This window comes from Glycine max, chromosome 17 (assembly GCF_000004515.6).
Source record: "Glycine max cultivar Williams 82 chromosome 17, Glycine_max_v4.0, whole genome shotgun sequence".
Lineage (NCBI taxonomy): Eukaryota > Viridiplantae > Streptophyta > Magnoliopsida > Fabales > Fabaceae > Glycine > Glycine max.
The window spans coordinates 2028310-2100045 of NC_038253.2; the positions used below are offsets into that span (position 1 = coordinate 2028310).

Consider the following 71736-nt stretch of genomic DNA (forward strand, 5'->3'; position numbering starts at 1 on the left):
TTTTACTAAAGAGTTACCAATACATTTTTATCTTAATTTTTAAAATTTAACTTGAGATAAAATACAAAATTAACTTTTATAATAATTTCTTTAAAAAATATATTCAAGATAATTTTTAATTGATTCACAGGATTATTTTTTTTTACTAATAAAACATCAAAATCAAACTCAATTTTTTAATATAACTGAAATTGAATTTTCAATAAAAACTTTTTTTTTATTTCATAAAACTGCACCCCCTATATTTTTAGTATCTACCAAGACTACAACGGTCGTCTCGTGTTAAACTTAATTATCCTTACTCCCGTGTTCCGGTAAAGGTATACTGACATCTCCATTATTTGAGTTTTATTTATGTACACTAACGACTAACATAAGAAAATAATTATTTACTACTATTTTATATCCATGCAGTAAAATTATACATTTTACTTTTTCTTTTTTTCCGTCATGGTACTTATTTTACATTTTTCTCTATTTTTTCCTATCTCTCTTATTCACATAAATTGTATTAGTATATTTATTGTACAAAAACTGATGTATGTTTAAATGACTTACGGAAATGCTATATGGTGCGGATAGGGGATTCCTAGACATTTTACGTGAATACGGGGCGTTGTTTATTCAGGTTGCGTACCTGTTAATAAAGTACTAAAACTCTTTTCCCATAAATTTTTCGGGTCCATGTCGATAAATATACTTAATTAAGTAGCACATCAGTAGTTTATCGTCAGACTTAAATATTAAAATGCATTACTTAAATCACCCTGTAACCCTTTATTCTGTTCAGAGTTAGAGCTATGCTGCTTCATGCACTTTCTCAGGCACATGAGAAACCGCTGGCTTTCCATACAGCTATGCAAATGGAATACTAGAGAGATAAATGCGTTAACAATTACTTTAACACTTTTGAATAAATGACTAACAAGATCTACTTCAATTTCAATACTACCAATTCCCGAACAGGGACCACATCTGCCATGTTGCATTTGACCAGTTATGGAACTCTTATCTTATAAATTAAATGAGGAGAAATTTTCGGAAACTAAATGCAACAGATTAATAATCATAAGTTATTCATTAAGGAAAAAAAAATTATAGTACATCATTATTGATTAACAACTTATTAAATTGCATCTTAACACATAACATATAGCTCAGAGTGGTTCTAAAGATATTCCCTATTGTGGCTACACCATCCCCAAACATGTGTATGCATGTGAATAGTGATTTTCGCAAATAAATAAAAATTACACATCTTTGGCGTAGCATCACAGTGTGGAAATTACAAGAAGGACACTACAAAAATTACAAACCAGTGTAATAGTTCAAACAAGCCACGTGATGACAGAGAATGCAATGCATCGAGATTTTCTTCTCCAATTTCCCTCTTTTCGAACACACTCTATTCACTGCCACCAGCAAGGATTCTGATTTCCAGAGATTTGCCCATAGCTGGTCACATAATTCACAAAGCAGTATAATAGAGAATGAAAGGAATGAACTTGAAAGTATTAGATTACTAATGAAGGAAATTAAATTAACACCCATCCACAAGATAAACAAAGTAGTAATAAACAGTAATTAACATCATAGTACTAATGTGTATAATAGACCAAGTTAAAGCCCTCGAATGGTTTTTCTTTTTTGCTTTTTTTTTCTTTGCTCCTTGTGCTCTTCTCAGTTCTCAGCCTCTGACAGCAAGCAAGGAAGGTATAGCAGATAAGTTAGGCGTGGCATTCTTATCATTGGCATCTCTTATAATATCCCTTCGGTTACTCTCTTTAGAAGAAGGTTTACCGCTAAAAGCTCTCATGGGACTCGCAAAAGCCCAACCCCAACTCCTACCTCTGTTATGAGAGAGTGCCACAGTCGCTGATTTCCCATTCACAGCAGCAGCATCATCAGCAGAAGAAGAAACCCAATACGAGGAAGAAGACGAGGACGAAGAAGACGAAGTCATCATGAACCCACTAAACAAGCCTCCGCACCGGACCCTCTCTTTAATGCAATGGTGGTGGTGTTGTTCGCCGGCACGGCTCACGGCGGCGGAGGCGCCACCACCAGTCCCCTTCGGCTTACCTTCACGCTGAGACTCCACTCTCCTGAGAGTGCAATCTCCAAAGCCAGTAGAGATTCTCTCGAAGAAGTCCCCAGAGAAGCTTCTGCTACCACACCCAACAGATTTAGATCTCGAAACCTTGCGCTCGAAAGAAGAAGCAGAAGCAGTGTTGGGACTGTTACTGTTATTGTTATCTTGTTCAACAACAATGTCAGTCTTGAGAGAAGAACCAGAGCAACACTTTTCTTTAAGCTTTGCAGAACTAGTACTTGCCGGTGCTAAGTTAATGGAGGAGATCCTCGGAGTGTTGTTGATGTTGTTGTCTCTGAAGCTTTTGGAGTTGAGTTTCTTGGATGATTTGGAAGAGAGATAGAGAAAGGACCAGAAGCCGTTTCTCTTCCTGGGACTAAAAGGCCCAATGACTAAGTCGTCGTCGTTGTCGTCGTCGTCGACCAAGGAGCGGTTTCTTCGGGGAGTGGCAGTGGATTTGCTGCGCTTGAGAAGGATATTATCAGAGGTGGGTGCTGACGTGGGTTTCTTGCTCTTCTTCTTGGGCAAGAGAAAAGGGAGGCGCGTTCTACGAGGGTAGTATGGATGATTGAAGTGAGAAACGGCGGTGGAGGAGGAAGGAGCGGGGGCTGAGGAGGGAGGAAGGGAGGAGATGGAAGGGAGAGTGGAGGAGGAAGAAGGGGAAGAAGGAGGAAGGAGAGGGAGAGGGAAAGAAGAGGAAACAAGCTTGCCGAGTTTGTCTTGAAGGCAGAAGGCGCAGATACCGCCAGGGTTGTTTCTGTAAGGGTGGTCACTGCATTGCATTCCGTCACCCATGTCGTGGTCCTCGCCCACGCCAACTCTTGCTCCTTTCATGGCTTCCATGCGCAGAGAACAAGTCAAATAACTAGTACTAGTACCATTCAAAAGGGGAGACTCCCCAGGAGCACGTGGAACACTGACTTGGCTCATGTATTAAAAAGACTGAAAGAGACAACCCAAGGGAAACCCCCTACTACTCCTATTATTATTATTATTATTATTGTTTCACTTTCTGCCCAAACACAAAGTATCTCTATACACGACACCGCTGCCTCCAGAATTTGCAGACCTATTTTCTTCCTTTTCCCTAACAAATTCTTAGAACAAAACCTTCTCTCTTCCCAGATTCCTTCTCCCCCCCTCTTTGCATTGCACCTCCTACCCTTTTCTACTTTATTTATATACACATTACCCACTACGTTTTCTTTCTTCTTCTTCTTTTCAACATGTATATTTGCCAAATATTATTTGTCTTTATCCACTGTGCTTGACACATAACTAATTTACCTTGCTTTTACATTCAATTTTATTTGTCTTCAACTATATTATTTGTCTATTTTTACTTCTATTTATTACATTTGCATTGAAATGCATATCATTGGTAATATTTCTATCTACAAACAAAACATAAACCTTCTCATTAACTAATTTTTGTTGATAACTTTTCTCATCTTTTTAATGGATTTTCTTTTTTTCATTTATAAATCTTAAACAAAAATATTTTGATTGTGGTTTACAATTATAACTTTCATGATTAAAATAAAAATTTATCTAGTTCTTTATGGAAAATTAAAAAACATAAAAAGAATCGGAAAAGAACGTTTAAAAAATTTAATTCTACGTAATATTAATCGAAAAAATCTAACATTATGTTTAGTTAAAGAAAAAAAGATAAAATAAAAAACGTTCCAGTCTTCACTGTTTTGTTTAGAATCAATTAAATTTAAGTATTTTTATACACAGTGTCTAGGGTGGACCATCATCATAAGTGATGCATCATGCATCATGCATCATGTTTAAGACTCCTTAAATTAATCTAAGGCATATATATATTCTTATCATACATCCTCCATACCACTGTTTAGTCTAGTCTCCATCCCTCTCTGACGTCCTCCATTGTTACCGGCGACAAACGCTACTACCTTCACCCACCAAAACCTCCTCCATTCCCTTCTCCTTCTTCCACGGCCAAATCTCTTCTCCATTTCAACAAATAAGAAATCTTAACATAACAGCAAGAATCCCAAACTGGATTAACACACAACACATTAAAGATTCCAGCAAGAATCACAAATTTGAAATACAAAGCTCACCACAGCAAAAATCGAAACCATGAAATTGAATATGAAAAAAATGACGCACAGAGAAAATCATGAAATTAGCAAATACCCAGATCAGAATTAACCCACAACAAACAAACACCTTATCGAACCAGAAAAGCTCCAAACATTCAGCTCTTAGTCATACACTTTTTAAAAAATAAAACGCTTCAGGCGAGGGGTTGGCAAATTGGATTCGCGGTCGCAGGCGAGGCAGAGCGTGGCGGCAACGACCTTGACGGTGACATGCGCGGTGGTGTCGGGTTTGCTCGCAGATTTCACAGAGCACCATGCGCAGAGGCGATGTTGCTGACCCTCAGGTGCCATAGTTGCCGTATTCTCCCTTTAGGGAAATGGACACCCACGTCGGATTCAAGTGAGGAGGAAAGGAGATTTGGGGAAGAAGGGGGAGAGGGGAGTGGAGGAGAGTTGGTGGTGACCGGGGGGGGGGGGGCGTTTGTGGCGGTGGTGGGTGGTGACTGACCGCCGGTGACAGCGGAGGAGCCACCGGAGAGAGAAGGAGACTAAAGAAGGTAAAACTATGGGGTGAAAGGTGTATGATAAAGAATATATGTATTAAATTAGTCTAATATTTTTTTAATTCGAAAACTTTTCTAATCTTTGATTAAGACATCACCATGTTTCGTAAATTTAATCGTAAAAAAATACAAAATAAAAATGTGTTCATATTAATAAAATTCGGGAAATAAAATTTTAATTTTTTTTTTCTATATTTCCTTTCCATTCAAAGGACAAATAATCATCCAAACTTTATAAAGTACCAAGCACAGTCACTGTCCAACCTCCTTGAAATTTCAACAAAAAACCAAAAGCCAGAGACAAAGGCAAGGGCATCATCGTCATTATATAATGATCAAAATAAAGAGTTTTTACTTTTATTGGTGGTGTATAAATCAAGATGTTGATAATTATGAGAAGATAAATCACGACCCTACTTTGAAGTTATGTTCCATAATAAATTTCGCATTATTTAAGCCTGATGAAAAAGTAAGGGACAATAGGAAATCTTAATTGCAAGAAGATTAACTCCTCCACCAATCGACTCGGGACTTCCATAATTCTGTTTACACTGATACGACATCTATATTAAATTATGAGTCTCATGATCATGAACACTGTTGCTAACATAACAGATCGAAAATGTCCACTACTCAAATTAGTCGAGATTATTTTTAAATAATCACTTATGCTCTATTTGGGTAAAGATGAGAAAAATAGAATAAATAAAAATATAAGAGAGATATGTAAATAAAAATAATGTATAAGAAGTGTGAGACCCACGATAATAACTTTTCTCTCCTCCTCCTCCTCTTTATTTTTGGTTAACCAAATCGAGTGTTTTTTTTATTGAATTGTTTTCGATCTTGTAGGTCTCACTAGATTTATAGATATGAAGGAAGAAATCAAATACGATCAAATCAACCTAGTGATGAAATGCTCCAAGGCAATTGAGATGCTATATACATTTTGTGTCTATTTGAACGAGTAATTATAATTATAATTTTATATAATTTAGTGGATTTGAAGAAAAATTATAAGAAAATCCATACATGTACATAGTGGCAGGTAAAACATGTTACAAATTATATTTGAATATTTAATGAGCACTCGAATAAAGAGAAATTTTTTTTTCTATCTTATTAACTAACAAAACGAGGGTATATAATAAGATACTTGCATCTACAAGTAACTGTAATTTAAAAATTACTTAAATTTATTTTAATAATTATAATCAAAGAATTTATTTAAGATATAATATTATATATTTAAAATTATTATTATTTTATTTTGATTTTATTTATATTTATATTTTAACAAATATTCATGAATACTTATAAATATCCACAAATATTCATAAAATACATATACTATCTATTTAACAAGTGAGAGAAGATTGATTACCTGTGTTCGCCCCCACCCTATATGATCAACCATGCTTGTGCCTCTTAACCGAATTCTAAGATTCTCCAAGGCTATTTCAGACACATGCTTCATCCACCACAAACTCGAAATGTGGGTGTTATTGGGAAGAAAATGATCAATTGGCTTCTAAAAGTTTAGACAGAAAAACAATATCTAATGTCTCAATAATTCTTTAAGGAAGAACAGCTATTCTACGTGATCGAGCAATGTTCGGAAAGTTAGCTTCATAAAGTAGACAAATCCATCTACGGAAGTAAAAAAGGATGACCACAAAATTTTGTTTAAAAGATATATAGGTTGCACATAGATGCGGCATTTCAATTCATCATAGGCATAAGGGGACAAAAAAAAAAGATTGTGCTAGCTAAGCATATTAAACTTAGCATAGTTCAAAAAACATTGCATGCTATATGATATATGAAATATTGGTTGAGGCACACCTTTCAAGTTACTATTTCTTTATCCTCCAAAAGTTACTACTATTTCTTTGTTCTTAATCGAGGGGGAGCCAGGGGAGATTCATTGCTTCAGTTTTGAACTATTGATTTCCACCATTTAATTGCATGTATTGATAAGTATGGATGAGTGGTAAGCTTTCATTTTATTATAATTATAACTCGTGGCAAAACCATTATGGGCAGAATAACTCTTCTACCGTCAAAATTTCATATTATTAATCATATTTTTTTTCTAGGAAAACCACGCATCAAATCAAACACAGAATTTAGAAGCTAGTTCAACAGGCTTATCATAATTCATCATTACGATACATTTATAAATAAGCCCCATGTTGTGCATTCATTATTCGATCAGTGAGTTCATTCATTAATTAAACTGAACATGTATTTTAAAAGAACTCACCATGCGAGCTCCTCAATTTTTTATTATTTTAATTGGTTGCTCCTCAATTTTTTATTATTTTAATTGGTTTCTTCAACTTGTATTTATTTTGTAAGAACCTAATTCAAAAACAAATACAAATTCAAAAACATAACTGAAAAAAAGAGAGTTTTAAAACTTATTTAAAAATACAAATAATTCATATATATCTAATTAAAAAATTTGTTAATCTATGTCACATTTGTAGGCTCTAAACTAGTTGAAGAATCTAAGAAAATATTGAGTTTAGAACATGCAGAAGTGAGAATAAGAATATTACCTGCAAATGTTGATAATTTTTTTAATTAAATCTTAGAACTATTTGTCACTTTTAAATGTAGGATCTAATTAAAAGACAAATATAATAACTACATTTTGAGGCAGTTGCATGAACAATATAACTTGGTATAGTTTTTAAAGAATTTTCACTGTTGTTTTTCAATGGAGATCAGAATTTTATTTCGGAAATTATATAATTAATAATTGTTTTACTCATAAAAAAAACTATAATGATTGTTTTTATTAAATGTTAGTATAAACTATCAAGGTAAAATTATAATTTTGATTAGAAAATAAAATAAAAAACATGTGAGAAACAAACATCTAAGCTTTGTCGCTTGAAGACTATTAAATAATATGATTATATGTAAAAATATTTTTATTTGACTAAATTTCCTTTTATTGAAATATTCAAAAATTAAAATATTATTATTACTTTTTGAAATTTTCTCGTTTATTAAAACAGGGTAAAATGGAAATAATACTGAATTTTTTTAAAAATTAAAAATAAAAAGTAATAGTTTTTTTCTTAAAAGGAAGAAAAAAAATGGACCAGTAAACTTATATAGATTTTTCTTTCATTTCCTCTGGACATTCTGTCTTGTTTATATATCTTGATAATAACATTAAGTGTTTATATTAATCTCTCATTCATGTAATAATCATTTTGTAATTTAATTCATTTTACAAAACTTTGTTTCAACATTTTTTTTAAAAAAACGGTACCAGTATATATTATCATGTTTATGATTTTTGGTCAAAATGGCTACCTGTCGTTTAAGAGGTATCCTAAGAGAGGAATATTCTGGTTGGCGAGTAACAACCGTAAGATTATTGTATTGAATCTTCTGATTAGCAAGTGGCAACCGCTAGATTACTAATTTACAACCTACGTACGTCTTTGTTTTCTAAAGGTCAATTTTTCAGAATTATTTTCTTTATAATTATAATTTTAAAAACTACAAGATTATATTATTTGGTCAAATATATTTTTATATTCATCTAAAAATTAATTATTTTACATATGTACCATGGAATTATAGAGAGAGAAATGAAAAATAATACCAGGGAATTAATCAATAAAGCATTCTAAAATATAGTTAAAATTATATAATAATTTCAATAAAATTAAGAGTACTAATTATAGTATCTTTTATTACATTAACTCTCGCGTTACAGACATATAGAAAAAGGTTAGAAAACACTAATCAATAATTTGATCTTAAAATAAAAATGGTAAAATAATGAATGAATTGGTTAATAAGATAGTAAAAGGTTATCGTGGAGATCCACGCAGTTTGTTGTCTGTTGTGAGGATCCCCCGTGAAGCCAAGTGGAAATGTGGCCAGATGAGCCATTTTTTATCTGTTCAACCAAATGCAAGGTTGGGCAGTTTGGACTCTCTTCTTTTCCCTTTATTTGATTCTGATGTTGCATGTCTTCCCAAATCCACATGATATTTGATTGAAAGGTTACTCTCACGTATGTCACCGCGATGTGTCCCCATCTATGGATTTTTCTCTCTTCTCTTCAATTCAATCTTTCATCGATCTCCTTCACTTCCAAGTCCCTACCATTCTCTTCTCATTCCAGTTCCAAATGCTTAGAAGTTAGCAAATAAAGTCACTGGGCCACTTGATCCTACCATGCTTATAAAAATGAATGGTTCTAGCAACTTTAATTACAAAGGCATCTAATGTACAGTCAAAGAGACATTTAATTTTATCCAAGATTTTGCACGTTTGTTTTTAAAAGTAATTGTATCGGGTACATGTACATGTAATTTTTCTACTGAACATTACTTTTCCTCAAACATTGGATAATATACCTGAAAGTTTAAGATAACGATCATCCTTAAGGACAAAAAATGATTAATAATTTTGCACGTTCATTTTGGGTCTTTACAGGTCCTGGATATTACTAATATGGATCAAGATGTTGGTTGAGCGGACAGATCACACAAAGCTTGTCTACCCTAAGAGAAAGAAAGGAGGAAAATTTTCTTTCCTTTATAATGCAAAGAATTATTAAGGTACTATGAAAGCCAGCATTATATGTTATTCCAAAGGAAGAAGTATACTGTTGTTCTATAGTGATTTTGACATTTCTTGAGTACAATAAACAAGTGCAAAAGAACAGATTAGGGGAACATATATGTCTCAGATCACATGATTAGAACCACCTAAATGTTTATCAGGAATGCTTAGTACACGTCCAAAACAATTATTGGTCCGTATTAGTTAATTACACAAATTGTATATCGTATAAAATATTACTAACTGGTATATTCACTAAAGACTTGTAGATATAACTTTTCTCGTATGAGGAAAAATCATGTAACGATGGAAGAACATGAAAAATTATATATATATATATATATATATATATATATATATATATATATATATATATATATATATATATGTGTGTGTGTGTGTGTGTGTGTGTGTAGACACATATATTAATCATTTATTTTAAAATTAATTCTATGTTTATTTCGTTTATTATCTTTTAATAAATATGAATTTGTATCAATTCAATCGTCACTAGTGTGTACCAAAAAAAGCTTCAAAAAATTAAGAAAAACTGCGAATAAGATATTGTCCTAGATCAATTGTGTATATATAATAATCTACTAAGACAAGTTATTGGACTCTTGGTTGAGATGTGTCTTCCTATTTTGATGTCTTTGCCTTTTTTAAAGACTATTGTATCATTAAGTTTATTGCCATATCTAAAATATTCTTCATTTTAACTCATATAGATTTCAAATTTATCCTTAAAAAACACTTTTATAGTTTAAGGAAAAACATTTCTTATAAACTATCATTAGTGTCCACATATAAGTGATGTGAAACTTATTTTTTGTGTACCAAAATAATTATCTCAATCAAGGTTAAAGAATTAGAGAGCCTTATAGTTTGTGTGTATGGTCTAACCCTCATTCTAATATCATTGTGTTGACCTTAAGTTCATCATATCATTAGATTTGTTGCATTTAAGATATTATTTGTTTTACCTGATACAACTCTCGTGACTTTGTCTTTAAAAGAAATTTTAATAAGTTAAGATAGAAAAATGTGAGATATTTTTATTATATTGAAACAAAATCAAAAACATCAAACCAAATCAATTTAATTTGTTTTGATCGTTTTGTTATCAAATTTGACTAATAAACACCCATATCAAATGCATAAGAATATTGCTGCTTATAAATACACTATTATTTCTCAATTTATTCTATACTTATAATACAACCTTTTCAGTCACAATGATAAATGGTCAAATTTGAGTTATTTGGTGATACAGTAGTATATAATTGTATTATGGTTGATCATAAAAGGAAAAACGTTACCAGTGAATTAAAAAAAAAAATAACATCAATGGAAAGTAAGAATAAGAAAAAGAAAAACAATTGGCGAAAAGAGAAAAAAAGCATGCTGAAAGCGCAATGACAGAGTTTGGCGATGAGTTATTAAATTGAGTGTCTGAAAATTAAGTATGGGGTGGCTAAAGCCGCAAGAATAGGGACCAGTTGCACCTTTGGGGAACAATGGTTTTAAAACTTTACCGATAAATGCAACGAAAGAAACGTGCATTTCACTTGGATATGCTTCTTGGTCGCCAAGTAGATTTCACCTGCGGATCTAAATAAGTTAAACGATCACCTATTTGAGTTTACTTTCTTTGATGTTCTAATGTTCTATCACGTATCCAAACACACTTTAAGTTTAAAGTTAAACTCAATTATTTTGACGAGTCAAATCTAAATTTCTGTACTTTCTATTTTTTTCTGCATGTATCCTTTTTTCAAAGACAAATATATCTAAATTACTGGTAAATCTAAATTTTGTGTACTATTTTTTTTCAAAGACAATTATATATAAAAAAAAAACATAAGACATTAAATGTGTACTTCCATTTCAATGAAAAACATTATATTTATCCATAAATTATTTGTCAACTACTGTAAAGTGTATAATGTTTTTCATTGAAATAAATGTCCTTACTTATGGATAAATATAATTTATGGACAATTTGGAAGATGAAAAAAAAAATCTTTTTTTAACCACTTTTATCCCACTTGATTGAATATGTTTTTACGTTTTTGTGTGTGATGTCTACCAACTTTATTCTTCTTTCTCTTGTACTTTCTCATATATACAAACAGTTATGAACTCTTGTTTTTCTTTGTTGCCTCTCTGACTCTCTCCTCACCTCTATTGTCTCTACTCATGCAAATAAACAGAGTAACAAATAGTAAGTCTCTAACATCTTGTTAATTATAAGATACTATATTGTTATATTTTTAAGAATCATTTTTTCAATAATATTATAATTCAAATATTGATTTTGATAATTTTAAAAGATATATGGTTAAATTTAATTTTTTTGGAAATATTTTATATTTTTGAATAATAAAAAAAGAGTGAGAGTGAAATTAAAAATTGCCACTAGTTCTAGAAAAATAGTTTTCTCTTTTTTTGTGTTTTAATCTAGTCATTTAATTTAATCATCAAATTGATTTTTTCATCACAAGCATCTCAATGCAAACATAAAAACAAATCTTTTGCCTGATTAAAAAATTGGTAGATAATTGAGTTTTAAATTATGTTCTTAGGAATTCGATTATTAACCATATAAATATTGGAAACTTTATTATGAGAGTTAAAATTCATTTTAATGATCTCTACACCTTAAAAAAAAATCTTTGATTGTAATATACCCTTACTATTAACCAAAATAATAGAGAAAAAAAAGATTTTTTGGCTGAATGTGGATAGTTTTTGGCTACTGCTCTGCTTGCCGTCTTTCTCACCTCTTGGCTTCAGCAGATCTAGTAAAAGAAATGGTCTTAGATACAATATTATTCTTCTTGCAGTTCAACTAATTGAAATGGCAGAAATTGAGACGCTGTAAATTGTTTATTGCACTCGGGAGGAAGCCCATGGTTACAAGTTATTGGTTGATGTTTTATTACTAGTAGTACTTCATTCACAATTTTTTCATTATCATATGTTATCTAACAACCACCTCATTTATTACTTTGTCTAGCTCAAACCTGTCATGAGTGTACTTCACTTCAAGCCAGCCCCCCTTCCCCCCTCTGCCTTTGATTGATTTTAATTTATTAAAATTTTCTTTTCTCTTTCCTTATATTTTATTTTACCATTTATTATTATTATTATTACTTTTTTTTTTACAATGACAGAAACAACTAACAAGATTTCAACCTTATATTTTGTAAAATATCCAAACCTGCAATTACTAAATGTGTGTTTGGATTACAATTTGTAAAGTTAAGTTCAACGTAACATAACTATTTAATTTAAGTTTACGTAAGTTGAATGTAACTTGTTTTATATTTGGATATTTTATTGTCAAAGTATTTTTGTCAAAATGAAACTTGTTTTGATGATTTGGATGAAAAGTATGTTGATCATATAATTATAAAACACTCACAAATATATATTCTTTACTTCACTTCCCAAGAATTATAATAATAATAATAATAAAACTAACAATAAACAAACTAACTAAGAATATATATTCTTCACTTCACTTTCCCTTTGCACTTGTAGCATAGTAAAACACGCGTGATTAACTAAAGATAACTCTTAAATTTTTTCTTTCAATTAGTATAAGACTAAAATAAGGGGAGGGAGACTAAAGATGACATCCAAAGTAATTACATGTCTTTGCTGTGAAAGAGAAAAAGTAAAAAAAAAAAAAAAAAAAAGCTTACCAATATTAACAGATAACATAACAACGATGAGCTTGACAATATAGTTACGTGTAATTATGTATCAACTGTACTTTTAAATTCTTTATCAACTGGTATGACTCATTTATTATTTTGAACATATGAAAATTTAAATGCCTTTTACAAAAAAAAAATGTTATTGGCCCTGTCAATAAATTCTCAGAACTATTGTTATATCATATCATCTTCATTTAACGTTATTACTTATAGCATAGACTAAAACAAAGAATGTTTTTTAAGGACTAAAATCAAAACAAAAATCTTTAAAAGATTAAAATAAAAATAAAAACCTATTTTATAGGACCAAAGAGTTATTTAAGCCATTTAAAACTCAATAAAGTAACTCTAACCAAATTATACACGTTATATATTAAATCAATACCCAACTTCTAGTAAGATAACTCAAACTCAATTGAAGTGATTATTCTTCTAAATGAAATTTCAAGTTCTTTGAAAAATCCTAACTAGATTTGTTTGTCATAAACCCTTAATTAACCCCAACTTTGAAAGAATTGTCGCATTGAATGCTAATTTGTCTGCATGTAAAACGGTTAGGCATGAAAGAAAAAAAGAAAAAGAAAAAAGGAATAGAGTAATACCCTCTCTTTATATCAGATGCTATTCATTTGCGTCGGAGGTTGCAACTTTGTCATCGTCTGAAAAAAATATCACTAACAAAATAACCTCAACAACAAAACCCAAAATCCATCCCCTTACCCCTTGGGCCTTGGGCTCACCAAATTCTCCTTTCGTAAAAGATCCATCTATTGGAGAAAAAACACCGTCAAAAAAATCATGTTCTAGCTGATATATCATTGATGATCAAAATAAGATAGTTAGGAGAGTTTAGAGGCGAATCTAGAAAACAATCAAGGAAGGGGTCCTAAAAAAAATTCATCGTTATATTAATTACTGTATATATTATCGTTATTGAGTAATGATAACATTACATATCTTAAAAATGAAATAAAATATAATAAACGATCTTTTCATTATGTTTTATTCAATTATACAAAATAAATTTAAAAAATTAGACATTTGAAATTAAGGAGTAAATTTAGAAAATAAACCACATAAATAAACTATTAATTTGATATATGTTAAAATTTAAATTTATTGATACAAAATATTTTAGGTATTAATAACGGGATAAATTGAGATTAACTAAATTTAAAGAATAGAATTAAAAACTAAAAAGACAAGTAAAATACAGTTTTTTTCTCTGAAAAAATTTACTGACATTTAATAATTTCGACTGCCTCACACACAACTGTTCAAATATTTTCTCATCGTACACTTTTTTGGTATCTCCCAATTCACCACTATATTCCTACCATTAGAAAGGAAAGGACCATTGAATCAAGCAAACATGTAACGAGCTATTTATTTATTACAACCGTGAATTTGCCTGCTCCACAGAGGCACTCTGCAATAGAATAGTACAAAATTCATTACAGGGCAATATAAATGGCAAGAGGATCAGAATCAGAATAATCTACAAAGACGGCTTGTTGAGTTCAAGAAGCATGCAATAACATTCTTAGGTTATCTTTTGTTTTGTTGTTTGTCAAAAGGTCTCATTTGATACAATTTTTTTTTATACACAAAGCAATTATTATTTTAAACTAAAATGTGGATTCATCATATACAGAAGGAAATGTCAGAAAAATGTATTCATCATATATTGTTTATTATTTTAAAATACACTTATTTTTAAAAAAAAACCATCTAGTCTCAAGTGTACACCGTCAAAATGAAGAGGTATGGCCAGAATGAATATGGAATATTGTACTCCAAAGAAAAAGTACGAATGAATAGCTGTGTTGGTTATTTCCTGAAGTGCATAAACTGATTAAAGGGTTCAATCATTTATTTAATACTAGGAAGAAGACAAATTAAGGCTTCTTTGCTTTGCTGAGTTTAAAGCAGATATTGAAATAAACGAGTTAACTATTTTAGCATGTTTATTCTAATAAATGGTATACTATAGTACTACCAAGCATAGTTGTAACTTGTAAGTTGTAATCGACAAAGTCCATTAGACGATGTTGATTTTCTGGCTACAGATGCAGTGTGTCAATGAAGTGCCCTTTAGATCTCAAAATTACCTTAAGTTACTAAACAATCCAAGAATAAGTGTGAATAACATGACAAATAGTTTGCATAAATGACATGGAAATAAATGAGCGTAGGCTACTGACCAGTGGAATTCCTTTGGCAGCTCTTGCAGCCAAGTAGGCACAAGGCTTGAAGAATTCTCCATACAACTCTGACCATTTCTCCAATTTTGAATATATGTACTTGGATCCAAGAGAGTCAGCCCAGAATAGGATACCTCCCCTAATGAAATCAATCCCAAAATTTAGAAAAAGTACAAAGTTTTGATAAGTGGGCCAAATAAATAATAAGACAAACCTGTAAGGTGGAAAACCCATGCCCATGACAGCAGAAATATCAAGATCAGATCCTTTGACTGCAATACCTTCATCAAGGACTCGACAAGCCTCATTCACCACAGGAAAGAATGTCATTTCAATGATGTCCTTTTCTTGTAACTTGACAAGCTGTCCAGGTTGAACCACATCAGATCCAGTGGAATTTACAATAAAATTGATTTTAATTTGTTTTTCTCACTAGCCAACAAATATGGTATGAATTAGGAAGGGTAAAAAGACCTTAGGATCAACGGAGACACCAGTAAAGCTCCTAGCTTTCTCGATATAGTTTTTCAATTCAGGATCAGGACTAGGCTTGCATTTATCATCATACAAATAAAACCCTTTGCGAGTTGTTTCGCCTGTTAGAAGCACATGTTAAACAAAGATTTCAGTGAATTAGTTTGGCAGAATACAACAGAGCATTCCACTGTTACATAAATATATTCCACACAGAAATCTCGTCAGAATTCCAATTCAAATTGATGCAGAGTTTAGCTTTACCAGCTCTCTTATCTTCTTGCAGAAGGGGAATAAGCATTGATTTATATGTTCGCTCAGGAAAATTCTGAATAAATTGCATGCCAGTAGCAATCGCCACACCAAACCCAACAAGGTCCACCAATCTGCATTAGTAAATACGTGACAAATCAGGCACTTCAAGAACTGATTGAAAATATTAAGAACTTATCGAATAATTAGTACCTGAAAGGCCCCATGGGCATTCCAAATTTGGTTATTACTCTATCAATTTGATAAACATCTGCACCATGTTCAACAAGAAAGAGACCGGCTTGTGTATATGGGAAGAACATCCTATTAACAGCAAATCCTGTGCAGTTTCCAACCACCACTGGAGTTTTCTTTATCTTCTTTGAAATATCTAACACGTCAACTACCACTTGAGCAGAGGTCTGCTTGGTACGTACAATTTCCAGAAGCGGCATAACATGTGCAGGACTAAGGAAGCACAAGTCAGATATTTAGATCAGAAACAGAAAGCCATAGCAGGGAAAAAAATAGTTTTCAATTAGAAGATACTACCTGAAGAAATGGGCTCCAACAATTCGATCTTGAGATTTGGTCCTCTCTCCAATCAGGTTCAAGTCAATTGTGGAAGTGTTACTTGCAAGTATACAATGAGGTGGACAATACTTTTCCAGATCAGCAAAGATCTGTTGCTTTAAGGAAACATTCTCAACAACAGCCTGTTCAGACATCAAACACCAAAAAGTTTATAATTTCCAAAACACTGGATAACTTGCAACCATGATTCTGAGGACAGTAAATAAGCAAATTATATTTTGGAGTTCATTATACAACCTCTATCACCATGTCCACATCTTTGAAGCTTTCATAGTCAAGGGTACCTTTGAGAAGAGAGACTGTGTTTTCAAAATTTTCCTGGGTCAATTTACCTTTCTTAACACGGCTCTGTAAGTTTGCTGCTCAAGGGGGAAAACTATTACATGAGAACAGCATCACTTATTTCTTAATTAAAGGAGAATTGGGAGTACCGAGTAGGGACTACTGAGAGGCAACTCATAAGAATCTATTCTCACCTTTAATCCTATTGATACCAGCTTCTAAGAACTTCTCATTTACTTCTTTCAATATGATAGGATAGCTGCTAAGAATTAAAGCTGTTGCTATTCCAGAGCCCATTAGTCCTCCGCCAATGATGGCAACCTTCTTGACGTGTCTTGGAACCAAACCACAATCTGTAACCCCAGGTACCTGTGCATGTCAAGAGGTATTGGGAAATTCATATCTATAGAATTTATACAAAAATTTAGAACTGTTAGAGAAGTTGTTATTTTCTGTCTGATGTTCAGCTTTTTAAAAGCTGACTTTTGTTGTATCTACTTGTACTTAGTAGACAGTATATTAGGTGTACCTTTTTTGTACTTTTCTCTTTTTATTTTCTCTGCAACTCTCTTTTATATATATGTATTCAAACCTGCTGAGAAGTGTCTCAAGTATTTTTATACACAACCTTATTTGTCCTTATTCCTTATAAAAGATGGATCAAACCTAACTCAACCCCCAAACCTTGGCCAAGGAGGGAGGATAGCTCAATCTTTTAAAAAGTATTCTGACTATAATTCCTAGCTAATGTGAGGCATATTAACACCCCCATTCACTTCCAGGTCTAGGATGGGGCATCTAAAGTCTTCAGTTTGCAAGATTAAATATTTGCAGGTGACCCAACATCAAGACTAGATGCACTCCTATACCATATTACAAACAGGTCATGCCTAACTTAATCAAGTTAGCTCAAAGTCAAGGTTGATGGATTGCCCAAACCTTATAAAGAGTATTCTGGTTATTTTTCTAGCCAATACAGGATACTTTAACAAATAACAATCCTATAAAACCTCTACCCAGAAATTCGATTCATTATGGTGTGGAAAGAAGGTGTGTAGGCTCAAGAAGGCTTTGTATGGTTTCAAACAATCTCTCCAAGCATGGTTTGGAAGATTCGCCCAGGCTATGATATCCCTAGGATACAAACAAAGTCAAGGTGATCATATTCCTTTTATAAAGCATTCCACTGATGGCAAACTCACTATAGACAATATGATCATTGCAAGTGATGATGAGACAAAAAAAAGTCTTTGAAGGAGAAACCGGCAACCCAGTTTAAAATTCTATAAAATTACTAACAGGATAAACATGGCCATTCAAAATGAAATACCAATATTTTGACATCAAGCCTAAAAATCACAATTATAAAGTTAAGAACTAATAAAGTTGCCCAAATAACCAAGTATGATGTATGAATTTATCTTATCAAACAACAATTACTTTGTCATAAATCCCATGACTCAAATAATCACACTCTTAACACAAAACAACATTTCAATGCTCTAGACCAATTACTAAACAACTTTTGAAGGGTCGTTTATAGGAAATAAAGGCCAAAATCAGTCCTTGGCCATAATTCTCTTATATAGTCATTAGTCACTCAAGCTTAGCTCATGTGATAAGGATGGGGTGCTCACTAGACTTAGACCAATGAGTATATATAATCTGGCTTTGGGGTAACCACAGCAAAAGAAGCCAAACTGAAACTTAAAAAGATAGAAGAGCAACCAAGAACTTTAGTTTAGTTGGAAAACTAAGCTCCAAATGGGCAGACTTTGCCTGCAGTGTAGGGTACAGGAAGCACCATGTAGCTAGCCTGCTAGGGCTAAGCTGAAACTTGAGTAGGGATTAGTTCCTCACCAAAGGGTATCGGAATACCTCATGGTCCTATTTCTTTTCAAAACTTTCAATAAATTTAATACAACATTTACAAACTAAATCTATGTAACATTTAACCTTTCAATGTAAAATTTAAAGTATGTTTTTGAGCTAGAATACCCTTCATAACTAATTGTCACTTGAAGGGGGAGAAATAAGGATAAAATTAAGACACAAAACCCCAACAAACCTTGGATGTTCCTCTCTGAGAAAAAAATACGTGAATTAAGCTTTTGCTAGTATCTGACTTTATAAGTCCTTCAGATGCTTCAACTTCCTACAAAGATCAAGCACAACGTCACACACATTTCTGCAGCAGTAATATAAAAGAGGGAAAAAGGTAAGGGAATACTGGAGACAGATAACTACCTTCCAGAGTCCTGCACGGGGACCAGCAACTACTCCTGCTTCAATAACATCAATGCAAACCAAAGGATGTTGGAGATTAGGAGCCCGTTTTTGAACCTGAGCTCGTGCAAATTTCAAAATCTCTCTTGCTTCCCCAAGGGGTTCTAGTTTGTCAGTCTTATAAAGACTAGCAATCCATGGTCGCCGGCGACCCATGATATCCAGGGCCCACTGGCATGCAGTGTTTACCAAATCATCTGGTGACATCAAACCATCTACAAGCCCCAAACTAAAAGCTTCCTTCCCTTTAACTGGTTTTGAAGTCTTAATTTAAAAAGGGGGGGAAAAAGTGGTGAAGAAATTAATTTAAAATCAATGCACAAGCACATTGAAGTCACAACTTCTGATACTTTCTGTAAAAGGAAAAATATAATGCCACTCAAAGTGGAGAACTGAACCAAAAATTTGATGATGTTCTGCCAAGAAAATTCAAACATGGAACAGTGAATATGCTATTTGATTGATCACCAACCTTGAGTTTGAATACAGCAGCTTTTCAGATCAGTTCTTCACATCAAACAGAATAGCAAAGTTATAAAAAGGAAGAATAAAATGTACAATACCAGCATCATCTCAAGTGCCTTTGTTAAACCAACAAGACGAGGAAGTCGCTGTGTTCCTAAGACAATTTAAATTCTAGGTTAATAATACTAATAAAAAAGGTCATAATAAGGACAATTAGCCATAAGACATGCACTAGAGTGTCACTCACGGTCTACTTTCCATTTTTACAAAAAAAATTCAAATTATGCTAGGCCTAACTTGTTGGCGTGAGCTAGGGAAATTAATCAAGAGTCTTGGAGAGAATCTTGGATCCAGTTACTACCTCCTAATCCAGGAATTATCCCAAGCTGAAGTTCAGGCAAGCCTAGCTTAGCAGTTGGGGTTGATAACCGAGCATTGCATGCCTATATGAGAAAGAATTGGTAATATTTTGTAGAAATTTACAAGGAAACGTTTATTTTCCTAATCAGTTGGTAATATGTACCATTGCAAATTCTAAGCCTCCACCCAAGGCAAGGCCATCAATGGCAGCAACCAATGGTTTCCTAGCCGCTGAAAAATGAAGTGAATAGATTTAACATAGCACAAAATGAAAAAATGAATAGCAAATAAAGAATGTCATAAAAAAGAAGTACCTTCTATAGTATCAGTGATGATTTCTACCGATAGCCAACCAGGCTTTGGACGCTCTTTAAGAGGGGAGAGGAAAGAGTTAGAAAACGAGAATGAAAGTAACTATATTAGGAATACACCCCCAAAAGAAGTACCTTCCGGCTTTTGAGCACCAAATGCAGAAATATCAAAACCTCCAGAAAATCTTCCCTTTGCACCTAAAAAAGTAACATAAGATTCACTTACAAGCTAGTTGGCCAAGAAATCTATATATTTTCCACACGGACTATAATGTCATAGAGGCAAACACTATAAATATGAACCATGTAAGCATATTTACACAACTTCCAGACACAACACACAACTCAACACTACTACGAGTATTCACAAATTCTCTCCCTCTCCCTCTAGTTTCTCTCCCTCTCACTCTAGTTTCTCTCCCTTGTTTTCTCCTATTCTCTCAATCTATAATGTGTTGTGCAAGCTAAATCACACTCCGCGTCCCACACCATAACAACTTTCAATATCAAAAAGGCTTAAATATCGTTTTAGTATGCAATTTAGAGTTTTTTTGCTTTTAGTGATTGCAAAATTATGTTTTTTTTTTATAATTTTAGTCCTTATAAATTATGTTTGTTTTGTTTTTGGTTCTTACACACTTTGAATAACTTTTGTTCACTGTTCAAAATGCTGTCTAAAGTTCTTTATGGACTAAACACAAAACTAGCATAATTTGCAAGGATTAAAACCAAGAAAATAATTTTGCAAGGACGAAAAACAAAAAAGCACAAAATTGTAAGGACCAAAAATGTATTTAAATCTATCATAAATGTTGCCTAATTACTAAGTCTATGTTTTTAAATTGCTCCGGCTTCTCCCCAATTATTGGAGAGTCCGGTAGTAGACAGATCCCATGTGACTGCATATTTGATACTGGACTCTCCTCTCCGGTAACTGGAGAGGATATTTTTCTGATAAATTGAGCAAACTTAAGTGCCGTCCCTTCCCAGTTATTTGAATAATCTCCAAGCTCAGACTCTGTCGAATTAAGAAGCAAGCAAATTGCAATACCTGTAACAACAATTGCCTTGACATCGTCTCTCTGTAGAGCCTGATCAAAATTCTCCTTAAAACTGCGCAATACTAGAGAGAAAAAAGAGACACAAGAAGGAGAGATTAGCAGCAGCATAGAGTAATATCTAAAGCAATATGAATGAAATAGAGTGATACTGAAAAATGTGGACAAGGAAACATCAAGGTCACACAACATGCAATTAATCTGAATCAGCTAAAATATTTGGGAACAGAAAAAGTGGAAGGAGGCCACAATATATATATATATACCATCATAGGAGAGAGAATTGACGGGAGGGTTAACGATGGTGATGATGGCAACCCCGTCAGGTCCAACCTCCATGATCGTGTGTCCTCTGCTTCTACTCATTGTATTGGTTTGACTTTCTAAGAAGAAGAAGAAGAAGAAGAAGAGGTATCTGTATGTATGTTGTATTCGAGTTGAACATGCAACCAAAAGAAAAACGTATCACGGCCCGTTGGAAATCAAGAAAAAAAAACGTATCTCATCATAGCATTTATGCTTCTAGTTCTACATGCAGGTGCCCGATTCATGTTACCATCACTCTCCATTACTACTCACTCACCTCAGCAGCTCTACTCACTCAAATTATGAATTTTTATGGTAGTTGGTAGATTTAGGTAGAATTTTTTAAACGTTTTTTTTATGTTCTTTTACTTTAATAACCCACGTAATAAAAATGGAAAAATATATGTATACTCAAACTAAAAAAATATTATAAAAATAAAAAATTTATCATATAGTAGTAGTTTATTTATTTTTCTCTAATTGAAAGGGGTGACTGTGACTGACAAGTGACAAGCCCGAAAACAGGTGTACAGCAGCAGCAGCAGAAATCAGTTGTTAGACTATTTTAGTAATAGATCTCAAATCTCTTAGATCATTTTTTTGAAATCAGTTGTTAGACTATTTTAGTAATAGATCTCAAATCTCTTAGATCATTTTTTTTAATATTATAACACATGGAAGATTTTTTTTTTATTTTTTCCTTTAATAATATATCTGTCATTTTTTAATATTATAACACATTGAAGACTATTGATCTGAGAGATGGGTATACGTTCAATTCTTGTTATTTTAAGATATGTTTTATCATTTTAATATACGTGTTATTTTTATTTTTAAATTTCTCACATCATTTATAATTATTTTTAGAATTAAGATTTAATATTAAATATTTTTTAGATTTAGATTATTTAATTTTTAAGGGATTAGAATTGATACCAGTTAATGTTTTATTAATTTTAGTATGTCTCACATTTTAATATTAATTGTATATGTTACTTTTAAATCCTCATATGATTTACAATTAATTTTTTAGAATTAAGTTTTGTGTTGTAGTATTTTGTGGATTTAGAATATTTAATTTTTAAGTTATGAAAATTATTCCTAGATAAAGTTTTATTATTTTTTGATATGTCTCTCATTTTAATATTAGTGGTATCTTTCATTTTAAAATGATGAGATCATTTATAATTTTTTTTTAGAATGAACTTTTAATCTATAGTATTTATTAGATTTAGATTAATTAATTAAAGATTTGTTATTTTTTGGTATGTGTCTCGTTTTAATATAGGTGGTAATTTTTTTTAAAATCCTCACATCATTTATATATATATTTTTAGAATTAACTTATAATCTGTAGTGTATTATTTTTTAGATTTAGAGTATTTAATTTTGAAGTTATTAAAATTGCTCCGGAGTTGAATTTTTGTTAGTATGATTAATTATTTATAATTTTTTTTTAGGTATATTTTGGTATAAGATGAATTCTATTATAGCAGTCTTATATGTCAATGGAAGGCTATACCAAGAGAATGACGATATAATATTGGAAGGCACAGTAAAAAAGTTATTAATCCTGCACCACACAAATTATGTGTTTAGTTTAAAAAATTAATATTGTCCTCTAAAGAAAAAAGTCTTCCTACTTATTCATATTCAAATATATTTAAATAAAGATAATATTAATACCAAATTCTGATCCTAAAACTTGTCAAAATACACTGAGGATTGCAATTTCAACATCTCAATTAAAAAATCTAAACAATTATAACATGACAAAAAATTTCATTCAAATTTTACACTAAAAATAATTACGATAAATTAAGCATAGATACTATTTTTTAAACGTACCTACCTAATACTATCGATAATTTTTTTTTATAACAAATGACATTAATTTATTTTTACACTAAAAACAAGTACAAAAAATTAAAAACACATACTATTTTTTAAACGCACATAACTTAATACTATCTATAATTTTTTTTATGACAAATAAGATTGAATTATTTTTATATTAGAAATAATTACGAAAAATTATACACATATTTTTTAAACACACCTACCTAATACTATCTATAATTTTTTTTATAACAAATGACATTAATTTATTTTTACACTAGAAATAAGTACAAAAAATTAAAAACAAATACTCTTTTTTAAACGGATGTAACCTATTATTATTTATAATTTTTTTAAAACAAATGACATTAATTTATTTTTACACTAGAAATAAGAGTGAATAGGCAATTTAGTTCCTGAGATTGTAACCAGTTTGCATATTAGTCCTTGACTTAAATTTTAATTCAAAATAGTCCCTAACTTTACATAATTTTTGCAAAATAGTCTCTGTCGTTAAATTCCCAGGTGACGGCGTTAGTGAGGTTCATAAGTGGCAATTCAGTGTCATGTAAACTGTCCAACGTGGCACTGAGGTTTGCATTTATAAATCCTCTTTCACGCAAGGTTGCTTCTTCTTCTTCCCCAAATAAATTAGGGTTTACGAAGCTGCTGGTTTCTCACGCTGAGTCGCTTCTTCTTCTTCTCCTCTGACGCTTAGTCGCTGCTGCTTGTTCACTTGATTTCTCCGTGTCTGCAAGTGGCAGTTGTTGTGCATTTTCTGGTAGTTTCATTCGGCAATGCCACCATGGAAGACGTGTAGTTATTCGAACTGCAAGAACAATGAGAAACCCAGGAAGGTTATTCTATACTTGTGCATTGCCCCAAACAGACCCAGATAACTGTCAATTTTTTCAATGGGTTGAAGAAGAAAACCAACTTTCTAATTCGTCTTCTGTCTCAAGAGAAGCAATGGTAGTGGCTGATTTGAAGCTACAAATTGAAGCTTTGCAGAAGAAAATGAGAAATTTAACAAACATTGTGTTGTTAGATTTTTCATTTTTAATTGTAATGTTAGTTTTAGGGGGAATGTATTTTAGGTAAAATGTGTAATAGCATCTTTGTAGTAGGAAGTAATTTGTTGCTACTGTCAACTACCCATTTCAATTAAATATAATTTGTTGCTGAAATTTGCAATTTATTAAATATAATTTGTTGCTGTATAGCTTTTTAAAGTTATTGAAGTAGCACTCTCTGTTTGCTCGTTTGTTATTCACTTCCCTGCAGCAATTATGGTTATGCTTAAATGAATTTATCTGAAAAGAGTTTCTAACTTCATTCTTTGCACAGTAGATCTCCCAATCACAATATGCCTTCTTGCATTTTGCTCTAGCTCTCTGTTTATCATTCTTCTTCCACTTGAACTCCTTGTCCATCAATATGCTATACTCCCTCGAGGCAGATTTAAATTCATCCAGAGTATCAAACTCCATCCCTAATTCCAACTTCTGTTCACCAACTCCACTACTTTGACTATATTGAGGATAAACTTCAACATCCTCATCTTCATCATCACTACTAATGGGGATTTTAAGCTCCTCTGAATGATAACCATTTGTCTTAACTTCAACTTCAACTTCATTCATCATACAAGAGAAATTTGTAAATCACTCATCACTGTCAACTTCCTTTTCCTCCTCACTACCACCAACATCTCTCTCTTCACCACCACCATCTCTCTGCTCACCAGCATCAGCATCCCTCTGCTCACCACCATCTCTCTGCTCACTAGCATTAGCATCCCTCTGCTCACCAGCATCTCTCTGCTCTCCAGCACCAACATCTGTATCAGTGGTGATCAAGTAAAAATTAATCATATTAATTAATTATGGTAACCATGTTGGACCAAGTACAGATGAATTAAAACTTACCTTCCTCGTGGCCAGCAATAGGTACATCATCTAAATCATCCTCATTCTCAATAGCGTGGGACTTCTTCTAAAATTGGATCTACTTCATGATGAAAATAAACATTTATCTCATTCTCATTTTCAAAAGCATCCCAAACTAAATGTAATATATCTCCATCACTTGTACAACTCCTTAACCCATGATTAAAATCTAAGTTCTTATCAATCAACCAAAAACAATCTCCTATATTGATATACTTCTTACAAGCTTTCACTAGATCATATAAGATAAATGCATTCAGGCAATCTGCAGATATATCCTCCCAAATGTCAAATTCTCCGCCTATATATTCAACATTTCCATCGCTGGCACGTGGAGTGAATCTTCCTCCATGGTGCAATATTAAAATTATATTGTCATTCATTCTACACAATCATAAACCACAAACATTGTCATATATTAGGAAATAAAAAATCTAACTCAAACTCAAACATAGGCACATCACACAACAACATGCAATGTCATCTATAAAAATAGAGCATCATAAACGAAAATAATAAAGGACCATAAACCTCCCTGCAAAGCGCGAAGACAATGCAAATGAAAACCCTTGAACATATAAAACCCCAAATGAATCCACCAAAACAATGCAAACGAAATGAACGCAAAAAAAACCATCAACCTGACTGCCAAGCGCGAAGACTCACAATCACCGACGAAGGGAATGTAGTGGAGGGAAGAGCAAAATGCAAACAGTTAAAAAAACCTACAAGCAGTATGAGAGTGAAAGGGAAAATGTGTTTACTTCATTTTTTATTTCTTTTTAACCTAATTTTTCAATTCAGTCCTTGCCACATGGGATTGCTGGCTTGGACTCAAACTTGCCACATTGGGATGCTTAAGTGGACTGAGGTTTGCCAAATAGACATTTGACTACGAAGGAAATTAGATTTTAACAGCAGGGACTTATTTGCATAACGGAGGTAAAGTTAGGGACTATTTTGAATTAAAATTTAAGTCATGGACTAATATGCAAACTAGTTACAATCTCAGAGACTAAATTGCCTATTCACTCCTAGAAATAATGATGAAAATTTAAACACAAATATTTTTTTAACGCACCTACCTCATATCTAATACTTATCTATTTACTCTATATTAAAATATCTACTATTATCTATCTATATCTACTCCTCCATGTAATTATTCCCACCATCCAGCTATTAAAGACAGATAGTAACTCCTGTACTATTTAAAGCGTAATGGATAATCTTTTTCATTTAATAACTATTGTTATGTGGGATCATGGGATGAAAGCTAGATTTTCTTTTTAAAATATTAATAGTAGACTACAACATTTCTAAAAACTATAAGCATCTTGTTATCCTCACGGGAGGAACCAATGACAAGCATCGGATGGTGCATGAATGGATGCATGGATGGATGGGCTAGATGGCATGGGTATCTCGCTAGTCCAAGTGGCGGAAACCTTTGGGGTGGAACCCGCTAGTCCAAGTGGTGGAAACAATGCATACATGTTTCGCCAGTCCAAGTGGCGGAACCCTAACCAAAACAGACCCCCTGTAGAATTTGTTCGAAAACAGACCCTCTGCAAAAAAATTGTTTCTAAAAGGACCCTACTTACGTCATTTTGCCGCATCGTGCTCTCGAGAGGTGGAGTCTTGGGCCTGTCCCACCTAGATCTTACTTTTAAATATTTTAGGCAAAATTGGTTCCACTAATGGTTTTTAATTTCGATTTTAATATCTTTTTAAATTTATTTACCAATTTAATTCTTCAATTATGTTTAATGATTCTCAAATTTAGATTTAAACGTTGATTGTTACATAAAATGTCATGTTGAACGTTGACTAGTACGTGTTATATCTTAATTAGACGTTGACAACAATAATATTTTTATCAGGTGACACATAATAGTCTATTGTTCTTTTAGTCAATGTCAAAATCAATGTGATCTTGGGACGTAATTAGATTTGTGAATAAATTTAAAAGAGATTAAAATTGAAAATAGAAACAACTGATGGATAAAAATACAATTTTACTAATATTTTATTTAAATTTTTATTAAATTTTAATTTTTTTCTTTTTCTTTTTCTCTCTCTTTTTTTCTTTTTTCTCTCTCATGTTTCACTTCTCCTTCCTTTTTCTTCTCTTCTTTTTCTCTCTCCCACGTTGCACTTCCCCTTTTCCTTCTTTTTTTTTTCTTTCTCCCCTTCCTCTTCTCTTCTTTTTTTCCTTTCTCTCTCCCATGCAGTTCCCCTTCTCCTTCTTTTTTATCTTTCTCCCCTTTCTTCCTCTCCATGTCCCACCACCTTGTCTTTAGTCAGAAATCTTGTAAGTTCTTGTGGAAGATCGAATCCTCCACCATGGAAATCTTCTGATTTACTCTAAGGGAAGATCAAGTAAAGATCTATTCTGATTTACTCAACATCACTGCAACAGTAATACTCGGCATCACTGCAACAGTTAACTTATGGTGAAACATACAAAGAAGAAATCATGCTCCACTGATGAGGACATCCACGCTCCATCACCACCTACTCGATTACCATCAATTTAAGCTAACTCTACATTTTCGTAGTCTATTCTAGTAACAAATAAACACTGACAATGGCTATGCGGAAGAAACACATAAATCTTAACTAAAAATACTTTTACTTTTTACCAAAGAATTATGCTGTTCAAATGTTTTCTCATCGTACATTATTAAGCTATTCTCAAGTCAGTCACCAATATTTCCTACCATCTGAAAGGAGATATAACGGGGAAAGGAAAATTCAATCCAGTAAACACGTAATGAGCTATTTTTTTCTTACATGCGAGACTTCCCCTGCTCCACAGAGGCACTCTGCAATAGAATAAGTACAATATCCATTAGAGAGCAATACTAATGGCAAAAGACTGTCAAAATTATCATTTTGGGAAAGTGATATAATTGGGGTACAACGACAAAGACAGTATGTTGAGTTCAAGAAACAGGCAATAGTAACATTCATATTTATATGCCGTGAAGCACTTATTTTCTTAGGTTATCTTTGTTTTGTTGTTTGTCAAAAGGACTTACTTAAAACTTCGTACCCCATTGCCCAGAGGCTCTTCGTTATGCTAAGGTATGGGGGAGGGATGTTGTGCGCAGCCTTACCCTTGCATATGCAAAGAGACTGTTTCCGGATTCGAACCCATGACCAACAAGTCACCAAGTCAAAAGGACTTACTTGATGCAAAAAAATTTAATACACGAAGCAATTATTATTTTGAACTATAATGTGGATTCACCATATATAGAAATAGAAGGAAAATGTCAAAAAAATAAAATAAACTTCGCATGTGATTGTACACTTTTTTAATGAACTATCTTTTCTTAAGTGTACACCGTCACGATGAAGAGGTGTGGCCAGAATGAATTCTGGAATGTTGTACTCCAAAGAAAAAGTAATAAATGAATACGGTGTTGGTTATTTCCTGAAGTGCATAAACTGATTTTAAGGTTTGATCATCATTTAGTACTGGGAAAAAGACAATCTAAGGCTTTTTTGCTTTGCTAAGAGTTTAAAGCAGTTATTAAAGTAAAGGGGTTAACTATTTTAGCTTTTATTCTAATAAATGCTATACTTTGGTACTACCAAGCTTAGTTGTAATAGATAAATTCCATTAGACGATCTTGATTTTCTGGCTACAGCTACAATGAGTTAGAGAAGTGCCCTTTAGATCTCAAAATTACCTTAAGCATCTATATTTTCTTCAGTTAAAAATGAGTCTAATATTCCTGCAAGATCTACTATGCGAAAGAACAATTTGCACACAATCCTAACATAATGCCAATGACCAAATAAACATTGGCTAAACAATCCTAGAATAACAGGACAAAAAGTTCTGTACGAATGAAATGGAAATAAATGAGCATAGGTTACTCACCAGAGGAATTCCTTTGGCAGCTCTTGCAGCCAAGTTGGCACAAGGCTTGAAGAATTCCCCATACAACTCTGACCATTTCTCTAATCTTGAATATATGTACTTGGATCCAAGAGAATCAGCCCAGAATATGATGCCTCCCCTAATGAAATCAATCCCAAAATTTAGAAAAAGTACAAAGTTTTGATAATTGTGCCAAATAGATAATATGACAAACCTGTAAGGGGGAAAACCCATGCCCATGATAGCAGAAATATCAAGATCTGCTGCTTTGACTGCGATACCTTCATCAAGGACCCGACAAGCCTCATTCACCACAGGAAAGAATATCATCTCTATGATATCCTTTTCTTGTAACTTGGCAAGCTGTCCAGGTTCAGATTCACAACATCTGATTAAAAATTGACTTCGAATTTTGTTTCCCCACTAGTAAACAAATATGCTATGAATTGGGAAGAGTAGAAAAAACCTTAGGATCAACAGAGACACCGGAAATGCTCCTAGCCTTCTCAATATAGTTCTTCAATTCAGGATCAGGACTAGCCTTCCGTTTATCATTATACAAATAAAACCCTTTGTGAGTTGTTTCACCTGTTAGAAGCACATGTTAAACAAAGATTTAAGTGAATTAGTTTGGCAGAATACAACAGAGCATTCCACTGTTATATAAATATATTCCACACAGATATCTCGTCAGAATTCCAATTCAATTGATGCAGAGTTTAGCTTTACCAGCTCTCTTATCTTCTTGCAGAAGGGAAATAAGCATTGATTTATATGTTCGCTCAGGAAAATTCTGAATAAATTGCATGCCAGTAGCAATTGCCACACCAAACCCAACGAGGTCCATCAATCTGCATTAGTAAATATGTGACAAATCAGGCACTTCAAGAACTGATTGAAAATATCAAGAACTTATCCAATAATTAGTACCTGAAAGGCCCCATGGGCATTCCAAATTTGGTTATTACTCTATCAATTTGATAAACATCTGCACCACGTTCAACAAGCAAGAGACCTGCTTGGGTATATGGGAAGAACATCCTATTAACAGCAAATCCTGTGCAGTTTCCAACCACCACTGGAGTTTTCTTTATCTTCTTTGAAATATCTAACACGTCAACTATCACTTGGGCAGAGGTCTGCTTGGTACGTACAATTTCCAGAAGCGGCATAACATGTGCAGGACTAAGGAAGCACAAGTCAGATATTTAGATCAGAAAGACATAGCAAGGACAAATACAAGATACCACCTGAAGAAATGGGCACCAACAATTCGATCTTGAGTCTTGGTCTTCTCTCCAATCAGGTTCAAGTCAATTGTGGAAGTGTTACTTGCAAGTATACAATGAGGTGGACAATACTTTTCAAGATCAGAAAATATCTGTTGCTTTAAGGAAATATTCTCAATAACAGCCTGTCCAGACATCAAACACCAAAAGTTTATAATCACCGAAACATTGGATAACATGCAACCATGATTCTGAGGACAGTAAATAAGCAAACATATTTTGGAGTTCATTATACAACCTCTATCACCATGTCCACATCCCTGAAGCTTCCATAGTCAAGGGAACCTTTGAGAAGAGAGATGGTCTTTTCAAAATTTTCCTTGGTCAATTTACCTTTCTTAACACGGCTCTGTAAGTTTGCTGCTCAACAGAGAAAAATCATTACATGAGAACAGGCAAGATTTATTTCTTAATTAAAAGTGCAGTGTGAGTAAGCACTAGTGAGAACCAACTCATAAGAATCTATTCTCACCTTTAATCCTGTTGATACCAGCATCTAAGAACTTCTCATTTACTTCTTTCAAGATGACAGGATAGTTGCTAAGAATTAAAGCTGTTGCTATTCCAGAGCCCATTAGTCCTCCACCAATGATGGCAACCTTCTTGACTTGTCTTGGAACCAGACCACGATCCGTAACCCCAGGTACCTGTTCATGTCAAGAGGTATTAGGAAACTGATATCTAAAGAATTTAGACAAAAACTTAGCACTCAGAATCAGGCTAGCTAATGCAGCTTCATAACCTTATTTCCCAAACATTATAAGGAGTATTCTGACTATATTTCTAGTTAATGTGTTGTGCATCTTAACACCACCCTCATATCCAGGTCTAGGATGGTACATCTGGAGTCTGAAGTTTGCAAGATTAAATATTTGCAGGTGGTCCAACATCGAGACTAGATACACTTTGATACCTTATTAGAAATGGACCAAGCCTAACTTTAATCCCAAAAAAGTGAAAAATACATTGTGTAAAAGTTTAAATCTATGTCACATTCAATCTTTCTATGTAAAAGTTTAAAGTATGTTTTTAAGCTAACATAAGAACACTTTTTTTTCTTGAACGGGAAAAGTAAGGGTAAAATTACAACACAAAACACCAACAAACCTTGGATGTTCCTCTTTGAGCAAAAAATACGTGAACTAAGCTTTTGCAAGTATCTGACCTTACAAGTCCTTCAAATGCTTCAGCTTCCTACAAAGATTAAACACAATGTCACACATTTCTGCAACAGTAATATGATGGGGGAAAAGGATATACTGGAGACAGATAACAACCTTCCAGAGTCCTGCACGAGGACCAGCTACTATTCCTGCTTCAATAACATCAATGCAAACCAAAGGATGCTCGAGGTTAGGAGCCTGCTTTCGAGCCTGAGCTCGTGCAAATTTCAAAATCTCTCTTGCTTCCCCAAGGGGTTCTAATTTGTCGGTCTTATAAAGACTAGCAATCCATGGTCGTCGGTGGCCCAACATATCCAGTGCCCATTGGCGTGCAGTGTTCACCAAATCATTAGGTGACACCAAACCATCAACAAGCCCCAAACTAAAAGCTTCCTTCCCTTTAACTGGTTTTGAAGCCTTAATTAAAGAAGAAGAAAAAAGTGTCAAAGAAATTATTCGAAAATCACTGGACAAGCACATTGAAGCCGCAGCCCACATCTCTTGAATACTTTCTGTATAGAGAAAAATATAATTTGCTTATGTTCTGTCCAACAAAATTCAAACATAGAACTGCAAATATGCTGTTTGCCTGATCACCAACCTTGAGTTTGAATACACCAGCTTTTCAGATCAGTTCTAAACATCGAACAGAATAGCAAAGTTATAAAAGGAAGCATAAAATGTAGCATACCAGTATCATCTCAAGTCCCTTTGTCAAACCAACAAGACGAGGAAGTCGCTGTGTTCCTAAGACAATTTAAAACCAGGTTAGCAATACCAAAGAAAAAAATAATAATGGCAATTGGTCGCAAGACATGCACCATTACTCATGGTCTAACTTCATTTAACAAACTATTCTAGGCCTATCTAACATGTGAACTAAGGTATTAAATCAAACTTGTAGTTAATTAATAAATTCATTAAAAGCATGCTAAACTTGAACTTCAAACAGCTTTCAATGTAACTCATGTCACTCAACAATCAGCAGTAACAGTGGTAACAAGTATGTTTTCAAACTGGAGAATTAAAAAAAAAAAAAAAGTTATGCATATAGATGCATTTAATTTGAATTCATACACCAAGTACAAGTAAATTTGACGAAAATAGAGAGGAATCAGTTACTACCTCCAAATCCAGGAATTATTCCAAGCTGAAGTTCAGGCAATCCCAGCTGAGCAGTTGGAGTTGATAACCGAGCATTGCATGCCTATATGAGAAAGAGTTGGTAATATATTGTATAAAATTATGAAGAAATGTTTCTATTCCTAATCAGTTGGGAATATGTACCATTGCAACTTCTAAGCCTCCACCCAAGGCAAGGCCATCAATGGCAGCAACTGATGGTTTCCTAGCCGCTGAAAAATGAAGTGAACAGATTTAACATAGCACAAAATGATAAAGGAATAAAAAATAAAGAATTTCATAAAATACAAAGTACCTTCAATAGTATCAGTGATGATTTCTACTGATACCCAACCAGGTTTTGGACGCTCTATAAGAAGGGAGAGGAAAGAATTAGAAAATGAGTATGAATGTAATTATTAGAATTTAGAAACACACCCAAAACTGTTAAAGTACCTTTTGCCTCTTGAATACCACCAAATGCAGAAATATCAAAACCTCCAGAAAATTTTCCCTTTGCACCTAATAAAAGTAACATAAGATTCAGTCATGATACTGTAGCTTTAAGCTAGTTGGTCCAAGAAATATCTTTGGTGAAGCCCAAAACTATGCCGGTGCTTCATTTTCTTTTCCTCTAGTTCTTTTTAATTATGTCGTATTTCTTTACAGTTTGAAACTTCAGTGTTTATCAAAATGTGACAATCATATCATAGGAGTTAGTCTAGTTGAGGAGTTAGGATGACTACTCTAGATGGTTTGGAAGATATCAGTGACCTTACCATTTGTATAATAGGATTGGTAATAACAATTATGAATTTTGACTCTGGGTGACTTTTGAAGTTGATCAAGCATAACTATTTCATTAGATAAGATCCTAAGTTGGCACTTGGTCATTGCTACCGTGATCGTGGAGGGTGAGGATTTCGGTAAAAGATTCAAGCGGTGGCTATCTATCGCATTCTCTTTTTCTTATTTCAAAAGTTTCAGATTACATTGGAACAAATGACTTCTCATAAATTTATTAATTCTCCACTGTCCACTGCCAAACCATGGTACTGCTTTCGAAGTCAAATCCTACCGAATTACTTAGTCTGTCTTGTTAAATTGAAAAAACTTAAGTGTCGTCCCTTCCCAATCATTTGGATAATCTCCAAGCTTAGAAACTGTTAAACTCTAAAGCAAATGACAATACCTGTAACAACAATTGCCTTGACATCATCTCTCTGTATCGCCTGATCAAAACTCTCCTTTAAACTGCGCAATACTGGAGACAAAAAAAGAGATACAGGGAGACGGATGAGCAACATAGAGTCATCTTCAGTAATAGAAGAACAACATATAAAGAAAGATACTGAAAAATATGAACATCAAATTGTATCAATCTGAAACGTTCATTAATTACTTAATTTCACCGAGCAATCCAAAATCCGTTATATAAATATACAAACATTGGTAGTACTATTAGATCATCAAACACGGTCAACACAATTTAGTTTGTACTTGGATGAGCCGTTGACAAAATTGATTCGAAATGAAATTGATGATTTATATTCTGATGTTTTTACTATAAAAGAAACATAGCAGTAAAAATCCAAATCAATTCCTGGAAGATGTAAAAAAATGACTTCAAATCAGATTAAGATGGAGATGCAGAGAGAAGAAAGGGATAGTAATAGTACCGTCAAATGAGAGTGAATTAACGGGAGGGTTGACGATGGTGATGACGGCAACCCCGTCGTCGGGTCCAACCTCCAAGAGAGTGTGCCCTCTGCTACCCATCGGATGTGATTCGAAGATTCAAAAGTGAAATGAATAAAACGGAAAGTCCTGTTGAATAGCCGGGTGACTCTGCTACATCTCCGTTACTCAATCCTCAACTCTACTCGCTCAAGCTTCTCGACAGAATCAAATTAATATAAGTAATTCTAGACTCAAGTGTCCTTCACTTTTTTCTAAACTAAGAATTACTCAAAATTCATTACAAATTTTATTTGCTGATTATCTTGTGAAATTTTTTCTCTCCTTAGATTTAGGATTAGAGTTTTGTATCATGCATCTTGTCAGTAAAAAAAAACCAAAAATATATCATTCATATAGTACCACTTTTCTCAGAAGTTATGAACGAAAAAACATAGTTGAAATAAAAAAAACTCAATCAAAAGTGATCAATATGATTTTTAACAAACAATGACATGCACGTTTAATAATATGGAGGCAATTCCTCTTACAAGCTTTTTTTTAATTTAATATATTTAAAAGAAAATGTTTTTGCCCCATAAAAAATTGGAATTGGACTAACAAGATATTTAAAAAAATGTAAAAAATATAATAGAGAATAAATGGATATTGATTTTTATTTTTTTTATATTTTTATGGTGACAATGAAAAAAATTATACAACATATTCAAAATATAAAAATACATAAAGAGCAATTATAATTTGTAAAAATATGGATAATTATAGTTTTTTTTTTTTACGAGATTATACATTTTGAAAAAAATGTAATATTTTTCTTTTATGTAAATATTATAATAATTTGTGCAAGGTGCGGATGATGGAAATGACGAACCCAGTAACCTCCGACAAATAGATATATTCTGCCGCGAAAGTCACGATATTATAATAACAATGGCTTATTGCATGTCTTCAGACTACGATCGGTTATGACTCGGGGACTGGATAATTCGATCAGGACTGATCCTATGAGTCATCATTTCATCCGTATAATCTAATTTATATTAAAAAAAATTAAATGTAAATTTATACACAAGATTTAAAATTTAATATATTTAAAAACATAATTTTGAACTTATTTAAATTTTTTAACATGTAATATATTTTTTTAAAATTCATTATATATAAACAACCTTAACTAAGAATTTAAAATATATATTATTATTATGCAATCATAAACATAATCTAATACACACAAATTAATTATAAAAAATTAAAAATGATAACAACTTTATCATCTAAAATTTTAAGATGTAATTGTGTTTAATAAAAAATATAAATAAATTTATAAACAATACATGTGTGAGGTATAAATTTATTTTTCTAATGAGTGATTTTGTTCAATTATAAATTAAAAAAAAAAAACTAAAAAATACATAACCCATCGAGTAATTTATTTCAGACCAAATCATGTTGAGTCAAATTATATAACACCTAATCATATATGAAATTGATTCATCAGGTGATTTGAATCTGTTGGATGTCCTATTCGTAGGCTAATGGGTCCATCTGACAGAACCAAATCAAGTTTAATATCTATCATTTTTTGTGTTTCTTTAATAAGTTACTGAGATGTTTTTGAATGACAATAACAACTAATTAAATAAGAGACACTCAACATTTTATAATTATAACAAAATAAATTAAAATAATTTAGTTTCCACAAACTTTATATATATAATTAATATAAAAAAAATAACACAAAACTTGGATAATACTATAATTGATACCTCATTTATATTAAAACTATTTGAGTCTCATTTAAATATTTTAAGAATTAATAATAAAAAATATAAATTTTTATTTAAGCTAATGACATTTTGTAATCATAAAAACCATGAAATTAATATATTGGTGTTAGTAAATTATACGCATTTTGATAAAATGAATCGTTATTATTTTTGTGACTAATTTTTTTTTTTTTTGCTGTTGTAACTAATAATTTTAAGACACTAAAAAATGTAACTTCATAGTATTTTTTAATTTTATTTTCCTCATTCATTATAGATATGTGAAATATTTGATAATTGGATAATGATAAACATATAATTGTAAGCAAAATAATTAATGTTCTTTTAAATTTTAAAAATAATAGATAAATAAAATATCTTCTAAAAGTGAATAGATAATATAAGTGGAATATAGTATATTAATGAAGATAAATTATAATTTTGAAATGTTAAATGGAAAGCAAAATATTAATAATTTTTAGTTTTCCTTTCTCCCTTATCACCTAGTTGTTTTTAGATTAACCTAGTTAAAATATTTACAAACAATCTATTTCTCTTACTCCTTGTTTACAGCAAACTTTTTCTTTTGTCCCGACACACGTCTTTGGTGTATTAGGCGGAAGACTAATTTTACTTATAATATTATAATTATTGTTTTTACATATGATCAAAATTAAATAAATAATTTTCTGTTAAATTAAATTACAGCTCCCACAACATAAATATATATTGCTTAACCACTTTGTCAATCTATTGAATCCTACATTAACCTTTTTAAAATGTGTACAAACTATTATAACATTTTTTTATCATTTTTTAATTGGTGTCACAACACTATATTTTTGTATGCAATTATTTTGCATTCTTACATTTTTATTGTGCCGATACATATATCTTAACTTTTTTTTATGTTATTCTCATTTTTTTTATGTTATTCTTTTAAGGTTTAACATTCACAGCGATATATGGAGTATACGTAGACATATTGTAGAATGATAAAAAAAAAATCTTTGAATTTGATGGGTGCTTTGCAATCATAAGTAACACTTTATCTTTCTTCATTTTAACCATTCAACCTGTATCATGCTTGTGACGTTTCAATAATTTCTTCATCATTTTGAAATATAAAATGGTAGCATGACCATTTTCCCCCATTTTTACATTCAAAGACATTGTTGATTTTTGTTAACTAAATATATCGTTTTTCCATTCAAACGAAAACTCTTTGATTCTAAAAGATTATAGCCAAAAGTTTTGGGAGTTATTTTTTTAATAAATTAAGGCAATGAAAGGGATTAGGGGAGGGAAACTCCAACTAGATTGGGGTCCTCCTTCAATTTTTTAACTCGCGAATATGCTCTCTATTTTTTTCACTTTTTTTTTTTGTCTAATTACATTTTAGAAAAATTACAAATTTAGTCCAATTCTTAATTCTGTATATTTTTTTTCTTTTATCTCTTACATTATTATACTAATATAACACTTTAATTTTTTTATCTGGTTTCTATTTCGAATAATTATAAACTTTGATTTTTCCATTTTCCTAACTCAACTAAGTTGTGAGTTTTATAAATAGTCCAACAAATTTTGTCGTTCATACTTTGACTAGGATATCAATTTTGTATGCCATGATATTAACCTAAAAACTTTATTTAAAAAAACTTTAATTAACCTTTAATAAGCTCTTTATTTCATATTCAATGGTATTAAAAAAAAACTCTTTTTTTAAATCTAAAAACTTTTAATTAACCTAAAAGTGACCATGATATTAATACCAAATAATTCTGTCAAAATTGGTGATTAATTTTTATCAAGAACATCAAACATACATAAGATAAATATTTTATTTCAAACATAATTTATTTGATATTTAATCACCAACTAAATTTGAATCTTGAATCATTTCTTAATAAACATAAATCAATAACCCTTGTATTAAATGTAACTTGCAAGATTGATACTACCAAGATACACGTTTCCCAACTTGCTCCATTTGTAGTTTTGTGTTGTTTTTTGTGGAAGGTTTTTATCAGCTTCCTTTTTGGTAAGGGACTAAGGGGGACCAGGGGTGCCATGGGTAATTTTGGATTGCGAACATCTTTATCTCTGATTAAGCTTGCAATTGAACTATATTACTATTTCATTACTCCTAGAAAAATAACTAGTAATTCAGCAAAAAAAGAGTTATGGAAAAACTATGTTAATGAATATGTTTCTTTTTTTTTATAATTAAAGATTGTGTTTATAGTACTGTTATAAGTTATAACTGAAAATTATTTCATTATATGATTGTATATAGTTTTTGTTAAAGGGAATATAATTTCATTAAAAGATAAATATAATTATCTTTCACTTGACATTCATATTTCCAAAACAAAAAAATCTGTATAATTCAAACAATAAAATTTTTCTCTAAATTTCAATTTCCAATGTTTTGTTCCATTTCTGGTAAAAAAAAGTAAAATAAATTATCCAAAATTATATTCAATAATAAAAAGTGAAATCACAGTCATCGATCACAGTCCGTACGTACTACGTAACTCTCTAATTTTTTTTTAAAAAAATACTAGTATTGAAAGTAAAAAAAATAATAATAATAGAACATAATCTAAATTTTTTATTACAATGTGAATTTTTTAAACAATTTTAAATCGTCAAAAACCAAATAACGAAATAACATAAAAAAGAAACAATCCTTCAAAAAAAAATATAAAAAGCAACAACAGAACATTATCATGGAAATAAAATCAGAAAATTTAAATATCAAATAAAAAATAAAAAGCACATGTTTTGAAAATTTTAAACAATAACAAAAAATATTTTAAAGGCAAAAATATCATAAAATAAATATTTAAAAACATCAAAAATAAATATAAAAATAGTAAAAATATTACAATACCCCAAATAAAATTATAAAAATAAGTTTTAAAAAATTTACACGTTAAAAAATATTTTAAAGATGAAAATTACAATTCAAAAATAAATATTTTAAAATACTAAACTATAATATTATACAAAAAACTAAAGTAATATCTTAAATTACAAATAATACTAAAATATTTTTTGCAAATGAGAATTAACAATAATATTAAGAAGTTAAATAGTCTGAAATAAAAAATATAATATTAAATAAAATTAATTTTTTAATTAATTAAATATGAAAATAAAATTCAAATAAAATTTAAATTCCTTATATAACAAGTGTTTTATTTACTAAAAATAACTAAGAAATTATATTAATAAAGACATTTGTTTTATATATATATATATATATATATAAGGAATTTTATTTTCTTAATTATTTTTAGTAAATAATTTTTATGATATTACTTTAGTTTGTTATTCTTTGGAAAAAAAATCCAGATTCAACAATTTACACTTATTTCATCCAAATAACAACTTGAAACAATATTTTAAAAGAAGAGATCATGTTAGTCTAAGAATAAATGGAGTAACTTCTCTATTTCTATATTTTATTATTCTTTTTTAATTTAATGGTTCTAACAATGAATAATAGTCTCCTGCGTTTCTTCTTCTTCTCCATATCAGCCTTATGGGTGGTCATTCTCATTTTTTCTTTTTTCTTTTTTTATTTCTGCTGGACCGACATAGTCTCCCGAACTTCAGGTATACGGACCATGAATTTAGATGGGCTACCACTAACTTAAGCCCTTTAAAAAGCTTTTGCTATATCAACATCCTTTTTGCTAATTCACTCTCAATTTATTTGAATGCTTCTACCGACGCTCTAACAGAAAAAAAAAAAAAAAAACTTGTATAGAGGCAGACATTTTTCGTCTCTGAAAAACATATAATGGTTATTTTTCAATCTTATATTAAAATGGGGATTAAACAATCTTATATTAGTTATTTTTTTTTATTGCATATAGTTAATAAAATACTATTTATAATGATTTCAATCTCTTACTATTTCTTTCGTTTTTAAGCAGATATAGATCCAGAAAAATCATCAAAGGAAGGTTGAATATTTTTTTTGAAATTTAATTATTTAAATATCTAAATTCTAATAAATAAATATTTAATAAATAATGAATTTTATAAAATTCTTTATTATTTTTACACGTAAAATTAAAATTATTATTTTTATTTCAAATGATACAATAAGAACATATATTTGTTTATATTTTTTTCAAATTTAAAATAATTTTTGTCTCACAATAACATTAACAATCAAACATTACTCGCACAGTAAAAAAGGAATAAACACATCAAATAGAATAATAACTAAAAATAATCAAATTTCCTAATTAGTATAATATATATATGGTTAGATTATAATTAGTAGCAATATACATTATTAAAATATTAGTATTTTTTCAATATTAAAAAAATTAGCATATAATCAATTATAACAAGTATTAATTATCAGATTTATTAATTAATATTTTTTTATTGAAAGTAGTAACGTATACATATATTATTAATTGGTGTATATTATTATACACTAACTAGTATATATTATTTAATTTTAGTTTTATTAGAAATAGTATATTTATTATTATATATTGTTAATAATATATTTTTTCGCATAAAATATATTATTATGTAATTAAAAGGAGTTTGAGGGAGGGGGATTAAAGTCCCTGGATGCCCCCTCTCTGATTTAAAGACATAAATATTGATGCACTCTATATAGGTAATTGACTTTGATTTTTAATGAATGGTTAAGATGATATGATAGTAAAACTATGTTACTATATATAAAAAATATAGAGATGGATAAATATCCGTCTCTCATATATTAGAATTTTTAATTTCATTTAAGTGGTAACTAGATACAAATTTGTTGACAATCATCTGACACCAAAGAGTTGATACGGATATTGGAATGAAAATACATAAAGTGGACATATCCGTGTCTTTTTTTTTTTTTTCATCCGTCTGATAGATCTAAATTCCGTCTTTAAATAAAACTTTTCCAGTAGTGACATGTTTAGGGATTAATAGTGTTTGATATAAAACATAAAAAGAATAGGGATTTTTATGGTTGAATTTTTTGGTTGGAAAAATTAAATATGAATAAATTGTATTTAATTGGTTAGGTTTAGTTTGGTTTGAATTAATGAACAGGTTAAAATAAAAAATAAATCAATTATTATATTTTTCATATTTTAATCTCTTATGTTTGTCTATTTTGTATAAAATTTTAATATATATATATATATATATATATATATATATATATATATATATATATAAATTAAAGGTAAAATATCAATTGTTATTTAATGACTAAATATTTATTCTAGTTATAATATTTTTTTATAATTATCACTTTGTATATTTCATAACTTTTTACTATAACATGTGATAAAAAAAAATTACATAATTAGTATGAGCAAATTAAGACACTTGCTAACACTAGATAAGATCACAATAAAATCAAAATGAAGAAGAAATTAAAGTTTAAAAACAATTGTTTGGGTCATCAAGTTGGTTCGTAATAGAAAGTATAGATCCAATAACTGAATCAATTATAATTTGCTTGGTTCGAATTTAAAATGAAATAAATCAATTAACCAAACCAATTTAACTGGTTTTATTTGGATTATTGAATTTAACGAGTCAATTCGATGAACACTCTTAAATCTTAATAAAGAGATTTATGTATAGTTTAATTTTTATATATTATAAGTGTAAATATCGTAAAAAAAATTGTATTATCAACCAATTACATATATATATATAATTAAATTGTATCGGTGAAACTTAAATAATTATTATATCATTTTATAATGTGATATGGAATATAATTTTTATCGATCTAATCATTAAATTATATCTACATATTATAAAGATTATCTATGTGAAATATTATTAAAATTAAAAAATAATAAAATAATTAAATGATCCATATTTTTGTATATTTTGAAAAATTTTATATTATGTGGATTTTAATTTATATAAATGCAGTAATAATTAATATAAAATTTTGTATATATAATCTAAATAAAACGAACTTTCGATCCAACAATCGATTTTAAGAAAATATTAACGAGTAATGATTTCTTTTCGCTAAAGCTTAAAATAATTTTATGTTTCCAATGAATGAATGTGAATTTACCCGATCACGTGTGTTAGACTGTAATATACAACAGAAAAAATAATGTGAAAAAAGCAACAAGAAATGTGATCTTACAATTTAGTAAACTGTCACTGTAACCACTTAATCACTTTCAATTCCTATATATGATTTCACTATTAAAAAAGTTATTCCACAAACATTGTTTAATTCAAAAGATATTTGACTCTGTTACAATGTTATATATGCGACTAATATCTATCCTTTGGGTAGGCATACCAACATGTGGTCCTCACCACGATTCATCAGTTTGAGAAATTGTAGTTTAATGCTTGCTAGCCTATTTTGGTGCTAAATTTTTAAGCCGTGCGTGCACTTTGTTCCAAAGCTTTCTTCTTATTTTATATTCAAATATATCAACATTGAGTTATATACGTACATTTCAGTAAAAAAAAAATCAACATTGAGTTATACAGTTTATAAGAGAGAAGAAATCATAATGTATCGTCATTTTAAAGAAAATTAAATAGATACTTGTTTTTTGTACAAAAAACAAATAGATACTTGATAAATAAGAAAGTATCTGGAGGTCATTTTCTAATTAAAATAATTGCACTATTTTATCCAGAGAAGTGGTTTATTTTTAGGTTTGGAGAAATATTTTCATGATTATTATTCTTTAAAATATGATATCTGTGACTACTTTTTTTTAAAAAAAAAAAGAATGTGTAATTTTTTTTATACGAAGAATATGTGTAATTAGAAATTCATCAAATTCTTGAAAATAATTAAAATGTGAGGTAATATATTCGATTTACTTTAGAACAAATATCTTTAGATTGATACCGAAACCCAAATAAAATTCCTATGGATAATACTTAACAAAGCTATTTTTTTGACGCAGTTGTATTTAACAAGCTTCTTCTTTTAAACAACACAATCGCATACATAAAACTTAAACTCAAAACCAATAATTAAATTAGAATAATTTTGTATCCCTTTATGTGTTTGATACTTTATTGACTATATTACTAAAATTAATTGGAAGTTGAAAAATTAATGTATTAAATTATATAAGTGTTTATTAAAAATAACTATTGAGTAACTAAAATATAAAACGATAAAAAATAATAAAATTATGATTTATATAAAAAGAAAAATATTTTTTTGATAAATTTATTAAAAATAAAAAAAAATAAAAAAGATAGAAATTATATTCTATAAGACATTTCAGTTAATTTCTATTTTTTTTATTAATAAAAAACTCATTTAATTATTCGATAAATAATCTTTTTTTAGTAGTTTTTAATATTTTTTGAAATATTAGTTTCTAATTTTTTATATTTTCTTTTACTTCTATCCTTGATATATTTATTCATTTTCCTTATTACATTTTTTAAATAAATCATGATTTTATTATTTTTCTTTCATTTTACATTTTTCATTTACTTTAACTAGTTTTACTTAATATTTTTAATTTAATAAGTTAATTTTTTAACTTTTAGTTATCAACTAACTTTTTAGCTTGCTAATTTTTCCAAACATACTCAAAAGTTAAAAGATTTAAAAAAAATTATTTCAAATAACATTTTAAAAAAACATTATAAATTACTTTAAAAAAAAACTTGTTTATTCAACCACCAAACAAGCTTTTTAACAAATAAAAATAAAAAATGAGCTGAAATGTCGATAACCTATATATGATATATAAATTTTTATACAATCAATTAATAAAAAATATTCTAAACACGATTTTTAAAGTGGTGATAACTTAAAAACTCAGTAAATTTATAAACAGTCATACAAAACAATTTATAATATAAAAATATTTATAATAAAAAATAATTTATATTATAAGTTTATCTTAATTAAATCCTACAACTTGTCTGGTGAAATATATGAAGTAGAATTTACAAGGTAAGATTTATTAATATACACGTGTTAGAGACAAACTTCACCGAATAACTTCACCCTGTTGTTTGCTCAGTCTCCCCAGATTGCGATCCAAAACAAATATCATTAAAGTTGGAGTCGAATCACAATATTCTATTGGCACTTGCTAGCACTTTGCCAACTTACCATTCAGGATTAGGCACTGCGCCCAACAAATCCACACAAACGCTAACGTAAACTCTATTATCACTCCAATAATAATGGATTACCTTGCATCTTACAGTTAAGCACAGAATAGAAAACTAATTCCGCATATCTGTTATTAACTGTTTATTTAACACACAAAAAATTATGTATAAATCAATAATGTTATATGTATACTAATTTAAACAACAAGTTTCTTATGCAAGAGTGTAACTCAAGTAATAATTGTGATTTTCATATAATATATTTTTGAAAGAAAACTTTAAATGTGATTAAGTTAATGACGGATGATTAATCTTATAACTGATATGAACTTTAAGATCTGTATGAGAAATCAAAGATGCTAATTAAGTAGGATAGATAGTTGAACAAGAGTGTTCCATCAGCACCTGAGAGGAGGTAGCTAGAAATATCAAATGTGGCATTGTACTTAACCCCGACAAGTTCACAAATGCGCGTCAGATAAGGAAACTTGATCAGTGTAGTCCATTGTCATTTTGCTTAAAAACAATCACCGCTATTCCTTGCCACAAGCCCCAAGGCAAAGTCAGTGAGTGAGTGAGTGAGTGTGTGTGGTGCATGAGCATTAAGATTTATTAAGCCTACGATGACTTCAAGAACCATCACCATCGCTCACGCTCAAACGTCTCCTCTATTTTAATTAATTCATGCTAGACATTAACATTAACCCATTAATAGTACTTGATTTCAACAAAGCAACCATAATAAGATGCCACAAACACCCTTCCAACTGTCGACAACTATTTTTTTTTTTTTAAGTATTTCTCTGTGCGTTCTGAGCAATAAAGCGAAAGCATTGCAACAACCACCATAGAGAAAATGCTCAGGTCTCAGATTTCGTACAGTTATAAGTTGGACCCCAAAAAATAAAAAGCCGAAAGGACATTTTGGCTTCATACTAGGAAGCAAAAAGGACAAGGGGCTGTGATGTCATTAACAAAAGAAACCATGGGTAAAACTGGAATGTGGTCGCCAAAAATTACAATCCTCCCATTTTCTGATGATCTCTTCTTTTTCTTTTTCTTTCTTCCTCTAAAAATAAGCACCACCCCCTCGGTTTCTTGTTCCTTTCCGGTGATGACGTGCCGTTGAGGTGGAAGAACTAGACGATGTGGGCCTCATGGCAGCCAAAGAACACTTCTCTTTCTGAATAGCTTCTTCCTCGTCGCTGAAAATCTGCTTGCACCTGCAATCCACGCTACAAAATGCCCTGTCCCCTCTACAATATTCATATTCCAAGCCACAACCCAAAAAAGAAAGAAAAAAACTCTAAGTTCAATAACCTTCTTAAACATCAATGAACAACAACAAAAGATCTAGACATTACAAGATCGATCTGAGCTTAGAGTGAAAAAAAAATAATAACTAAAAACATAAACGAGAACAACAACAACAAAAGCCGTATTAGTTTCATGGATCACACACGCGATGCTATATGATAAAAACAAAAAAAATAAAAGAGAGAGAAGGGTATTATATATATATATATATATATATAATATTTGTTAATAAAAGGACTCACTCACTTGTACATGTAGATGTCTTTCCCTGGCAAGAGTCTCTTCCCACAAAGAAAGCATTGGTCAAGAAAAGTGGGTGGCTGAAAAAGAGAAGAAGGTTGAGGGGAGGGTTTGTTGTGGATGCTGCTAAGCATCAGCATGGTGGTTTTGTTAATGACTTGAGGTGTCTTTTTGTTGATGCAACTCTTCTGGGCTTCCAGGACTACACTAAGACCCACCATCTTTCATTCTATTCTATGCTTGCTTTCTTTGTCACACTTTAAATTCTTGGTGTTGGTGGTGGTGGATGAAAAAATGGTGGAGGAAATAAGATAAATAGAACAAGAGAATTAAGGAGAAGGAAAGAAATAGTAGCAAGAGTGGGTCCCCTACAGCTATAGAGCAGTAAGAAGGAGCGATTAGCGTAGGCAAAGATGTGACTGTTTTTGGTATCCAAGTGCCACGTAGTGGAGTTTTTAGTTTCCATTTCATTTTCGAAATATATTATTTTTATTTTGAGGGGGTTGGAAAATTGGGCCGGTTTTTGTCCTCTAGCGTTTAATGTGTTTGGTAGCAGCATTTTGGCTGGGGGCATGCATGTATCCATCCATTCCATTCATTCATTCATGGATCTACTACTGAACTTTTATCATGGTAAAGAAGGGGGGAGGGGAATGAATGACTGAATGCCCCGTCGCATTTAACTTTAGTGAGAGCTTTTAGGTGAAGCACTGCATGGGTTGTGTGAGTATCACTGCATTTTTGAACGTTTGAAATTCAAGATAGATAAACAGTCACACCTCTTAGGGTTTGTCTTTGTCTTTTCCCCCAACACACTTTTTTGCAACCAGCCAAAGCTAATCCTTTTACTTTTAGTACTACCATACGGGACATGGGGCTATAATGTGCATCCATCTTTTTCTTGGATTAGAGTTTGATTGAAATTATTTCTTGTTCAATGTCATTCAAATGTCTATATTCATTCAAATAATATCCTTACAACATCAAAATCTATATTTTTTTATTAAGGTTAAATATATATAGTTTAGTCTCGCAAATTTTCAATTAATTTGGTGCTTTTGCATAAAAACTTATTAAACCAGTTCATATACGTGTAAATGTACGTTTGATCTTTGCTACCATTAATTTTAAGAAATACAACTTTTTTACTCCAATATAGTTATATTGGAAATTAAAATTGACAAATAGGAGACTAACATTTCCACTTTATCAATCAGAGAGATTTTAAGTATTTCCTTTCTTCTCTTACTTTGAGATGTACTAGTATTTGACACACTATTTATCTATTTATGGTATGAGAAAAAAAATCTTACATCAAAAGTAAAGTAGTTTACCATTATCATTTTATTACAAATTATAATCTATGATATATTTTTTTAAAATTTTTTATTATTATAATTATCTTAAGTTCATACAAACGATAAATTATACTATTAAATATTAGTGTAAAATTATTAAATAATTACGAAACTCTTTTCTAATTAATCAAAATTTCTCTCTCAATTATCTTAAATTATTTTTCATTTATCTTTGTCTTTATCTTTAAATTAAAAATTACTTTTTAAAATATTAAAAATTAAAAATAATTTTATATCATAATTTAAATTATTGACTGCATATCTTAAATCTGATCCTATGTTATAAATTAAAATACATACCTTGAAGAATTTTTCCATGGGATATTTTCAATACTTCATTTTAGGTGCATTTCACACGATGCGTCTTTCATTCCCAAGCAGGTGACAAACCATTTTGCCTTTCAATCATTTCAAATTCAAACTATATATCTTTTTTTTTTAATCTCAAAATTGAATTTCAATATATTTTTAAAAAATAAATTGTGAATAATTTAAAATAATCTTATATTATAACTTAAATTACTTATTGTAAATCTTAAATATTATTTATACATTTAAAAATACTTAATAATTATGAGTCTTAATTATAAGCATAATTAAAATTTAATTATAACAAAATTTATATATTTAAAAATAATTATTATAACTTTTAATAAAGTTACCATGTATAATACAAAATAGTTTTTTTTTATTGATAAATGTTAATGGTTAGTTTGTTAATAAGAGAATTTGAACCCACTAGCTTTCTTTCCTTTATTTCTTTCGTCTTTTGTTACTATATCAATATTATATTTCAAAAATTAAAAATATTAGGTATTAAATAGAAACAAATAAATGAATAACACATTTCAGAAGTAAAAATATACCTAATTAAAGTTATCTCAATACAAAAAATGAAAAAAAAAATTTTATTGTATAAAAATGAATAGACTATTAAATAAATAATAATACAGAATATTGATGATGATGAAATGTATCGGGGAATAATTCCCGGCAATTGTTATCCAAAGAACCCTAATAGGTAAAAGCACTAGGCCATTAGCGTAGTATTACTTGTAAATTTAGATGCTGTCTTGTCTTGTTTCCTGATCAAAGGTGTTTTGGTATTGGTTTATGCTTATGGGATGATTTGGATCGATTTATCTTTGCAAAGACAAACATATTTTTGAAGGTCTTTTGTGGCCTGTTGAAGTAGAAGCTATGACCCTTCTTGAGGCTGCTACAAGGTGAGTTCCTGACTTGGATTACAAACGGATCATTTTGAATTAGATTGTAAAGTTGAGATCGATAGTTTTAATATTAGATATCCAGCTCAGTCAGACTTAGGAGCCATACTTAGGTTGTGCAAAGATATATTCTTTTTTTTTTTTACAAATATAAAGATATGTTTTATCAGAAGACAAACTAATTGTGTTACTGACTCTTAACTCGGGAGACATTAATTATTCTAGCTGTCAGTCTTTTGTTGACATTCCCAAATCTATTTAAAATCTCATAATATATGATATAAATTGATTTCCTTTCTTAAAAAAAAAAACACTTGTAAATTGTAAAAATATATGCAGAGAGTCTCTGCAGTGTAGTACGAAAGATTCTTTATATGAAGCCGGCGCCACCGTCGCTGTTGTCCCTGTCTAGCCGGATTGAAGTTTATGTTGCTTCGTTCGGTGTTCTTCATAAATCTTACCCTGGTCATGTCATGTCATTCAATTCACACACACAAATTGTAATTACTAATTAGACGTACACGTGTTCAGTTGTAAACCGAAAAAGTTTAACTCAAATATTGTAAATTTAAATAATAAAAACTGCAAAATTTTAAATCTGTTTTTTTATGATATAATTTTAATAACTAATTTATTTTTCTTTTAACTGAATATATATAATTTTATTTATAAAATTATCTTTTCACTCGTACTTATATGATTATATATGCATGTAATTATAATTTTATTCTCTAAATTACTTATTTTATTTTAGGGACATGTATTTTAATTTTAATTTTTTTTTATCAAAAAATACTACTTACTAATTTTTATTAGAATGATAGTGAGAAATTTGAAAATGTAACCTCTCCCTTCCTCCTTTTCCTTTCAACCACCAAATCAATTTTAATTTATTCATAAGTTTATTAGTTTGGGGTTAGTTTAAAATTGTTTAAGTCTCATTTTTTATTAATTCTTTTTATAAAACAAGTTTAATAAAAAGTGTACAAGAAACACTAAAATAATAATTATTTACTATTCCATCTGTTTCTTATGTGTCGTTTAAGGTTCTTATTATGTAAAAATCAAGAAAAATAATATTTTTTTATTCTAATAAAATAGTTATGGGATTTACAAATTGAGAAACCTACAATTTGCTACTTGCAAAATATCATGAAGAAAATGATAGCCAATATAGCATGTCTGACAGTATGAGTAGAAAAAACTTGATTAATACACAAATAAGTTGCACCAAATTCATCTAAAAAGGAGTGGGAGACTAAGGGGAGGCAAAACCAAGTTCTTGAGAAAAAAATACTTAACCCAAGAGCTTCAACAGTGGTTGAGGCAATGGTGCCATACTTAGCTTTAATAAAAGAACAGGTTATTATACATTATTTCTTGTAAGACCAAGATATCATATTGGGACCAAGATATATAATGTAGACCCTAGTTGATTTATTGCCTATTGTGTCACAGTGTCGCCATTCCAATTTGAAATACAAAAGGCTTCAAGTTTTAAACTAAGGTTCATTACTCTGTCCAAAAAAAAAAAAAAAAAAAGGAACCAAAGTTTCTTACAAGGAGATGCTAGATTTGAGATAACGCATTTTCGGATTTTTTATTTTCATTTTATTATTCTTTAATTTTTCATGCAAAAGTAAAACATAAAAATCATTGGTATATATTTTAAAACAATTCACTAAAAAATCAGTAATGATAATAACATAAGCAACAATAACAATAATAACCGTAATAATAATAACAAATAGTAATAGCAATTATATACCAAATTACATTGATAATCCTTACGAATAAAAAAAAACATAAATATTCCTTATTCATTATATTAATCCGATCTCCTTAATTATTTGAAAATATCCCATCATGTTACCCTACAATAAACGTAGTAATAGCAGTTATATACCAAATTACATTCATAATTCTTACGAATAAAAAAACATAAATATTCCTTATTCAGTGTATTAATCCAATTTCCTTAATTATTTGAAAATATCACATCATGTTACCCTACAATAAGGGTTGTATAAGCGCTACAAAAGTATTACTGTTATTATTATTATATATAGATAATTTTTTATAACAAATATATTATTTTGTTTCTTCTCATTTTAATATTTTATATTTAACCCCAAATACATACAGGGAGATAACTCAAATTTTCCCCGTCCTTTATACCTTTCTCTTACTTTTTAAAATCAAAACAACTTCAAAATTTATCATAACCATTTATTTTCTCCTCTTTTTACTTTTTTTCCACCATATTTCTTTTATCTATATTTCTTTTTACATCCAAACAAAACATAAGACTTACTTAAGAGTCATATAGTCTTACCTTATATAAACAATTTTCTTAAATAGAAATTTATCCCGGAACCTAAAATTTTAATTAGTATATAAATGGACTTACATGTTTATAGAGTTTACTATTTTACAATACAAAATGTCATCATTGATTAAAAATTAACAGTTTTAAAACTAAAACAAATTATACACATGTATAATGTATGATAAAATTATTAAAACCTTAACTATTGATTTTTCAATTTCCAACCAAAATTCTATATTTTCTTTTAAAAATTCACTTTAAAGTAGTCAGATGGTATGTTTTTATTATTCTTGACAAAAGTGGGGTAAATTAACTTAATGCAATTCTCATTACATTCCACATTTGATGGACATTTAGCATGTTTAGTTTCATGTTACAAATATATTTTTTATAAGTAAATAATTATACTTTTCACGTATTAAACGTGAATTTTGATTTTTCTACGAGTTTTCAAATGCACACTATTTACAAATCAGTGCCCACACCTTGGATTAAATAAGATATACTTTGGGGGGTGTTTTAAAACTAAAAGAGTACTTGTTGCATATTTTATAACACATATTTGATCATGATATCGAAAAAAAAAACATATATTTGACCATTGATTAATTTTTAAAAAAATTACAAATTTATTAGTGATGTTTATTAAATATGAAGCAAGACTCATAATATTACGTGAATTTCAGTAAAATTTAATCAATAAAAAAGAGAATGCTAAAAAAATCATTACTTCTTGCTAGCATTTCTCGAACTAGAAATATGTCAGATAAAAATACACCAAGACACTTTTACCAAGAACCCAAGTCTTGAGACGGTTCTTATTAAACAGATTATGAGTCGTTGCTTCCTGCATCCTTTTTCGGCTTTCCAATTTGTAAATCCAGAATGTAAAATTATATCCCGGATTGGTTATACCTTTTGGCTTGCAGAATTGTCAATCTGAATAAAACATATTCTGTAAAGGTGTAGGAAGCAAAATTTGAGGGGGCAGGAAGCAATAACCCAGATTATGATCGGAAAGGCCCAATTCTTATAAGTACAGAAATAACGACTTCTCTGCATATGAATTCAAAATGTACTGTCTCTATGGACCAACAAAAAATTAGTTTCTTTCTCCACCCTTAATTTGATTTAGTCCGAAATATCCCATAGTTTTTATATGTTCACAAACTCTATTTTTAGTTTTTTTTTAAACGCAGTACCTGTTTACCCAACTCAGGCCCTAAAACTTTTTATTAACCATGCTGTTTACCAAGTAACAATTCTCATGAGCATTTTTTTTTTCTCTGCAAAACTTCCTCCAAGTTGATTCAAGTCTCAGACTAGTTGAATAATAAGTGATAATGTGATATAGGAAAGAGCTCATCCGTTGTTCAACAATGCAACTTAATTTATTGGCGCAGTTATATTATCTTCCTTTATATCTCTATTCGAGATTGTGTTACCCACATTCATAAATGCAACCTTATATTATATCACGTCATATTTAAACCCAAAGTTAGCATCTTAGATTTTATTTAAACAGATTAACAATTTTCTACAACATCTTTCTATAAACCATCATACTTAATGAAAAAAAATGAACGCATCATATATTTTTGAAATATTAAATATTTTTTCATTCAATGATCAAATTGTGTGTTTTTTTTACAGAGATCAAATTTGTGTGTTACTCCGTAGTATTTTGTTTCCCGTGTATATATTTATCTCATAGGAAATAATCTCACTTGAGCGACGATTGAATGATTGTGATTGTGTGAATGTCTTTCAATGAAGGATTTAAATTGTAGTTCCACCTGTAACAAAAAAAAAAAAAACAACAAAAATTAACCCCTTCCACTTTAGTTGTTGTCGTAAATCAGTAGCGATAAGAGTAACAAACACTAAAACAATAATTTTGAAAATGTAGAGTTGCGACCACGGTGTGTTTTCATTTGGGAAAGTTGAAAACAAAAATGATGTTCAAAACAAAATTTGGATTCTGGACTCGATTACTAGGGAATATATTAGTATCCTACCGTTAAAAATTGTTATCCCTAATAATTAAGCTAATTATTAATGACTTAAGTATTTATCTCGCTCCAAACTGATTGAGAATTAATTGGTTAAAAAATATATATAAGATTTTTAACTATTTATATTTTTTTTATAATAATTAAATTAAACTATTCGACTATCTATATCTTTGAAAGTTAAGATTAAAAGACTCATTTAAGTGATGATAGTATCATTGTGATTACCATTAACCATCACAATAACATCACCACTGCTGCTATTATTTCTACTGCTACCACCAGTGTTAATAATTACTCCTATACATCATAATCAAAGAAATTCTGTGAAAAGTATAATGATGGATATTTATTTGAGAAAGGCAGGTCCGTGTTTCTTTCAAATTGGTACTTTAATTTCTGCCAAACTTGTTCGCATGTGACCATATGTCGAGTCTATTCAATTAATTCAAAAGGGATGTGTGATATGGTAGGGGAAGTAGGGACGCGTCACTACTCACTACTCACTACATGTATATTGGAATAAAGAATATGATCTTCAGTGGCTCAAGATTACTTCTTCAATGTGTATCCATATTAAGAACATCTAACAAAATTGCAACTAGCACATAAGTGGCAAAAAAGACAGTGATGTTTAGTTTTCTCATAAATGAACGTACCATAATGATATTCCTCTCACTCTGTGTCCCCGCACATGCATGCTTTTCAACACATGCTAGCACATGCATGCTTAATAAAGTGAAGATAATTAAACCCAAGACTAAACAGATTACAAAGTAAATCTAGCAAATGCTGTTCCATACGTATCTTCGCGAAGGATAGGAACATGAGGGAGAAGGGGAACATTAAAAACTTGACAAGAAAAGGTTCCCGAGTGTCCCAAATTTGCAAGGAAGTCAGCACCTCCTTATTGGCTTCTCCACAAACATGGTCAATGCCAATCTGATTTAGCCAAGGGAATATGAATTTCTCTTACCATATAGTCTGAAATTAACATGGTGGAATTGGCTCACTCACTCTGAGTATACAAAATGTGAGACATAAAGTAGTTTTGAAAGCATTATTTATAATGCTATGCAAAGAAAATCATAATTTATAATTAATCAATGGCACTGATTTTATTTTATTATAAAATTGTTATTTATTGTTGGTAAATTAGACATGAGGTTTAGCATTTTATTTTATTATAAAATCATTATTTTTAATCAATAAATGGCACATGAGGTTAATTTATATTTCATTTAATATTTATTTTAAAAAATATCATTGGTCCATTTTTAAAATTCGTGTTTCACCTGTCATCTGTTTTCATAATGAATAAGTAAAATTACACTTTTAGTTCTTCAGTTTATCTTCAATTTCGGATTTGATCCCCCTATAATTTAATTCACAAATTTGGTCCCCCAATTTTATAAATCTCTGCAAAATTGTTTCACCTGAGACGTTGACTGCCACGTGTCAATGTCTGAGTGGTTTCCTGTAAAGACTTCATTTTTTTAGGTAAAGTTGTACTTTTGGTCCCCTAGTTTTACTCTAATTTCGATTTTGGTCCCCTTATAATTTAATTCGCACATTTGATCCCTCAGTTTTATAAATCTCTTTATAAATTCAGCCAAATTTCATTACTGGAAAAGTTGTATTTCAAATTTCAAACAAAAATACCATTATCATACATAGGCCACTTAAGCAGTCGTATACACATAATACCGCACGGGGGAGCAAAAAAAGAAAAAAAATAGGGGATTATTACAAAACCTGTTAAAGTAAAAAATCTGAAAATTTCAGACCTAGGTTGGGATTCATACGTTACTTTTTCGAGTTGAACAACCCCGGAAGTGGGAGAGAGACAAAGAGTGATTTTTCTCTGGATTCTAAGTGAGTGAAAAACTTGCGATGAAAAAGAAGTGCGAGATTTATCAAGACCTACCATGTCTCTAGTACCAGTAGCTAAACCATTTAAAAGATCAATTTTGCAAGAACAATTTATAAAGTATAAAACTGAGGGATTAAATGTGTAAATTAAACTATATGGGGACCAAAATCGAAATTGGAGTAAAATTGGGGGATCAAAACTGCAATTTTACCTACAAAAAATGAAGCCTTTACAGGGAACCACTCAGACGTTGACACGTGGTATTGACACGTGGTAGTTAACGTCTAAGGTTAACGGTCAACGTCCAAATCGGGCTTCCAGGACCAATTTTGCAAGGATTTATAAAACTGGGGGACCAAATTTGTGAATTAAATTATAGGGGGACCAAATCCAAAATTGGAGATAAAGTGGGGGACCAATTTTACAATTTTGCCTAATGAATAACATTGATGTTGTTTAATTTGATCCATAACTATTCACTATTAGAGTTCCAAAAAAATAAAAAACCACTCACTATTCGAATCATGCGGCTGACATATATAAATCGATCTGTTATACTAATCAAGCACAAATTAGATAAACCTTACTATTACAATTACATATCAATTATATATCATGACACCATCTTCCTAGACCTTGCAAGGCTGCAAGGAAAAAAAATATATGATCACAATTGGTTATGTAAATGCACACGTATAATCACACACAAATACAGGGGAAGGATGTAAGATTTGGAGTGTGAATAAAAATAAATTTTCCCAATACTAGCTAAAAGAATCATAATAATTTTAGGTTGAAGTTTGCTTTGAGTAATGCCATACGCTTGCTTTATGGTCTATATTTCTTCAACACTAGTGTGAATCGGGGACGTATCTTGTTCACTTTTGGGAGTTGAGAAAGACAACACCTTCTTCACATTTGAGTGCATCAGTTTGGTCCTCATCATATGCAAATGTGCCACATGAAGCCTTTCCCACCAAGCATCTAGCCTTCAATGACTCTCTTTCCCAATCAGTCTTATATACCACACCAAAAATTGACACCACACATGCGATTTGTGCTGCCAGCAACCCATAACACAGACCAACCATCCCGAGTTTCCAATAGAAGGCTAAAACAATTGCCACTGGTGCTCCTACCAAGTAAAATGAGCAAAAGTTAATAACAGCCCCAATACCAGGCCTAGCACTTCCTCTAAGGATTCCACAGCTTGTGGTTTGCGGACAATTGGCTAACTCACACAGTCCAATTATAGGTAACACTGCCACGGTCAATTGTAACACCTCGCTATCACTAGTGAACACTCTCCCCCACCTTTCTCTTCCCATTGTGGTCCACAACAAACCAAATATTGAGCTTACAAGTGCTAATCCTATTGCCACCACCGTTGACAAATTTGCCCTTTCACCCTGCCCCGCTCCAAGTTCATTTCCTACTCTGGTTGACACTGATGCACTTAGTGCCGTTGGCAAAGTGTACATAAGAGACGTGGTTTGTATCACTATGCCAGCAGTGGCTAGAGCAACACGAGGGTTATCAAGGTAACCTGCTGAAATTGTCATCAACTCGTACCACCACCATTCCAAGCAAACAGCTAGACAACTTTGTATCGAAAATTTCATTAGCATACCCCATTCCTTGGCAATAGTACTAGTACTGCTGCTACATGTTATTATTAAATTATTATGTGACATTAGTAAAGACACGTGTAAGGACTCCTTGGGGACACGTGTATAGAACATGTACAAAAGAAGGAAGAAAAGGTTGCTAAAATTGGCAACAAAGGATGAGATAGCGATTCCCGGCACGCCAAGGTTAAGTTTGAAGGTTAGAAAAGTGAGGGTTGGAAGGTGTAGAAGAATGGATAGTAAAGTGCACCACAACAGTGGCCAAGTTGTGCCTTTACTACGTAGGAAGATTCGAAGAGGGTGGAGGAAGCTATTGGCAATGAGGTCTGGAATTGCGAAGCGGCAATAGAGGGTTGCTACTCGGGTTATGTCTGGATTCTGGCGAAGGCATAGCATGAGAGATTCGAGGTTGAGCCAAAGAAGAGAAATGGGGAGAGAAAATAGCAGTAACATGAGAATTGTTCTCTGCAAAGTTAGAGAGAGTAAGGACAAGTTTCGAGAACCGAAGGCTTGGGTGCAGAGGGGTTCCATGCCCATGGCTAGACCTGAGAGGACAGAGTAACCGGTTATGTTGGTCAAGCCTATGGCCAAAGAACCTCCGGCTAATTCCAGGCTTCCCAATCTTCCCATGCACACAACTAAGGTCATGTTTTTGAGGTAACCCACAAGACTCATGGCTGCTATTGGGAACCCTATGTCTGTCATTCTCCTTACTTCTTCCAATACCTGCATTCATGGTAAATAAAATACAGACGTCAGTGATCCATATTAATTTGGTATAGAAAAATCTTTCATCAACACCCATTATGCTATAAAATACCTAGAGACACACAACAATAATAATATAAGTATTATAAAATTTACGATGTAATAGGAAAACAAAGATAAAAAAATGAGAGATTTTTATGAAATTTTTAAAATAAGTGAATGTTTGTATATTATTGTTCTTTGGTACATCATATCATGGTTTTACATTGGCTGATTGAAGGTCATAAATGAAGAGTAATGATGTTTGTCTATCCAAAAAGGGATAGATGTAATATAAAATATTAATGGTTTTTTTTATTATCCGCCATGTAATATGTAATGTGATAGAAAAGAAAGAAAAATAAGAAGAAAATGACAGAAATAATTAGATATATACTTCTTGATCACCATGTCCATGTCTTCATGGTCCCATGCATATGACATTATTTAAGTTTTTTAATCTACAATTTATTTTTAATAATATTCCATTCCATTATGATGTAAAGATTAATTGAGATAATGGTAATTTCTCACTCAGAAAATAGGACATGGAAGAGAATGGAAGTGGATGATAAGTATTTTCCTAAATAAAACTCAGTGCACCACATTATTTAGTGGACGTGTATGTGTGTGTGGAAATCATAGAAACGGAGAAGAAGGTTGTGAAAGGATGAAATGGTAAATTAAATTTCTTACCTCGGTGACTGTCGGGTATGTCTTTTGGAATTTCTGTTCTGCAAGCATCTTAGACCTTTTGGCTAGTATTCCTTCTTTTTTGTTTTTTTTTCTTCTTGTTTCTAGCTGTTTGTGTTTGGAGAAAGAATTGAAAAAATTACGAGGAACACAAGGGGATCGATAGTGGTGGGGGTGTTTTATATATTCCTCTCCTCCGAAAAACACACTCCTTCAAAAAACACAAGTGAGCGGGACCTGGAGGAGTTAGAAATCGAGGAGAGGAAGCAAGAAAAGTGGGTGTGATCAGGAATTAAGCAAAGAGAGACTCTTTTATAAGGTTTCAAGGTGGTCGGTTACGTAGTATGTTCGTTTGCTAGCATTGATTGACAAGCTCAAAAGCTATAATATTATTGCTATTATTTTCTTAAAGAAAATGATCCCATCATCCCAAAAGCTTAGAATAACTAACTGTAGTTTTCAATACTAATCCAGCTTCTTCTCAATGGATTGTGCCGGAAGGAAGAGAAATATAAGAATAAAAATAATAATAATTTTTATAAATGATATGATAGAAATGAAAAAAAAAAGTAAGAAAGAAAATGAATGATATGTTTTAAAATGCTATTATGGTAAGAAAATCTATCTCTGTGACTCCTTTTTACTGGAACGTGATAAATAAAAAGTAGAAAAGTAAAATGAGCTATAGTTAAGTCGCAGCCAAAACTCAAGATACTTATCGATTATTTTGGAACTGTTATGCCACCTTATTGAAAGGTCACATAGATGGTATTCAAATTTGCATTGAACATGCTGAAAGGGATAAGTTAGTACTCCTTGTTGTGTATAGGTTAAACCAGAACCAAATACCAAACGGATATACGAATAACTCCAGAATGTACGAGGAATATATGTTGCTGCAATAGTAAACAAGAAGAATATCTTATTTATAATTAAACCGTGTCACATGTTAATCAATTGATGCTGTAAACTCAAGTAAATTCATATTTATGCTGTATTACTTATCCTCCTTTTTGAAAGGAAGATATTATAATATAGTTGTGCATGTGAGCCTGATCGACTACTGCCACTGTAGATGTACTAATTAGATCATGTTTGTGTATTTTGGGTGCTGATAATTATTCAATATATCTCATGTGCAATCACTCTCCGTATATGATTTGAGAAGTAACATTTCTAGTTACTTGACACGCTGAATAATATTGTGTTTCAGAATTTTATATAAAGAACAAAACTTTGGTGCATTATTTAATTATGAGTTTTTGATATTAATAATTTGTGTCATCATATTAGTTTTGATAATTATTTAATCGATCATATTAGTTATAGGACATAATAACCATTCTGCAAATATTCTCTCAGGCTTATGTATAATTTATTATAGGTTAGATTATTTCCTCCATGCATTTTTATGGTAAGAAATAGAACATAACTGTACACTTGTGTATTTGAGTGTTTACGAATCATTTTCCATTATAAAGTATTTATGAAGTACAAAAGGTTTTTTAAAAAACGGAACTATGGTTTTGCAGAATATATATTTTGCTATTAATTAATCACTTTTGATAATTTGTTAGTTTGACGTTACTTCAGTAAAGAATCACTAACAGGGCCTTTGAAACTAACAGCATTTGGATTGTGGGGACCTTCGGTCCACATCAGAAACCAGAGTCGAAAATTAGATTGTATTGTAAGCAAAAATTGCTTTTAACCACGTGTTTGCGCTAATTAATTTTTTTTCATAGATCCAAAATCACTGAACCGCTCCAACCTCACAAAACAAAGTTTCCTAATGGAGCACACAAGCCTTGTTAGGAAAAAGTTTCTATACCTAACTTGTAATTCCAATACTATGTCATATGTCCCCCCTACCCTGTGTTTTTGGCTTTTTGGGACAAAGCCAGAAACCTACCATTTACGTGGCTAGTTTGTACTTTTAAGACCAAAAGAGAAACTCTCTCTTTCATTTAGTAGTTTTAGAAAATGTAATAAAATTCTTTCATTTAGTTTCTTAACTAAATCGCTTTATAAAAATAAATTCATGTCACAGAACATTTTTCATCTTAAATATACACTCGACATGGAGAGGTTCTTATTAGTTGTTTCGGTAGTATAAAAATAAAAAATCTCTACTCCGTACCATAAAATGATTGTCGCCCCTGCTATATCATAATTTTTTTTAATTAAAATGAGAGACAATAATAACACAGTGAATTTTACCACTTACCAAAAAGTTGAAGGTGGCTTTCCAAAAATGAACTCATCATAGTGAGAACGTGGGTGGTGGGTAAAGTCGGAAATTTGACAAATAACGAAAGCATGCCATGCCTATAAACTGCATGGCTAGGCATATGTAACTTTTTCACCCTTTCAACTGGGGTTGGTTGACCATGTCTTGTTGATTATCCATTCGCTTGAAATTAGGAGTGCAAATGTTCTTTCAAGTTTCATGACGTTCATTTAAATCATTAGCGAACCCTTTAAGACTCTAATATACCTCCTTTAATCTATGTTACCTGCTAATTATCACCCTAAAAAACAATCATTTAGTTATTTTCCTTGGTTTATATCAGTATTTTTCATTAAAGATAATTATATTTAAATCAAATAAAATTACTATGTTACATGTTCAGATTCATTAAACTGAAATAACCACATTATATCAAGTGACCCAAAACGTTTATCCACTAAAATTAGGAGTGCTTATGACCTATCGTGCTTCATTAATTTAGTCAAGCCAAAAAGAATTTTTGACAGGTCTAGAATTAAGAAATTAAATTCAATAAATTTTGAAGATGAATCTAAGTTATATTTCAAGTCGTTCCAATGTGGCATATTCTTCTAAAAAGTATGACTTTTTAAACAATCTTGTATTAATAATACAATTTTTTGACTTATAAATGGTATTTTGTCTAAATATTATATTTCAAGTTTGATCGTTCCACAAATACTCCAACTAGAACTTCTAATACAACTAATGCAAGAGAGGCTTACTAATATTGGAAACTAATCTGAACTTTTTCCAACTCTAATAATGCGGAACTTGAGACTTCAAAAACGGAAAAACCCAACACGGATGACATATTAATATATTACAGATTAACTGTTATCTCTTGATGTCGCACTTATGCGGAACCATGCATGTGCAATATAGTTACACCAAATGTCTAGGAAATCCTCATCAACAACTATGATCCCCACACTTAATCTTGTCGATAATTTGCTCATCTGTCAACTTAATTTCATCTGCAACATTAAATTATAAGATGGGATTTTATACCTAAGTCAACATGATGTACAAATTATTATGCAGTGAGTGGTAGTACGGAGTGACAAAAACGCATCAAAATGTCATCTGCCCATGGTTTTTAAATATATTCATATAGTTCAGTGAATCTGATACCCTTGGCCCCATCAGGTATGGAGAAATTAGAACAACCAACTCCGTGCCATGACTAACAATTGGACGTTTCTTTCATCATTTTACAGTTCAGTTGAATCACTTCAGGATTTGGAAAAGACTGAAGAGTAATGAGAGGCATATCTGTCTAACCTATAATCAATTGCATTATATAGATTGATGGGCCTAGCTATCTCACTGTATCTGCTTGTTTGTTTATGTTGTTTTTCTCCTAAAAAGTTAAATGCAATTCATACACTCAGCTGAGATATGTATATATAAGAATTGATCGAAGTTGGGTTTGGAAAAGGAGATAAAAGATAATTCTCCAAAAAGATTGTGTTTAGTCTTTAACTTATTTGATAATTAAGTTTGATTAACAAGAATAGAATTACTTTGTAAACGAAATTATTTTACTATCCAGCCTGTAACCTTTTCTATATCTTTCTTATCTTTAGAAACCATTGATACTCTCTTTTACTCTCACCCCCTTTCTCATTAAATATCATTTATTTATAATATTAAATCATCAAATTTATAATATAAACACTTCATAAAAATATTTAAAAATATGCAACCAAAAAAAACATTTCCCAATTTTTAAGATGCCAAAAAAAATAAAAATATGAATAGTGATTCATAATTATAACTATTAATGTGTTGAAAAGAAAGGTAGGAATACAGGTAAAATGCACTACAAGATAAAGCATAATGACCCAATTCATAACTAAAAATGGAGGTTTAAATCAAGAAAAAGAAAGGGAGAGGATGCACATTGGTAGAAAGTGGGCAACTAAATCATGTGAAGGATTTGGTTCTCGGGGTCAAGATGCATGACCATATGAGCAACTTGACATAAACCTAAAGTTTTCTTCTTCTTCCATTATGACAAAAAGTCAGAATGAACAAAACTTTATTTATTAAGCTTTCAGAGGTGAAAGGGACAAATATATATTGAACTATAAGATTTGGAAGGAAGAAAAGAAAAAGAAAAAAAATAAAATGAACACAACCAATCAATGTGCAAGTACAAAAAAAATGATTCATCCACAATATAAGAGACATGGTGTGAGATCATATTATTCTTGAAAGCAAAAGAAGAGAAACAGAGGAAAGCAATGAAATGGGAAACGATAGTCTTTATATCTTTTAAAATATGAACATCCTAAGCATTATTAGGCAAAATTTGGGCCACCATCCTAGGCTAAAGCCCAAAGCAAGACTCTGGGCCTCGACGGTTTGCTTATTTGTTGGGCATCGGGTAAGGCCTTCATTGACGTCTTGATAACCAAAAATAAAAAAAAAGGGTAAGGACTTTGATACCCATTTTTGTTTAGGTTAACCCCACCCACTTTATTAAAAAAAAGCCTATTGACAAAAACATGTTTCGGCTGTTGCATCCAACAAAAAATTGTTTAATACAATGAATGAAATGATATAACTATTTTTTCTTTAAAAAAAATTTAAGAATATTTATAATGCATGTTTGTTTATATTAAATTTGTGAGTTTTATAATGTCATATAGATTTAAGAATTTCACACAAAATTCATTCTAATATTAAAGTTACTAAAATAATATTTAACTTAATTTTTTTTTTCATTTTTTGCTGACTCTTGGCTTAAAATCACATTATGTATTGTTAAAAAATAGTTGGTCAGCATTAGTTATATAAGCAACACTTTCAACGATAATCTTGTTAAGAGTGTATCTTATATGAGTAAAAATTGAAGATAATATAAAAAAAATATAATAATTTAGGCACATTATTCAATTAAACAAGCAAAATTCCTTGAGTTAAATTTATACATATTATTTAATAAATTGAGTTAGATATTTTAATATTATTTATAATAAAAAAAACATTTAAAAGATAATGATTAAGCAGTGAGCAAAACAATAAAAAAAGCGTGCTTGTATTTTAGTTAGTCCTTATCCATCAACGTGAAGCAGTCAGCAACGGGTCAGCATGCAGTGGCACTTCAGATGATCAAATCCCATTCCCTTACCTTACTTGTTCCAATTCCCAACGCTTCTTCAAATCTTTTATTTCATTCTTCAGACCAAAAAAAGAAAAAGAGAACATTGTTCAACGAAGCAAGATGCTTAGCAACCGCATATGGCAGAGGAGAGCTTTGATCTCCGCCCGGACCTTATTTTCTGGCTCTGCTTCTCACTCTTCATCATCTTCCCATGCGATCTCGCTTCGCTTCGCCAAAGCTAATGCTCCTTCTTCTTCACATGTCATTGTGAGTTGTTTCCGCTTTTGATTTCGATGCATCTCTTCTCACTAACTATTAATTGATTTATATTTCGCATGTGTTGAATTTCCGATTTGTCTCTAGTTCAATTTTGCACGTGTGGACAGATATTGGTTTTCTACTCAACCCGCCCTAGAGCTTCCCGCGAGCAAGATCGTGGACGTGCCGTTGGCACAAACTGGTGAAGGCATCGCAGAATGTGAGCTTCTCAAATGGTATGTACAAGAGGTGAGTTCATTCATAAATCATAACCAACTTGTTTTCTTCCCCTTCATTCTAATTTCTATCTAAGCTTTTTAATTAATTAAATTGTTGTGTTACACTGCCAGGGGGATTATGTTGAAGACTTTCAACCACTTTGCGAAGTCCAAAGTGATAAAGCTACCATAGAAATTACTAGTCGTTACAAAGGAAAAATTTCTAACATTCTCTATGTTCCTGGTGATATTGTCAAGGTGAGTTATCAAACCTCATTCTGTTGCATATTTTTCAATAAGACCATGCTTATGATTCTAGAATTTGTTAGAGTACATTGGTGAGAGAAAAGTTGGGATAGTTGTCCACACCCCCAAAAAGTAGGAAAAGTTTCTCTGTATATTAGTTATATAAGTGATTAAAAAGTTTATTATATATTGATTATCTAAATTTTACATTAATGATTTGGTTATGTCATATATGGGGCTACAAATTTATTCAAACTTCTGTTGGATAAAATTACAGGTTGGAGAAACTCTGTTAAAGATATTAGTTGACGAGTCTACATTTCCTTCTGGGATTCCTTGTGATTCCGAAAATGCAAAGTCACCTGATACTGATCAGACATTAGTTAATGAGTCTGTGTTTACTACAGTAATTGATGATTCAGACAATGGCAAGTTGATAGATTCTGATCCTGGAAAAGGGAGACAAACTGGAGTATCATCAACACCTGCTGTAAGAAGTCTAGCAAAGCAACATGGTATAGATATAACTGAAATCTGTGGAACTGGAAAAGATGGAAGGATTTTAAAAGAAGACGTGCTCAATTTTTCTGTCAAGAAAGGAATCATTAAAAATCCATCTACTGTCTTGCAATCTGATTCTGGAGAACAGCTTCAGGGAGCTGAAGGATACAACTGCAATGTTGCAACTAAATCTTATAGGCCATCTGAGGACAGGACACTTCCCCTTAGGTAAAGCTGGAAGCAAGCATTAATTTAAACCCTTCCCTATTTTCTTTTTCTTATTAGATGGTGATGGATGTCAATCTGTCATAGTTATTTGCTACAAACTATTTTTTTGAAACCATGGAAAACTGTGAATCTGTGAACTTCAGTGTTGCAATAATATGAAGGTGTTTTCCTTTACTCAGTTGTAAAACTTAATTAGAAAGAATAAATCATTAGAAAAAGTTATTTTCTTTTCTTTTCTTTTTGTAGGGGATTCCAAAGAGCAATGGTAAAGTCAATGTCCCTGGCTGCTAAAGTCCCACATTTTCATTACGTAGATGAGATAAATTGTGATGCCCTTGTGGAGCTTAAAACATCTTTTCAGAAAAATAATCCTTATCCAGATGTTAAGTACACTTTCCTTCCAATATTAATCAAATCACTATCTATGGCCCTCAGTAAGTACCCCTTTATGAACAGTTGCTTCAAAGAGGATGCATTGGAGGTCATCCTCAAAGGTTTGTTTCTCCAACATAATCTGATGAATGATAGATATAAATTTTGCTGCCCTTGGTAGCTTGATTGTGTTTAAATTTTTGTAGTGTGAATACAAGGTTTGTATTTTTTTTAGTTAAAAGTATGAATTCAAGGAAAAGGCAACAATTATTTAAAAGTTGAAAAATATGGTGAGGTGAAAGAGGTTCCCTTCATTAGCCAATTGTCTCTTTGGCTTTATGGCACAGCCTCTTCCATGTTCAAAATAACCTTCAAATGATCTACTGAGTTTGTATGCATATTGGTTTCTGGCATATGATGTAAGTGTTTGAGAAGTTTTCCCTCATCTATTGTATCCGAGTTTGGGATAATGATCATCTTGATTGTGGTATTCTCAAGAATAATGTTTTCATAGTTTCCTTGCATAATATTTTTTTTAATGTTATTTCACATTACTAGAAATTAAAGTACTTGATGTTAAACCAGCTTGTGTTGACTGATATCTGGAGGCTGTCAAATGTCAATTTAATGATTTATTTGAGGCAGTAGCTATCATGCCAAATTTGACACACGGGTTTATTTGCTGTAGGTTCACACAATGTTGGAATTGCCATGGCGACATCACATGGTTTAGTTGTGCCAAACATTAAAAATGTTCAGTCTCTTTCCATAATGGAGGTTAGTTTACAATCTTAATGGGAAATGGCACAGTTGTGGCTGTAGCTATTTGTGCTTTATTCTGCCATTCTTGTGTTGGTTGAAGTGCATGCCCGTGATTGCTGTTTAGTTCCAGGGCGGTGAAGAAAAAAATGGTTCATGATTTGAATTGCTTGAATAAAATATAATTTAATTCTTGATGTAAGTTAGTAGCTTGAACTTAATTGTTGGCTTTCTCAAGGATGCTTCTCATTTGAAAAGAAATTAAGAGGCTATTTTCTCAGACTCCTTTGGTTTTAATAATAATTTCAGATTTGGGGATAAGATAAGGTTGATGTTGTTGTTGTTTGGTGAAGATCTGTTTGCTTCGTGTCCCCCATGTATATGGTGTTAAGTGCTTAATGCATATGAGGATGATAATCATGATATGTCTCACATCTCAATAAGACATTCTTGTGCTTGTTCTTATTAATCTATTTTTCCTTATATATGCTTTATGTAGATAACCAAAGAGCTGGCAAGGTTACAACAATTGGCTTCAAATAACAAGTTAACTTCTGAGGATATATGTGGTGGTACTATCACTTTAAGCAACATTGGAGCAATAGGTGGAAAGTTTGGTTCCCCACTTATCAATCTGCCTGAAGTCTCCATTATTGCCGTTGGTAGAATTCAGAAAGTTCCACGGTTTGCTGATAATGGAAATGTGTATCCTGCATCACTCGTGAATGTAAGTCTTGCATGTTTGCATTGGTAAACTGTGAACAATTAAAAAAAATACATTTTTATAGAGAAAACTACAATAATCTCTGACGATTCTTATTCATAGCGTAACATGTCCACTTTATATATTACTCTTTAGTTTGTCATTTGGCTGAAGTGAAAAAAAAATGTGTTTATAGAGAATACCCTAATTTTGCTATGGAAAAGGGTTTCATAGCTCTTCGGTTTGCATCATGTTTACTGCAAATTCAGCTTTTGTAGTTCGATTATCTTCATAGTTATAGTTAGATAACTTAGATGTATAGGTTGAGTTTGCATTGAACAAAGAAGTTCAAGGTTGATGACAAAGAAAACGCAGGTTTGAACTATGAATTCAATTTTTTTTTGCACTAAGCTAACTATATTTATTAACCAAATGTTAATTATCACGATTTTTGCATGGGTAAGAAGATGAAATGGACAGCACTTTATGATTTGTTTTTGTGCTTCCAGGTTAATATTGGTGCAGATCACAGAGTCTTGGACGGAGCAACCGTTGCAAGATTTTGCAACGAGTGGAAGCAATTAATTGAAAATCCCGAGCTCCTCACGCTGCATTTGAAATGAAATTTTCATTACATGAAGGAAGAATTGTTGAAATTGTAATTTAGATGGTTAATCACTATATTGATTACAATGAGAAATAGAACAAAAGCATTTAAAATTGATCCAAATAAAGATCTGAAAATTTTATCATAATTATTCTGATAAACAAGGTGCCCTCGCCATTTTCTTGTAAAAAACACGCAATCAATAGTAGTTTGTGTTTTAACGAATGCCGAGTTTACAAAAAGGAAGACTTGTTTGGTTTGGATTTTCATGTTGTGGTTGCATTTTTCTGTTTTTATTTTCTGAAAATTATTTTTATTTTCAAAGTATTAGAATTCTAAAACTATGTTTGGTTTGACTTTATTTTTTCAAGAAATAAAAATACTGAAAATATGTTTCCAAAAGGAAATGTATTTTTAGATTTATTTAAAATTATATTCTTTGTCATCATGTTTTTATTTTATCCAAAATAAGGATTTTAGTTTCAACGGAAGATTTTATTATTTTTAGTTTTTTGTTCGTTTAGAAAAATATTTTTACTGAAAATAAAAATAGAAATTCAACCAAATATATTTTCATCATTATTTTTTATTTTTAGTGAAAATGAAAACAAAAATAAATTAAATCAAATACCTCTTTAGATTTTCATTTCGATAGAATATTTCTTTGAGATATCTTTGAAGATGAAAAAGAATGTTAAGAATGACTAAATTCAAATTGAGAATTAAAAAGGATGAAATTTGTGAAATATTTTAGGTTTCAGAGTGTAAAGTCAAAATGTTATTATGCTTATTACAAATAAAAAATGTATTACAACCACTTAATATTCAATCAATAAAAATCTAAAATAATTTTTTATTTGTCTGCATAAACACATGTTACTTTTCCATCATAAGTCATAACCACTGTCTGAAAACTAAGTAATTATCAATTCTTGAAAATGTAATTTAACAAAAAAAAAATTACAATCAAAAGTATATTATGGTATCTTGTAAACTATTTATAATCAATTAGTCAGACCTCATCAATATCATAAAATTACACTTGAACATAAGTATATTACGGTACTTTTATCAAAATTGACTGATTATATCATGGAGGTTTAACATAGTTAATTGAATAGTAAGTGTTAATTGTTGTAAATTTGTGATATTAAAATTTGACTCTTCTTTTTTTAATAAAAAATAACAAGAGTATAGATTATAGAGGATAAATAATATAAATATAATGTGTAGTTTAATTTAATTTGATTCAATTTAAAAAAGAAAAAGAAAACTGAAATGTAATAAAAAAAAATCATTTTTTTTTCAATTTATAGTTTCAAATATTTTTAAATCGATTTTAAATTATCTGGTTTGGTTTTTAACCCTTGTGCACTCAATTAATTTAAAAGACTTTTTTTCAAAAACTAAAGTAGATCAAATAATTTTCTACATAGTCTATATTTTACTTTATTACAACAAAAAAATAATTATTTTATTTTCCTTAAAATTAATCTCATAAAATTAACATGAGTGAAAGCTATGTTAGAAATAAGTTAGATCTTTAAACAAGAGCAAGGCTGAGTAGAAAATTGCAATCCCTGGGTTTGGAAATGGCAGCGGCAGGTTGTCAGAAGCTTCTGGAATTGAGCACGAAGATCGTCGCTGTTGGCAGAAACTACGCTGCTCATGCCAAAGAACTAGGCAACGCCGTTCCCAAGGAGCCGGTGTTGTTTCTGAAACCGACGTCGTCTTACTTGAGTAACGGCGGAACCATTCAAATCCCACACAACGAGGGCTCTCTGCATCACGAGGTTGAGCTCGCTGTGGTCATCTCCAAGAAAGCCCGTGACGTCTCCGAATCCTCTGCCATGGATTACGTCGCCGGTATTCACAATTTCATTCATCTTATTCGCATTCGCAGCGTACACTCACTCACTCACTAATTCTATATCAGGTTATGCACTGGCTCTGGATATGACTGCTAGGGACCTTCAAGCTGCTGCTAAGGTACTATTTTCATTTTTCATACTTAACTGCTACTCTCAATTTTATTGGTATGTGTTAGTGTTATATTTTTCTGCTTAAATAATTTTTAACGTATGATTTAGACCTGGTATTTTCATAATCTAATTAGTGACCTTTTCTTTTTCTCATTTGTTCTTCAGTCTGCAGGTCTTCCATGGAGTTTGGCAAAAGGCCAGGACACTTTCACCCCTATTAGCTCTATTGTAAGAAATTGTATGCTGCGATGCTTATTTATGCTGAGACTATTTTATAACGCTGTGTTAGAGAAATGAGTTCACTTGGTCCTCGATAGTGTTAAGGAGTCGAGAACTACAGAGAACGATAATACAAATTTCAGCCGTTGATAACTCTTCCAAGAAGATTTATTCTATATACACTAGCATTACTCTGGTGCAGATATGGAAGTCATAATATATTGCTTGTAAATTTGTGATGTCGGGCTTTTGCTATAAAAGAAGAACTTGTACCAGCTTCTTATGAATATAATACTGTAGTCTGTAGATATGTAATTCAGTTATACCCATTCAGTTATACCCATTCTTCTTCTAGGTGAAATTTCAATTTCTGCAAGTAATGAATGAGTTGTGTTCACCTCTGAACATTATTTGCTCATCTACTTATATTGAGCCATATTCTTCAACTGTACTTTTTTTATGCAGTTGCCAAAGACTACAGTGCCGAATCCCGATGATCTAGAATTATGGTTAAAGGTTTGAGATATTCTATTCTTCTCTCATTATCACTTGGTTCCAATATAATTGAGTGCATTGCTTTAATGATGCATTGGTATTTGGAAGCCTAAACTAATTGAAGAGAAATGGACTTGATTTGATGTAGGTTGACGAGGAAATTCGGCAAAAGGGCTCAACCAAGGACATGATATTTAAGATCCCATTTCTGATTAGCTACGTAAGCTCTGTCATGACATTGTTTGAAGGAGATGTCATACTAACTGGTATTGCATTAGTTTTTCATCCATATATTTATATTTATGTGTTAGTTTAATTGATGAAAAAAGGTCTTTGATAATCTTAGCATACTGTCTGTCATTTAAACTATCATTAGGGCCAATGAGAATTGGTTCAACTGATAGGATCAAGCATTGTTGATTAAAAGGTTTTGAGTTCAACTATAAGCCTTCCCTGAAACTTGTGGTATGTCTTATCCTTGAAATGGGGCAGCCTCCATTCACCAAAACTATTTTCTAAGAGGAAAAAAAATCCTTTGGAAGGAGTTTCATTAAAATAAATAAATAACAATGAAAAGTTTGCCACTTATGTTGGTGGTAACCTTGGATTGCTTTATTTGCCTCAAAGACATGCTTATGGATAGGACTCGAAATGATTCAAGCCAGCTTGTGCGTGAGCCTAGTTGCAGCTTGGATCATTGTTAATTCAACAAGTTGAAATTTTTTTTCTTGTTTTTAGAAGATTTGAGCTTGAACCTTTACATATTTGACATGAGGTGGCTTGATATATACGCATGTACACATTTTTTAATGAATAATAATAATGTTTCAATTTAATATGTATTAACATTTAATTATTAAATCATTATTTAACTGATATAGATTTTGTAAATTTAAAATTTTGCGCCTATTGAAACTACAATATTTAATTCTTGAATAACTTGTGAGTTCGAAGTTAGAACTAGGCTTAGAACTCACTCACTTCCAGCCCTGACCTCTGCATCCTTTATAGATTAAATAGAATGCATGAATTGCAAAATGTTAGACGCATAAAACAGGGACGCCCCTACGCTCAGCTAACATACACTATTATGATGTGCAGGTACTCCCCCGGGTGTTGGCCCTGTGAAAGAGGGTCAAACAATTACTGCTGGTATTACAGGCCTTGTGGACGTACAGTTTAATGTTGAAAAAAGAGCAAGGCCTGTTCTTTCTTGATAACTCCTCGAGGGTACTTCAGTTATACATCAAATATCTTGCCAAAAGGAAACTTGTGGACACAATAAAAATTCAGTTATATGGACTTCAGAGTCTATACGATATTTAACAGTTTTTTTTTAATGGTCATTGAATCAGTACCATACATCTTGGTGGAGTGCTATTTTAGACTTTCGTCATGAAAATGTTTACGATGATGGGAACTGAGCGTGCTATTTATGGTGGATGTGCTTTTTTATACTGTAGAAAGTGATGATTATGATGGAGCACATATGGATTCCTTTTAAAAATTGTCAAGAGGCCACTTGAATGTGATGGGATCATGTCATGTCTAAAACTATAGTACTTAAGTTGCAATTTGCATGACAAAATATCCAATTACAATGGTGGGAAAATCTGTTATAAGGTAGCAACGGCTGAAATAAAGAGTTGGTGCATGACCAAAATCTTCCCATATGTTACCATGGGAAGATGTAAACGTCTTCGATTATCATGTTGTCTCTGGTGTAGAATTTTTTTTTTGGAAAATTCTACGGTTAACAGACTCAGCCAGATATTTTCTTTCTTTAGTAATGTTATTTTTACGATAAATTTGTAAAACGATTTTTACACACTTTTTACATTTATTTATATAAA

The 71736-nt window shown here is 31.0% G+C and overlaps 8 protein-coding genes across 12 annotated transcripts in view; 2 read left to right on the forward strand and 6 right to left on the reverse strand.

Moving 5' to 3' along the window:
* Window positions 1-1519: 1519 nt before the first annotated feature.
* Window positions 1520-3394, reverse strand: LOC100798085 (uncharacterized). The gene has a single exon (XM_003550491.5). The coding sequence runs from the start codon at window positions 3020-3022 to the stop codon at window positions 1688-1690; it is 1335 nt and encodes a 444-aa protein (XP_003550539.1). The 5' UTR covers window positions 3023-3394; the 3' UTR covers window positions 1520-1687.
* A 10876-nt stretch (window positions 3395-14270) lies between these two features.
* On the reverse strand, window positions 14271-21964 carry LOC100813542 (peroxisomal fatty acid beta-oxidation multifunctional protein MFP2). Of its 2 annotated transcripts, none has more exons than XM_041011285.1 (18): window positions 21607-21964; window positions 21334-21405; window positions 20418-20480; window positions 20286-20339; window positions 20135-20202; window positions 19973-20054; window positions 19710-19765; window positions 19108-19410; window positions 18929-19015; window positions 17055-17229; window positions 16816-16877; window positions 16537-16700; window positions 16198-16452; window positions 15997-16118; window positions 15733-15854; window positions 15473-15621; window positions 15259-15397; window positions 14271-14483 (listed from the first exon to the last, which is right to left on the reverse strand). In XM_041011285.1, exons 1-18 carry the CDS (start codon window positions 21704-21706, stop codon window positions 14448-14450), a joined length of 2109 nt encoding a protein of 702 aa, XP_040867219.1. In that variant the 5' UTR covers window positions 21707-21964; the 3' UTR covers window positions 14271-14447. The 2 variants fall into 2 exon arrangements, with proteins under 2 accessions (XP_040867219.1, XP_003550336.1); XM_003550288.5 differs by having other exon boundaries at window positions 16816-16937; window positions 21607-21963.
* Window positions 21965-28031: 6067 nt separating this feature from the next.
* Window positions 28032-35096, reverse strand: LOC100170754 (peroxisomal fatty acid beta-oxidation multifunctional protein). 2 transcript variants are annotated; one of them, XM_006600051.4, is made up of 19 exons: window positions 34583-35096; window positions 34096-34167; window positions 33360-33425; window positions 33220-33273; window positions 33069-33136; window positions 32907-32988; window positions 32473-32528; window positions 31896-32198; window positions 31726-31812; window positions 31091-31265; window positions 30857-30978; window positions 30580-30743; window positions 30260-30514; window positions 30059-30180; window positions 29796-29917; window positions 29544-29692; window positions 29330-29468; window positions 28479-28575; window positions 28053-28262 (listed from the first exon to the last, which is right to left on the reverse strand). In XM_006600051.4, the coding sequence occupies exons 1-19, from the start codon at window positions 34680-34682 to the stop codon at window positions 28216-28218; spliced, it is 2280 nt and encodes a 759-aa protein (XP_006600114.1). In that variant the 5' UTR covers window positions 34683-35096; the 3' UTR covers window positions 28053-28215. The 2 variants fall into 2 exon arrangements, with proteins under 2 accessions (NP_001234975.2, XP_006600114.1); NM_001248046.2 differs by lacking the exon at window positions 28479-28575 and having other exon boundaries at window positions 28032-28262; window positions 34583-34957.
* A 10243-nt stretch (window positions 35097-45339) lies between these two features.
* On the reverse strand, window positions 45340-46408 carry LOC100818870 (FCS-Like Zinc finger 15). Its single transcript, XM_003550298.5, has 2 exons — window positions 46055-46408; window positions 45340-45747 (listed from the first exon to the last, which is right to left on the reverse strand). The coding sequence occupies exons 1-2, from the start codon at window positions 46267-46269 to the stop codon at window positions 45561-45563; spliced, it is 402 nt and encodes a 133-aa protein (XP_003550346.1). The 5' UTR covers window positions 46270-46408; the 3' UTR covers window positions 45340-45560.
* An 8988-nt stretch (window positions 46409-55396) lies between these two features.
* On the reverse strand, window positions 55397-58167 carry LOC100798616 (protein DETOXIFICATION 55). Its single transcript, XM_003550492.5, has 2 exons — window positions 57918-58167; window positions 55397-57200 (listed from the first exon to the last, which is right to left on the reverse strand). Exons 1-2 carry the CDS (start codon window positions 57963-57965, stop codon window positions 55725-55727), a joined length of 1524 nt encoding a protein of 507 aa, XP_003550540.1. The 5' UTR covers window positions 57966-58167; the 3' UTR covers window positions 55397-55724.
* A 5090-nt stretch (window positions 58168-63257) lies between these two features.
* LOC100778785 (lipoamide acyltransferase component of branched-chain alpha-keto acid dehydrogenase complex, mitochondrial) lies at window positions 63258-67300 on the forward strand. Of its 2 annotated transcripts, none has more exons than XM_003550307.5 (8): window positions 63258-63562; window positions 63659-63802; window positions 63904-64029; window positions 64295-64746; window positions 64993-65240; window positions 65807-65895; window positions 66377-66604; window positions 67090-67300. In XM_003550307.5, exons 1-8 carry the CDS (start codon window positions 63416-63418, stop codon window positions 67201-67203), a joined length of 1548 nt encoding a protein of 515 aa, XP_003550355.1. In that variant the 5' UTR covers window positions 63258-63415; the 3' UTR covers window positions 67204-67300. The 2 variants fall into 2 exon arrangements, with proteins under 2 accessions (XP_003550355.1, XP_006600361.1); XM_006600298.3 differs by having other exon boundaries at window positions 63268-63562; window positions 63682-63802.
* A 1397-nt stretch (window positions 67301-68697) lies between these two features.
* Window positions 68698-71247, forward strand: LOC100782718 (probable acylpyruvase FAHD1, mitochondrial). The gene is made up of 6 exons (XM_003550314.4): window positions 68698-69053; window positions 69124-69176; window positions 69335-69397; window positions 69854-69904; window positions 70032-70149; window positions 70985-71247. Exons 1-6 carry the CDS (start codon window positions 68780-68782, stop codon window positions 71098-71100), a joined length of 675 nt encoding a protein of 224 aa, XP_003550362.1. The 5' UTR covers window positions 68698-68779; the 3' UTR covers window positions 71101-71247.
* Window positions 71248-71661: 414 nt separating this feature from the next.
* Window positions 71662-71736, reverse strand: part of LOC100785204 (epoxide hydrolase A) — a 1953-nt gene continuing 1878 nt past the window's right edge. For both annotated transcript variants that reach the window (XM_006600299.4, XM_003550319.5), the window contains exon 3: window positions 71662-71736. This exon is cut by the window's right edge and continues 408 nt beyond it. The gene's annotated coding sequence lies outside the window, so the exon portion shown is untranslated.

Excerpts from the sequence above, each read along its gene's own strand:
- LOC100798085 (XM_003550491.5), bottom strand. The coding sequence starts at position 3,022 with ATGAGCCAAGTCAGTGTTCCACGTGCTCCTGGGGAGTCTCCCCTTTTG.
- LOC100813542 (XM_003550288.5), bottom strand. The coding sequence starts at position 21,706 with ATGAGTAGAAGCAGAGGACACACGATCATGGAGGTTGGACCTGACGGG. Across the intron at positions 21,406-21,606 it reads CAATTCTCTCTCCTATGATG|TATTGCGCAGTTTTAAGGAG; the intron begins GTATATATATAT and ends TTTTCTCTCTAG. Across the intron at positions 20,055-20,134 it reads GAGGCTTAGAATTTGCAATG|GCATGCAATGCTCGGTTATC; the intron begins GTACATATTACC and ends TTTCTCATATAG.
- LOC100170754 (XM_006600051.4), bottom strand. The coding sequence starts at position 34,682 with ATGGGTAGCAGAGGGCACACTCTCTTGGAGGTTGGACCCGACGACGGG. Across the intron at positions 33,137-33,219 it reads CATCACTGATACTATTGAAG|CGGCTAGGAAACCATCAGTT; the intron begins GTACTTTGTATT and ends TTCATTTTTCAG. Across the intron at positions 28,263-28,478 it reads AATGGGGTACGAAGTTTTAA|AGTGCCTCTGTGGAGCAGGG; the intron begins GTAAGTCCTTTT and ends ATTCTATTGCAG.
- LOC100818870 (XM_003550298.5), bottom strand. The coding sequence starts at position 46,269 with ATGGTGGGTCTTAGTGTAGTCCTGGAAGCCCAGAAGAGTTGCATCAAC. Across the intron at positions 45,748-46,054 it reads AAAGACATCTACATGTACAA|AGGGGACAGGGCATTTTGTA; the intron begins GTGAGTGAGTCC and ends TGAATATTGTAG.
- LOC100798616 (XM_003550492.5), bottom strand. The coding sequence starts at position 57,965 with ATGCTTGCAGAACAGAAATTCCAAAAGACATACCCGACAGTCACCGAG. Across the intron at positions 57,201-57,917 it reads CATACCCGACAGTCACCGAG|GTATTGGAAGAAGTAAGGAG; the intron begins GTAAGAAATTTA and ends CCATGAATGCAG.
- LOC100778785 (XM_003550307.5), top strand. The coding sequence starts at position 63,416 with ATGCTTAGCAACCGCATATGGCAGAGGAGAGCTTTGATCTCCGCCCGG. Across the intron at positions 63,563-63,658 it reads CTTCTTCTTCACATGTCATT|TTCAATTTTGCACGTGTGGA; the intron begins GTGAGTTGTTTC and ends ATTTGTCTCTAG. Across the intron at positions 66,605-67,089 it reads ATCCTGCATCACTCGTGAAT|GTTAATATTGGTGCAGATCA; the intron begins GTAAGTCTTGCA and ends TTGTGCTTCCAG.
- LOC100782718 (XM_003550314.4), top strand. The coding sequence starts at position 68,780 with ATGGCAGCGGCAGGTTGTCAGAAGCTTCTGGAATTGAGCACGAAGATC. Across the intron at positions 69,054-69,123 it reads TGCCATGGATTACGTCGCCG|GTTATGCACTGGCTCTGGAT; the intron begins GTATTCACAATT and ends ATTCTATATCAG. Across the intron at positions 69,905-70,031 it reads ATCTAGAATTATGGTTAAAG|GTTGACGAGGAAATTCGGCA; the intron begins GTTTGAGATATT and ends GATTTGATGTAG.